The 71,910-nt window shown below is 44.0% G+C and overlaps 1 protein-coding gene across 2 annotated transcripts; it reads left to right on the plus strand.

Annotated features, from left to right (window-relative positions):
* The first annotated feature begins 4,263 nt into the window (after nt 1-4,263).
* NAT8L (N-acetyltransferase 8 like) lies at nt 4,264-36,807 on the plus strand. 2 transcript variants are annotated; one of them, XM_030947829.1, is made up of 3 exons: nt 4,440-4,773; nt 5,990-6,154; nt 29,751-36,807. In XM_030947829.1, exons 1-3 carry the CDS (start codon nt 4,440-4,442, stop codon nt 30,116-30,118), a joined length of 867 nt encoding a protein of 288 aa, XP_030803689.1. In that variant the 3' UTR covers nt 30,119-36,807. The 2 variants fall into 2 exon arrangements, with proteins under 2 accessions (XP_030803688.1, XP_030803689.1); XM_030947828.1 differs by lacking the exon at nt 29,751-36,807 and having other exon boundaries at nt 4,264-4,773; nt 5,990-8,002.
* Nucleotides 36,808-71,910: the final 35,103 nt, after the last annotated feature.

Below are 71,910 nucleotides of genomic sequence, written 5' to 3' on the forward strand. Positions count from 1 at the left end.
TGCTGGCTCCTGAGCAGGAGATCTGTGAATCCTCAGCCCTGGGGGTCTGTGCAGTAGGAAAGGGGCCAGCAAAACTCAGCAGGAAACCAACGTCCCTAAGAGAAGGTGCTGCAGAGCTGCTGCAGTCCGAGGGAGTGCAAAGAGAAACCTTGGGATGCTAATTATTCCCCCTTTGAGAAGATATTTATTAGGCAAATGCCTCACATTCATATGCACATCTGCAGTCAACAAAGATGCTTTTACTTTTTCCCCAGCCCAGCAAAGCAGGAGGGTGGGAGGTTGCTGCGACCAAACAGCCAGAGGTGCTGGGGGTGCTCAGCCTGCTCTGGGCATCTTGGGTCAAGCATGGAAAAAACAGCTGAAATTACCAAGGTCCATGTTGAAGGAGAACCTGGAGACAGTTGAGAAGATCTTGGAACCTGAATATCTTCTCCCCTGCTCACTGATGGAGACATTGCAAAGGACAGGGTGGGAGACATCCCTGACAGTCAGCCTCATCCTGCTGGGATGAGCTGTTCCAGAATCACTGCATTAATATAACCTGGGGCAGATTTTGCTGTCAACCAGTTAATTGCTGAGGTTGATAGATACAGCCCCTAATGAGCAAAGGATTTTGGCTGCTTGCAGCTTTTTCAGAAGAGGCAGCAGGGCCTCTCCTTGTCCAGCAGACACTGAGCAGTGGGTCACAGAGGTTTGCCTTGGTGTTCCCCACTCCTTAGGTATGGGTGCTTTGGGAGGGCAACTGCTCTTCCTGAATTGTTTCCCTGATCTGCAATCACACTGATCTCACTGCTTCAGGAGTTACAGTAAAATCTGGCTGGAAGGTGTTTCAAGTCATGCAAAGACCAGGGTTGCACAGAAAACCCAAAATTTCAGACAAAGAGCAGGGCATGATCTTGTCAGCAGGGGAATTGGTAATTCTGTTCTACATTTGCTGGGTGTTTCCTAGGGCTCATGGGACGGAGTGACTCCCTTTGACCCAAGAGGAGAGCTGCTGATTTGGGAAGGATAAATAATGGCATTTCCAAGGCTTACTGGTTTGATGTGCTAATCCAAAGCAAAGTCAGCCTAAAGCAGACCTGCTGAAGGCAAAGCATGCTTCTTACTGAAATACTCAAACATCCTCAGCCCCCAGAGTCACATAGGCTGCCCTTATTATCCCAGGTTTTTTTCCCCAATGTACCAATGGATCAAACATCTGTACAATCTCCTGTTTTACACTGAACAGTGAGAGCTGCTGAGAGCACTGGCACGACACTCAAACTTTCAACTGTCCATCTTAATTAAATTAGTTCTATCCGTAAGGTTCAGCAGTCAGTCATGGCACGTGGGAGATTTACCCTCAGGTCCTGAAGGAGCAGAAGTAAACTCAAGAGTAAAATCCTCAGTGACTTGGGATGACAACTGTGTTCTTAAAGACCAAAAGCTCCTGGCAGAACAGTTGCCTTGCCAGCAAGCTGCTGTTAACAATATCCTTTTCATTCCAGGCACCCAAATCTGCCGTCTGTGAACCTGACTGGCTTTTGCAATGGATTTCAGAGAGGCCCTTAATTCTCACTGACATTTGCTTCAGTCAGTCACAGCTTTCAGCTCCTCCTTTTCTCCTCCCCATAGTGAAGCACCTCCAGAACCTCCCCTTCACCCCTATTTACAGAGAAAGCTGAATCCTGGCTTCGCAATAATAAAGGCAAAGTTTGGCATTCATACAGTGAGGGAAGACTCAGGAAATTTGGTCCAGAGCTTTGTGCCTTCTTTGAGTCACTGCATGATGGTGCACAAATCACTGCATCCCTCTGTGCCTCAGTTCCCTTGCTGTGGCCAAGGATGATACCCCCTTATCTCGGGGGAACAGGAGATATTCATTACTGCTCATAAGATGCTCAAATGTGGCAGCATAAATAGTAAACAAGTATTTAGTACTTTCCTAAAGATAACTCATCTGCAAACACTCAGGTCCACAGCCCAGAACTGGGAGCTCCCTTGGCTGTTACATAACTGCAGTAGGTTGTTTTTATTTTATTTTTTTTTTTAGGAATGAGTTGTTTTTATTACTGTAGTAATTTCATAAATAAGGAATACATCTGACTAGAAAGGATGAAGCAAAAATAAATGCCTGCTTAACCCAGGCATATGGGAAATATGCATTATCTTAATTATATTTCTGAAACAGCAACCTCCTATCTTTGGCCCAAAGCTTTCAGAATTCAAAGGCAAACACTGCTCTGATTTTTGCAGCTTTTTCCCCCCATCTACTGACTCTTTGTGTTGGTGAATTTGGGGCTGCCAGGTATCTCCCAAGTGCAGGAGTCCAACTGCTCCTTCCTTGCTGAGAGGAGATGTTAGGGGCATGCACGGGTGCCATGTGCCTTGCCTCTCTTCATTGGGGTGATCTCCCTCCCACGGGAGGCTCCACTTTTGATCAGGAGATGCTCTTTTGGCCAGCTCATCCACTATTGTACCTATGCCACGATGGCTTTTATAATCCTGTGTTTTGATCTCCAGTGAAGAGGCTTTGGGAAATGGGGGTCGCTCTGGCTGCAGTTGCAGGTGATGCTCGTTAAAGGGGAGCTCTGCAGGCGCCCAAGCAGCCCTGGCAGCTCTGCAGTGCCTGGCCACGAGCAGGTCCCACAGCCACCCGAGGAGCAGCACCAGGGATGCCCAACGCAGCGCAAGCCTGTGGGGTGCTGGCACCGCTCCTCTGGGTGGGAAGGCTTCCAAGTCCTTATCTAAACCTTCCCCCCTCCCTCCACTCATACTCCTGAACTATTTTTAATAGAAAAGTGAAGCAATGAAACCACTATGAAATCATCACAGTGAAATAAAGCTTTAGCTTGAAGCCAAGATCCAGTCACTGCATCTTCCTGAGGACCAAAGTGTAGTCGGTGAGCTCCAGGAAGGCAAATCCCGCAGAGTTCCAGCGACACAGCCGCACTCCCTGACGGCAGAGCGCATCTCCCAGGACATGCAGGGACAAAACTTGTAGGGAGGGTGCACGGATGCATCTTACAGAGACATGCACACCTGGCAGGGGGACACAGGGATGCTAACGAGAGATGACTGCACGGGGGGTGCACAGGAGCACATTACCGGGGCAGGAGGAACAGATGAAACTTTGATGGGGTGTATGGGTGCACCCTGCAGGCAAAGGCACGGCTGAGGCTCGCAGGAGTTGCAAGTCCCGGGGGGGATGCACAGGTGAAGTTTGAGGAGAGGCACAGCCCCTACGGCTGGGGGCTGTCACCGGGCAGGGGGAGGGGCAGACGGAGCTCTCGGGGGATGCCCCTCACGGGACCGGGGGGGGTCCGGGACCTCCCGCCTCCCCGCCCAGCATCCCCCGCCCACCCCGTCCCTGCACCGGCCGCGCACGGCGCATGCCTCGGGCAGATGCCGGCCGGTTCCAGCCGGGAGAGGCCGAAGCTTTTCGGGTCCTGCGAAGAGGAGGAGCCCGTCTTCCTCCCTGCGCATCCCCCCTCCCCCTCCATCGCTTCTCACCGCCCCGCGGAGGGGCGCGGAGGCGGCTGGGCCGGCAGCGCTCTCCGCACCGCGCAGTGGCGTGGGCACGGCAGGAAAAGTTACTGACCGGGGGGCGCTGAGGGATGGAGAGGGGGATTCACTTGGGTTTGGGACGAGCCGGGGCCGCGCGGCAGCACCCCCGGGCCGTTCCGTCCCCGCAGAGCGTTCCGCGCGGGATGGCGGAGCGGGAGCGCGCTCCGCGTCGGGGCCGCGCAGAGACGCGCCGCCGCGGGGAAGGACTCACGGCGGAGCAGCCGCGCCGCAGCCCGCGGGGACGCGGTGCGGAGCTCCCCCGGGACGCGGTGCGGAGCTCCCCCGGGACGCGGTGCGGAGCCCGCCGGCCGGCCGGCCGGCCCTCCCTCCCCGCGGCTCCGCGCTCCCGCAGCGCCCTGCGCAGCCCCGCGCATCCGCAGCGGCTACTCCAGAAATCTGCGGAGTACACAGTGCATTCGCCGTAGATAAACAGACACATTAAAAAATAAATTAATAACCCTCTTCCGCGTGCACCGATGCATGCGGGCAGCGACGCACGGCCCCCGACTCTCCGCGCAACCCCGCGCCGTAGTAATTTGCAAGGGGCGGTGCAGGGATGGGGGGGGGGGCAAGGGGAGGTGTCCCGCCCCCCCGATCACATGGCGACCCCGCGCAGCCAATGCGGGGGGCTCTAGGACCCCGGGGACCCGCGGCCCCCCCGCCCTATAAATGCCTCTCCAAAATGCAGCGGGGCTCCTTCCTCTGGTCCCGCCCGGCCGCGCTGCTCTGCGCCCCGCTGCCCGCGGGTCTCCGTGCCGGCTCCGCGCCCCGCTCCTTCCCCCTCCCCTTTTTCCTTTTTTTTTTTTTTTTTTTTTTAATCTTGGGTTTTTTTGTTAATTTTCTGACACCTCCCCTCCCTTTTTCTCCTCGCCCCCTCCCCGCGGCCGGTTTGCATGCATTGTCTGTCTCCCAAGATGGTTTGTGAGACCAAGATTGTGGCGGAAGATCATGAATCAATCCCGGGATCCAAAAAAGACACGATCATTGTTTCCTCCTCCCAGATGTGGCCCTCTTTGGCGGGCTCCCCTCCCTCACCCCCACCTCCCCTCACCCCACCAAAAGAAGACCCCAGGCGCGACAATGTCTATATCCGCGAATTCCACCCCTCTGAACAGGAGGTGGTGCGCCGCATCTTTTACGAGGGGATCATGGAGCGAATCCCCAACACGGCGTTCAGGGGGCTGAAGCAGCAGCCCCTCACTCAGCTGCTCTACGGGCTGCTGGCGGGTGAGTATCCGCTCCCTTTTGGGGAGGGGGGCGCCGGGTTTATTCGCCGCTGCGGGTCTTCACAAAATGGTCGGAGAGGCGGGAGGCGGCGGGGACCCGCGGGCGCGGTGCGGCCGGGAGAGCGCCGCAGCATCGTGCGGGGCGGCCGCGGAGCCGCAGCGCTGCGGCGGGGCCAGGCAGGCTGGGAGGGGGAGCCTGGCGCCGCCGGGGATGCGCGACCCTCGCGGGTGTAAGGGCGGGCAGCCGTGAAGGGGAGGTCGCGGCGGGGGTGAGGGCAGATCAGTCATTGTGGCTATTGCAGGGCTCGGGGGTGCGCGGAGGGGAGCGGAGCGCACCGGCCGCCCCCGCGCAGCCCGGCGAGGGGGGGCACGGCGTGCCGGCGTTGCCTGGTGACAGCCGGGCCCGCTGTGAGCGGCCCCCATTCGCCCCCGGCGTGGGGAGGGGGTGCCCCTGCAGCCGCACCGGGCCGCGGGGTCACCTCGCCTTACTGAGTTAAAAATAGCGCTTGCAAGGTGTCCCCTCCCCGTGCCAATAATTAATAACGCGCGCCCCCCGCCCCGAGAGGGTTTTGGGGTGGTCTCCTGCCCCCGGTGGCTGCGAGCTGGTCGCACCCCATGTCCCAGACACCGGGGAGGACGGGATCCCACGCTGAGGGGGACCCCCGGCAGGCGCTGGGGCGCTGGGAGACGCAGCCGGTGGCTCTGGGCCGTGCCGAGAGAGCCGCCGGCTCAGAGACACCCGCAGAAGCCCCCCAGGGCGGGAAGGGGCAGGGTGGCTGCCCGGGGAGTCGGTGCTGATGGAAATAGCAGTGCCGCAGTGGCGAACACATGGCTGCGGAGCGGTGCCCGCAGCGCGGCTCCTCCACCCGGCCGCGTTCCGGCCTCGCCGGGGACAGCGAAGGGGCCGGGGGCGTGCGGGGCTCTCGGGGTCCCCACGGCCCCGCTCCGGAGGGGCTCGGTGGGCCCTGGCGTGGCGCGGCGGCATCTTCCCCACCGGCTCCTTCAGGACCTCATAAACTTCTCCGGGTTGTCTCGTCGCGATACGCCGTCCCTTAACACGATAATCTCGAGAGCGTGAACTGTGTGTGTACTGCAAATGTATATTTTGACTGTGCTTGTTTTATTGATTTATTTTTATAATGAGTTTGTATTCCGAAATCAACACTAAATTCTCTTTTCTGACAGGTGTCGTTTATTTCTCTTCCTTATCTCCATAGTAATGTGCTTTGTTGTGACCAAGTCCTTCCTGCTGACCTGCTGTTTGCCCATCTTTCTGATGGGCATGAGGTACTACTTCAGTAGAAAAGTTATCCTGCACTATCTCGATTGTGCGCTGCACACGGACATGTCCGATATTGAGCAATATTACATGAAACCGCCAGGTGAGTACGAATTCCCTGAGGGAGCCTTCCTCCCCCAGCCTGCTGGGGAACATGGCTGCTCCCTGCTGCTGGCGCCTTTTCCTCCTGTCAGCAGCACTGAGCAAGCTCAAAAGTCGCCAGAATGCAGCTCTTTAGCCACACCAGGCACAAAGCCATCTCTGGCTTTGGTCTGGTTTGGGGTTTTTTTTTTGCTGATTTTGGTTTCTTTAATTTTTTTTTCATTACTCCCCCTCCCCCAAGTGCCTAGTCATCCCAGGCAGCCTCTGTCCACCCCTGGAGCACCGTGCTGCTGGTCCCACAGCCACCCCGAGGGCTGGGCTGAGGTGCTTGGGGACACTGAGGCTGGAGGATGTTATTCTGGAGGATCCAGGTTATTCCCTGCAGCCTGGGCCCGCCCCAGCCCTTGCATCCTCAGCTCGGTGGTTTTTTTTTGCTCCATGCATTTGGTATTAGCACTGACTGCAGGAGGAAAGGGAGATGAAAGGCCTTTTAGCCCAAATGCTCAGAGGAGCCCATTTTAGCTATTGAGCCCATTTTCCCATGTCATTCAAGAACATTCCTTAATGCAGGTGTTTTGGAAGAGGCATGGATCAGGTATGTTAAGGGGTGCTGCCACGTAAGCTTGCCCTGATCTGGGTTCATCCCTTTGTTCCATATATGCATATAATTAAAAATACAGTATCTAATGATAATAATACCTTGTTAAGCTGTAAAAGATAACTTAGGTCATCAAAAAAAAAAGGTCTTTAGAACCTGCAGGTGCTATTTCCCTTTTTGTAGGCACGCATCCGTATTGAGGACAAGAGCAGGGGGATGCCTGGGCAGTCAGTTGGGGTTTGAGGTTTGCTTTTGGTGGTTACAGAGTGCTAGTGGTGAGCTGGAAAAGCAAGGCAAGGATGTTGTCCCACCTGGGTTCCATCTTCTTGGGGTACCTGCTTTCTTCTTGGGTACCTGCTGTGTTGTTTTTCCACGTGACCATGTATTTGCTGTATCATTCCTGTTCCCCAGGTGTGACAAACCTCTCCCTGGGCACTTCTAGAGAACTGCTAGGAAGTGTAATAGCCACAAGCCTTCCCACACTTCTAATATGCAATGTTACATTTTGCTAAAATGTTGCTCCTCTTATGAAAATCATTAACTAGCTTAATTTAGCTGTCTCTTCCCATCATAGTGCATATCTTATACAGATATATCTTATATCTATACATAGTGCATATCTTATATCTTGTCCCATCTTACATACAGAGTGTTTCATTTACAGAGCTTGTTTTTGTAAAAATTAAGTGATGTGTGATGTATATTTAAAAAGCTCAATCTTCATTAAAGGTGGTGTCACAGAAATAAAAGGGTTCATAACAAAGCATTTCTGCACCTCTGTCGTGAGGCCCAGCAAAGTATTATGCTGGAGAAAAGAGCAGAAGATTCCAGTAGAATAAGAATGTGTGATATGGAGTTAGTAGGTGAGCTGCTTAGCTTGTTAATGCTCAGGACTTGCATGGTCACAACTGAGAGGGATCACAGTGCCTGTGTTTATAACACTTGCAGACACAGAAAATAAAGGAAAGAGACTCAAAGTAATGCCCTCAATTTGTTTAGGGTCAGTAATGTAATTTAGTTCAGCTGTGTTGCCAACATGTCTTTGAAATGTTAGCCTTGCTTTTATTTGGTACCTGAAAGAGCTAATTGCAATTTTAGAGCAAATGTGTGGGCTTTAATTTTTGACAGAATTTAATCATGTAATTAGGCTTCTGCCATGCCATAAAAAGCAGATTTATGGGATTGTTGGTGCTTGTTAAAGCTTCTTGATGATAGTGGTGTTGGATAAAGGGACCAGGGAGATTTTGGGGTCTGGGGAAGGGTGTCTGTGCATTGGAACCAGCACTGTGTACCATGAATCCATGTAGTGCTATTTGGTGTAGCTGGCCACAAGGCATGAATCCAGTGGTTTGCTCCTGCTTCCTCCAAAAATGCAGTTGATGGATTTTTTTTCCCATAGGACAGCAGTATAAACACAGTCATCCTAGAAAATGCCAGAGTTTTGTGCACTTTGAAGGCTGGCTGGCTGAACATCCAGAGGAAAGCAGCAATGTGCCCCACTGGCATTGCCGGTCCCACCCAAAGGACACAACAATGACAATAAAACAAATTCAAGCCCCAAGTTTGTCTTTTATTTGCCTAGTTTACAAATTAGCACCCAGGCAGAATTATTGCAGTGGGAATGAGAAGGGCTTGTATTGTGGCAGCGGAAATCTTTGTGAGAGCTTTCTCAGTGAGGTGTTAAGAGAGGAGTAATGGGGTGTGGGGACAGGGTCCCAGAGAGGCTGGAGATGGCCAGAGCTTGACCAGACAAGTTAAACCCAACCTGATATAACTGCAGCTTGGCCTGGGAGTATGACCAGGCAGCTTGCTGCTCCTTCTTTAGAGAATCCATGTTTTCCTCCTTCAGTGTCTTTTTTTTCTCAGCACGGAAAAAAGAGAAAGGGAGCTTTTTTGTGATGAGGTTATGAATTCCTGTTTCTCAGGGTGATGAATGCCAAGGTAGAACTAGGACATGGTCTTAAGGTCTTGGATAAAGATGTTGGTTGAGACTTTGATGAGGTTTTTGCTCTTGGAATCCAAGATACCTAGGCACAAAAACTTGTTTGCAGCCAGCTTTGTGTGGTGCCTAGAGCTGGGGTACTGTTGTAGTGAGTATCTCCAGCAAATAGCTTCTGGTGAGGCAGGCATCTACAGTGGGGGGATATTTTAACTATTGAAATGGATCATTCTTGGTGGTATTGTGAAAACATCCACAGAACATGTGGGTCAATTTTATAACCAAGCCAAAGGGACCAGGTTTGCTGTGGGATACCATGAGCACCCAGGTTAATGATTAGTGTTGAGCAATTCCATGAGTTGCACCATATTAGGGCTTCTCTTCTGCAGTTTTTTTCAACCCCTCACCTCCAAGTTAGTTATTGTTTGAATTTTCCTCTGCTGGGTTTTGTATGAACTGAAAAATATGTGCTGACAGTGATTTTGCAGAAGTACACTAGCCAAAATTCAAATCTTTGTTTTCTATTGCCCTCCTGCACTTATGCCAAGGGTCTGACAGAACATTTGGGCCAGTGCTTAACTTGGAGCTTGTACACAGTGGTGTGACTTGAAATTGCTTTCAATGTGAAAGGAATTGTTTGTGTTGTGCATGCTGGGGTCTTAAAACAGAAGGTTGAATGGTTCAAACACCTTCCTGAGCTCTTTGTAAACTCACATTTTTCATTTTAAAATAGCACTTATTGGAATTTACCTTTCTTTTTTTTCCTTCTTCAAAGGCTATGAAAAAAGACTAGTGGTACGGTGAAAAAGAAAGGAATTGGATAATGGGCTTAATTGTCAACCAGAGTAACAAGCTCTAGTAAACAGAAAACCCAACCAAAACCAACAAAAAAAAGGAATTAATTTTAACTAGAGCCCTGCCTCTTGCATTTATCCACACAAAAAAAAGATGAGCACAGCTGGAGCTTCTTTTATGGTCTGATGATTTTGATGACTAATCAATTTTACAGTGTCTCTTCAAGCTTCTGTCCCAGTTGCTTGTGTTGTATGATTTTTTGCAGTGGTTGGTGTGTTAGAGAGATTCTTGTGAGGCTGAGGTCTCAGCTGGAGAGCTTATGGAAACCAAGACTCCTTGTGTCCCATGCAAAACTGCTGCTCCCCAAAGCGACTGGAGTTGGAGCTTTGACTGATGAATTTATGAATTTCCATGTCTCTGTGGTTGTTCAAAGAGCTGCTGCTGGCTGTCCTGGCAGGGTTTGCTGAGGTGTGTGCATGCCTGACCTGGTGCTGCAAAGACCTGGTGGTGGCAGCTGGGCTGTGCCGGGTTTTGGGAGCTGGTGACAGCTTGGTGGCTGCATCGCAGTGCCCAGTGCTGCAGGGGAGGCTGGACAGACAGACAGCACAGATGGACACCCTGGGGAGCTGAGGCTGCAGCACCTGGGGGGTGTTGGGGCCCTGGTGATGCAGCAGCTGAAGCTGCAGTGCTGCTGCAGGTGCTGGGTCACAGAGCCACCCACGCCGAGGGCTGTGGCAGCTGCACAGCTCCAGCTCCTGCTCCGTGAGCAGCCAGGCACCTCTGGGTGCTTTGCTCTCCTGCCTCCATCCAGGGTGAGCAGAGCCTTCCTGTCTGGCTGCCCTTTGTCCCCTGTGTGTGACAGTGCACGGGAGGAGCCTGCAGGGACATCCTGGCCTCCCTGGGGCACAGGGCCCTGAGGAAGAGGGACTGCAGGGGTGGCTCATTAGGGTTCAGTTTCTGCTGCCCTTGGTGGCACATTCCTCAGCTGAGCCCAAAGGGGGGATGTCCTGCCCTTCTTGGCAGAGGTTCTGGGATCATGCCCTTCTGCCAGAAGGACACCAGCTGAGGTGGGTCCAGAGCTGGGTTGTGAGCAGGTGAGGTCCTGTTTGCTGCCTCCACCTTTTGAGGTTTCCCTCACCTGCAGTGAGGTGTCTGTCTGGGTAACAAGTGAGTATCTGTGTCTTGCATCAGGCCATTTGGCAGTGGGCTTTTTACCTCTGGCACGATGTTTGCAAGGTGAACAGCTGCTTGTGAGTCCTGTGGCTCCTGCTACCTCTGCTCCATAAGTGCTGAGCCTTGGGGAGGCTCAGAGGTGACTTTTGGGGTGCAGGGAAAATACAGGGTCTACTTTGGGAGGAGATCCTCAGCCCTGGAGCTGTGGTTGCTCTGCCATGCCTAAACCCTTCCAAAGACACAGGCAGAGGGGGTGGGGAGGGTGTTTCTCCCCACTGAGCCCCGGGGCAGAGGGGCAGCCACAGAGCCCAGTTCTTCCACATTCTGGATAATGCTCAAGCTGATAGATAAGCAGGAGTGAAGCTGCCGAATGATAACATTGTTTGGAAAGAATAGAGCAGCTCTTGCTTTGCAATGAAACAGCTCAATTACCTGAGCCAGAGAGGGCTCAGGGCTGCTGCTTCCCAGTGGAGGAATGTGTTTTTGGAGAGCCCTGCCCCACTCCTGGTGCCCAAGAGGCAGCTGGAATCTGAAGCATCCCTATCTGCAGCATTTCTTGCTGGCTTATGCAGTGCCCTGACCTCGTGTATCTGCCAAAGCCCTGAGCTGCCTGTCCTGTATCGGGGTTTTCATGCTTGCCTTTCCCACAGTGGGGTAGGGTGGTGAGCAGTTCTCTGTGGGGCTGGGAAACCCCCGGGAGAGGCTGTGTCCTTATCTCCTCTTGGGTGTTTCCCAGCTCTGCTTCCTATCACTGCTGGGAACTGAGGCTAGGTCTCCTCAGCAGAGGAAAGTCAGTCCTGTGAGCATATCACTGCTGGCATCTCTCTGCAGCTCCATGAGAGTGCTTCCAGGGAGCAGAGAGATCCTATAAGATTAGGATTACGGACTTTTCATATACTTTATAGTGGGAAGTATTTTGTCAAAGTATTTCCAAAGCTGACCTCCTGCAAGTGGGACAGTCAGGGATTCTTCAGCTCAGCAATTTCTACTGTTGCTTTTGGGTTTCTACAACTTAGCAGCATGACAACTGCCTGGTTTGCATCTTTCATCTCCAGTGCAGAGTTTTTTGGGAAGCAAGATAAAAACAACTCCTGTTTCCAAGTGTTAGGGATGGGCTTTGTCCAGCATTTGTAATGGGCTGAAATATTTTGGTTTTATTTGAGTAATGTAAAATGTCTTTAGAGTGGGATTGCCTCCCAAAACCCACCTCCTCTGACACTGGCACTCCATCACTCGTGGCTGCCTCATTTTGCTGTGCTGGAGCCTTGGCTTTTCCATCTGGAGGCAGTCCCATCCTGCAGGCGTGGGGCATGGGCACAGTGAGCAAGGCTGAGAGCTGCTGGCACCAGCTCTGCCCCCTCCTGAATTCCCAGAGCTGGCCAAGGGCTGTCCTGCCCCAGCAGCAAGCACCATGCAGAGCCCCAGTGCTGCAGCCCTGCTGATAACAGCTAGGGTAGATCAGGATGTGACACAACTTGAGTCCCTTGCAGTGCTGAGCCACGTGGGCCAGCTCTGCTCAACCCACTGGAGGGTCTGCAGGGCCTTTCTACCTCACAAAATCTTTTTTTTTCCCCCTCACTTCTGGGGGCTCAGGTAGTACAGAGTAGAAGTGCAATGCTCTTGGTGAAGGGCCCACATAGAAAACTGGAGTTGCCTGATGAGGGGAGCAGTCTTTGGATTCAGGGCTGTGCCATCCACAGCCAGTGGAATAAACACGTTTATGGGCAAGCTGCTGCAGCCTCCCCCCCTCCCTATTTATTTATCTCAGGAGCAGGAACATTTGCAGCAAACCCATCACTCAATGTGCATACCCTTAACATAAAAATAGCTCTCCCTTTAGATCCACAAGTTTGGCACAGTCCCATGTCAAAATTAGATGAAAATAGATTTTATAGTAAATTTTGCAGAGTAATATGACCTTTTCCCCCCCACCATTTGTTCAAGCATTCTCTCTAAAAGTAGCCAGTCCCTCATGGACATGACCATCACTCAGTGCAGCAGTGTTTGAGTTGTAGCCATGGCTGGTGGATGTGATGCTGCTGAACCTGCAGGTGTGGAAGATCCTCAGCACATGCCAGTGCTGGTCATTAATCTTCTGTACAAGAGGTAACCACTTGTGTAAATTGAACATCAGTAGTTTTTTAGGTGCAGTTAACTTCTCAAGACCAGCAAACAAGCCACATTAGGACTTAGGAACATGAAGGAGGCAAGGACATCAGGTGTTCTGGGGTTTTTTCCTAGCTTTGAGTAATTTTTTTAATGTTTTCTCCTGCATTAAATGTTTTCTGGCATGGTTGTATGCAATTTCTCAGGACTGTCTTAGTGAATAAACCAAAATGGATTCTGACTCCAGAATTTTGTTCACAAGTTTAAATGCAAATTTATTACTCTCATAAAGAGTTTTGGCAGTTCTTTCTCTTGCTCTCTTAGGAATGGCCAAAATTTAAAACAATTGTCCAGAAGTGTTTCAGTTTAAGATTTCATAATAGCCTAAATTTAGGCTCTATGTTGGATATCTGACTAGTGGCAGGAGTTTTACAGGCACAAAGCTTTGAGCCCCTCTTGACACTGAATTTTGGATGTAGAAACATGAACTGAAAAATCTTATTCTCTTATTTATTTATTATATTCAGCCTCCTAGGATTACCCAAGTGTGGTCATGTTGTTGCCTCTCAATGTGCACCACCAGTGCTCTTAATACTTTAGAAATTGCCATGGGGGATTGCTCTCTACTTGAAGACCTCTAAATATATTGAAAAAAACTGATTTTATGTAAAAGTCTAAATGCATGACCTGATTATTCAAGAAGGTAAAGCATTCAAAATCTCCCCAAATTTCAGTGTGGATTTCTGAAATTCATTCTGTAGGCTTAGATCTTGATTCAGGTAGGTTATATTTAATTTCTCAGGATGGGAATGACTTTTGGGGTGGCTGTGAGCCCCTCAGGGACTCTGGGAGCTCACAGAGTTGTTTGTTGCTGTATTGGCTTTATTTTGGTAATGCACTGCTGGGGATCTGTTACAAATAATCACATACTTGGTGCTGGTCCCTTCCAGGCTACAGCAAAAAGAGAGACCTGGAGTGTTTTGCTGGTATCTGGTTCTGTGATGAGCTGAGGGATGTATGAGCCTTTGTTGTTACTTTCTGCATCAGCAAAACAGGGAGCTTCAAAGTGTATTTTTAGATTTTCTTTTTCTCTTTTCTTTTTTTCCCATTCTGTAGAAAGCTGAGGCATCATTTTATTATCCCGACAGGTGACTAATGAAAGGAGTCTTAAAGAATATCCAAAGATAGCAGCATGTCTTACCTAGTTTCTATTGACAAATTTATTTTCCTTGTAACGAAATAGTGGGGTTTTGAGGGTTTTTTTTGTGGTTTTTTTTCTTCTTTTTTTGTTTTTGTGTTTTGGTAAGGGGGGCGCATGCAATCACCAAGAAGCCTCATGTCCTTTTTTAAGGATGCATCAAAAATTAGTTCATAATGGTCTGGTCAGAGCTAGGTACAAGCTGTGGTATCTGTTACAGATGGCTTTGAGCCATTCTTTGAAGTCATCTATTGACCCATTAGACTCCAGCAATCAATTAACAATTTATGACAGCACAGTGCACTCATTCATTGTCTTCTGTAACTGTTTAAAGAGTGTTTCTTTCAAAAGGAAAAAATTATATTTCTTACAAGATAGTTCTAAAATGTAGACCTGTGATTCCCAGGGCTTAGTGCCAGGCTGGGCTTCTGCTTTAAAATGGGATTCTGGGAGTGAAAGGAGACATTTCAAAATTGGTAATGGGAAGCATGTATTACAGTTGTATTTTTAACTGGCTACATGAGATATTGTTACTTAAAGTGGGATTTGCAACAGTGTAAATGCTAATGGAATAATTCAAGGTATTAGTCCCACCACAGCGTGTCCTGCTTGAAATTGTAACTAGCAAGTCATATTTGTCACTTAAAATTCATGTGTTGTTTCTAGGGTTTATCCAGGTGGTAAAACTGAAAAACAGATTTTGTAAGAAAATGATTTTTCAGTTCAGGAACTGGAAAGTAAAAGGAAGGATAGTTTTGGTCCAAAGTAAGCTGATTTACTACTCCCTCTCTGTTTTTTCACTGTGATGAGGCAAGGATCTGTGTTTAGTGGGAGGTGTAATGCTTTTTTCAGCCCAAAACAGAATGGTTGGTTGGCTGTTAGGGTTTTCCTTAAGAAGCACAGGTCAGAGCCAAGTGCATACCTAGGAAATGCTGACCATGATAGGAGCCATGACCTGGTAAAGTGCTTGTTACCCCTCAGGCAGGTCCTGCTTTGCATGGCACTGTTAAATCTATACTGAGTCACTGCTGGCATTTCAGGCATCCCAGGCCCTGTTTGAATTACATATTTAGGTATTTTATACCAGTGCAGTAGTTGAAGAAGTGGTGTTGAGGGGTCCATGTCTGAAGTCCTGGCTGCTGGGGCATCCACTCCCTGTGATCCTTGGAGCACTGAGCTGTGTGTCTGTGTCCTGGCCAGCAGTGCTGGGGGCTGAGCTCTGTGCAGTATTTGTGCCAGCCTGGCTTTCCTCTGCCTTTCATTTTCCACCTTTGGTGATTCAGACAAATGTGTGAATTATTTTGCATTGACAAAAACTGCATTTTTAAGTAAGCTGCTTGCCTAGATTTACCCTCAATCACCAGTAATTGCTATACAAGCTGCTCCCACTCTCCCTGGCCAGTGTGCTGAATCCTGACTTGGAAGCCAGCATCAGCAGTGCAAGTTTGTTTGCTTTTCACTCTTGCAACTCTTGGGCTTTGTGCTAGTGCTGCTAATTGAAATGGGGTGCTGGACCAGCTGTCTGGTCATGTGCATCTTGCATTCAATGCTCACTTTAACAGATATCAGATAATCATTGGTGATTCCTTGAGGTTTTTTTTTTCCATTTTTTAATCCCTCTTCCATCCCCTAGCACAGTAGTTCTGTATCCCACATTTCCAGTCTTGGGTCAAACTGCAATACTTGCATTCCTTTGAGCTCTGCTCACCTCCCTTGTCCATCCTTGTGTTGAATTCTCCAGTGATTTTTGGTCTGATCTACTTCTTGTTTTACTCATCACTTCTGGCATTTCCCATGGGTGGCCCAGGATCCCTCTGTATCTCTGGTTTTCCCCTTCCTTCCATCAAACTTTTCAATTTATTTGCCTTTACCTAATTTTATTGCATATGTACTTTGTTCTCCTCTCTGTTTGTCCAGATATTTAGCATGGTGAGTGCAAGTAAATACTTGAAAGGTTCTTTCTTTTGTAGAAGACTGAGAATAACAAAGATGAGAACATAATTTGAAGTCAGCAGCACGAGGATATTGTGTCTGCTAAGCTGCAAACAGTGCACAAGCCCACATGTCACTGCTGGGGGGAGAACATTTTTTCAAAAGGCAAATGAACTGCCAGCAACAACATTTCTTGCACCTTCAGAGCATCTGACCCACATCACTTCCAGATGTATCCATTGATCTTTTCCCCTATTACTTTCCTTACAAACCTAATCCTTCCCATTTTAACAAGATATGTAAAATCCTTATTGCATTCAGAGTGTGCAAGAAAAAAAAACCCAAACCACTTCATTTCCTGAGACCAGGGTTTTTTGTTCTTTTTTTGGAGGTGCCAAATCTGTTCATCCTCCCTGGATCTAGAGAACAGCATCAGAAACACTGTGTAACACTTCTAGTGGGAATCCAGGGAAGACCTAAATCTGTATGTAGTCTTCCAATTTAAAATAATGTTAAATAGTAGAACTGCAAAGAGAAGCTTTTGAAAACAGCCTGGTTTGGAGCACCTGCCATTTCCAAGTGCTAATTCAGATGATGGTTAGTGAGAGGCAGAGCAATGAAAGCACAGCAGATACCTGGCTGCTGAGCAGCACTGAGCATCCTGATAAAGTCCTCCTGGGTCGAATTATGTTGTTATTGTGGGATTTGTTTAAAAAGAGAGAAAGCAAGCAGTGAAGAAGTTACTGTACAATAGGGATGCTAATGAGAGTTTTTTTTTTTTTAATCTGTTTAAAATAGGTGTTTGTAAAACACCTTTTCAAGCTTTTGCTGCTTGTAAAGTCAATTAGATTCACTTAATGTCTCTGAAAATTTATGTCTGGTGGGTTTCAGAAGCTGTCAGTGTTCAGAGGGATAACATCAAGCTGTGCCTCTTGGACAGTGATTTTTGTCTGGGAATAAGCCATCCTCAGGTTTTACAGGGCTTTTTTTTTGAGCCACCAGTAGTCTGAGGAACATCAAAGCATCTGCAAGGATTCTCAAGAAGTGGGAATATTTTTCATGGTTAACTCAAATAGCTAAAGAGGATTTCAGTGAAATTCTAAAAAAAGATCTTCGCATAACCCCCCACATTGAGTGAGACTGAACTCTTGGGACAGTTTGGCTTAAAGATTCAGTGGAGCATTTGCTTTAGCTTAATCATGGGCTTAAATCCCTTGTCTCTTGCTGGGAGTTTAGCATATTCTTAGGGGCAGTATAGGTCCAAGTGCTCTTTGGATAGCGACAGGGGACCTGTGACATAAATGGTGGCAAACCTTGGGTTTGCTGTACGTGCTATCAGCTGCCTGCAAGATGAATTTATGATGCTTTAGGGAATACTGGTGCACTGGAAAAAAGAGTTGTAGTTGTGAACCTGCTCTTGGATATATTCATCCTGCCCTGTCCTGGCATTGTGTGTGGAGGTTTAGTGTTGTCTTTGTAGATGGGACAATCCAACAGATCCTCAAAGCACTGCAGTTGTACCCAGTCTCGTGTGGATTTGCATCTCTGCTGGCTCTGGTTGCTGTAGTGCAGTTTGTATTCAGTTTGTATTTGTAAGTTGATCCCCTTCCCACAGGTCCTTTGTGAATGAGCCTCAGTCTGAGGGGGCAGGCACAAAGTGTCTGCTTTCACTAGCCCTGAGCAGCCTGCCCTTCATTTGCCACGTGGCTTCCTGATGGAGTGAGACATGGCCTGTTACCTACTCACTCCAGTAATTCACTTCACAGATGTCTTTCAAATCCCCAGCTCTTGTGGCTGGTCTGGAGACCGGGGTTCACATGAATGTGGGGTGTAACAAGCTGATAGGTGCTTATCACAGGAGATATGGATTAGGCTTTTGTAGGGACTTTTTTGGCCTGGTTGTTCTGGCATGGTAGCCTGAATGCATGGCAAAGGTTGGTTTGTTTGGGTGTTTTTTTCTTTTTTAGTTTTAGAGATGTAGAGAGTTACACATGTAATTTTCATTTTCTGTTAATGCATCATCCACAACACATCCATTGTCTGTGCCCAGCCTGACAGATGTTTGTGTATTTATGGATGTGGAATTTTCTTGTGCTGCCACATTAAATAAATGTGCTGGTTTGAGTCTGGGCTAGTGGAGCTCAGCAGAGCTATACCCAAGGCATGGCTTTGATGTGCTGGGAGAGGGATGTAGACAAATGTTGGCTTTCACAAGAGTGGCCATCCAGGTGTGTGCTTTTTCTGCACCATGGCAGGCATTGCCTCACGTGGGGCATTGCCACTGGTTTGCTGGGAGTTAAGGGTTGAAGCAGTGTGTGGTGATGAAGGCTCCAGCTGCCTGGGAGGCCCTTCTGGGGTCTGCACCCTGCTCTATTGAAAGACATTCCTTCCTATGGCAGGGGATTGGAGCCAGATGATTTTTAAGGTCCCTTCCAACCCAAATCATTATAGGATTCTGTGACTTGTGGCAGAGGTGAAGTCCTGAGGCAGTGTTTGCCCTGCTTGCTGTGAGAGGCTCCAGCAGCAGAGTAGGAGTGGGGAGCCCTTTGCCTTGGCATACCCAGGTGAATGTGTGTACACACAACACACAGGAGCAACCTCACCCCAGGGTTTGTTTGGCTGAGTTAGGGATAAATATTGCAGCCCCCAGGGGTTACATATTCACAGTGAGGCTGGAGAGGTAGAGGGCTGCAGGCCAGAAAGGTGTTCATTTGCAGTGGGAGCTGTGGTGGGATGGCTGTGGGGAGGAGATACCTGAAGGATGGTGGGTTGCCTTCTCCTGCTGTGTTTATTTTCAAGGAGAGCTCTCATTGCAGTAAGTGCCCCTGGCTGTCCCAGGTGCCTCAGAAGGGCTGAGTACCCTCAGACACCATGTCAGGAGGGCTCAGCATCTCCCCAAACCAGGCTTTGCAAACACAGTGGGATGAGAAAGCAGTGGTACCCCTATCTGCTGGTTCTGCCTGGTCACAGAAGTCACCACCCACCTGGGTGAGGGTTGGGTTGAAGATGTGGGAAGGTGCAGATACCAGGAGGTGCCTGCAGCTCTCAGTGGGTCAGATCCAGCCCCAGCAGGACTAGGGAACACCTTAGGGTGTGGTGGAGAAAGGGCCCCCTTCCCTGCTCTCCCTGAATGGGATGGGCTGATAGGTGTGCTGCAGGGAGAGAGTCACTGCTCTAGGAAGTCCTCAGTGTTAGAAGATGCTGCTAAAAGCACATCAAGAATACTCAGAATGTTTGCTTCCAGAGAGGTTTACTAGTTATTTATTCATTTATTTATATGGGTCAGGAGTTGGATTTGCTACAAACTGTAGCATTAGTCCTGTTAGTGCCTCTAGCCTTGGATGTCAGAAGTACATCAGACCCCATTCCAAGGGAAAGGCTTTGTTTTATGGCATGCTGCAGATAGAAATTGCTTTTTCCCCATCACTTTCCATGACAGGATGAGCACCTCTGCAGAGACGGGCTGCTGCCCTGATGGGAGCAGGGCAGAAAGCCTGGGGTTGGTTGTCCAAGCCTGGTTCTCCTTACCAGTTTGATTATCTTTCCCAGTTTCCCTGTTTCGTCACATTCTCCTTCCCCAGAGCTGAGGGGAATAGGTTTGCCCAGATGTCTGGGGGGCTCATGCAAGGTTGGCTCAGAGAGGGTTGGTCCAGTGAGAAATGCCCAAGTGAGAGCCCTTGGTGAGCAGCTGGGCAGGACAGAGGTGATGAGCTCACTCCTCCCTCTTGATCTCTTCCCAATCCACTGTAATGGATTTTTGGGGCTCACCTGGGTGTAGCAGCTGGTGACAGGGTGGGTTTGGCCCAGCTGATGATAGCTGGTGTCCTTGTTGGAAGCCTGTGCTCTGGGAAGGTTGTGTGTGCAGCACCATTTCAAGCTGTTACACTAGAAATAGGAAGTATTTCTTGCTTGCAATAGACTTAAGGAGATCAAACCATCTACCACCTGACTTCAGCCTGTAGTTTTTTACCAAATCTCCACCCTAAACCTCTTATTTTTTCGTGATGTCTTCCTCAATATTGAGTAATGAATTCTTCACTGTGTTTTCAGAGAGAATATAACTCCTTGTGGTTGCTATTTCACTCCTAAAGGTTATGAAAAGCTAGAGGTCAGGGACGTTTGATTTATTATGTCAGCAGCAAGGTGGGATTCAGTGAAACCACTGTCATGTGCAGAAGGAAAGGTTTTGAGTGCAGCAGAGCCATATTTATTGTTGGTTTTAGGAGAATGTCCTGGTCACTTCTCTTTGCTGTGCAGGGTTTGGTGAAGTGCAAGTCCCTGTCTGTCAGTTCCAGTTTGTCCTGGGAGGCAAAGCAGAGGGGCTGCCTTTGGATCTCAGACTTTTCTGGTCAGTGTTTCTCCACCACAGATATTGCCTTGTCATTGTCACGCCTCGGCTGCTGGGGTAGGGAAGTCCTCATTTAGAGACTCCTGAGGGCAGCAAGAATGTGGCAAGGGGGCTAACATCATGCTCAGAAGCACTCAAACATGCTGTGCAGCTTGTTTGGTTGAATATATGCCAATGTATAATATATGAATATATACCCTTTACTTGACTTGGTCTGTTGTGGTTTCTTTTCCTGGGTGAGTTTTTTTGCTTGGTTTTTGTCTGCACTTTTAAAATATGTAAATATTCTTAGCTGCTCCCTTTTTTACCTTTTAGGGGAGGCACCTCTCAGCCTTGTTTTTGACCCTTGATTTAAAGAGTTTGCATGCACAGATGAGTTATTCTGTCCTGATGCATCGTTCTGCCATATCCTAAGGTTGAACTTACATCTTGGCTGCAATTCATCTTACCCAAGTTTCTCCTGACTGAAAGCAGTTGTTTGCAGTGAGCTCTGTAGGCTTTAGCTGTGGGCTTTGGCAGAAGAGGGGCTCTCCTGAAAAGTGACTCATCTCAAAGGCTGTTGACCTCACAGCAGCATAAAACCCCCTGGAAGTCTTTGTACAGCTCAGAATTATGTTTATTATTTAACCTTAAGTAAATGAGCTTTAGTTTCTCCCTTTGCTGTGAAGCATTTGGTGCAATACCTATGTAGATACAGGCACTTCTGTTGAATAAAGGGAGTCTTGGCTGAATTTAGACCAGAAAAGTAGTGATGGATGGTACAAATCAGATTGATTCTGCCCATTTTCCCTGTTTGATTTATGGCTTGGCCAACTGCTAAGCTAAAGAAAGCCATTCAATAGTTATTGCTCAGTCCCCTTTTACAGTAAAGCATATAAAGTAAAAGTCAGCCACCAAGTAATGAATTCTAGAACATCCAATAATTGTAGATTTCCCAGTTTGTTCAATGTTTGGGACTGAAAATTGCTGCAAGGCGAATTCAGTACCTTTTGAAAGCAATAAAGCCATGTAGTGAAAGATTGATGTAGAAGATGGAGACCAAGCCTTAACAATGTCCTTTTAAGGAGCTGGCTCAAAAAACAACCAGCAGCACATTTGATCTTGTAAACTAATTTCACTAACAAGGAGCTAATTGTCACATCAGTCTTTTGGAGCTGGCACAACCTAGGCTAGCAAAGCAGGCAGAAGAGCTTGATTTCTTTTGTCCTTAAAACTTCTAACTAAAAACCAGTCTAAATTCTAGAACACAGTCTTACTTAAGGCCTGACTCTGCAGCTGATCAGCTTAGTGTGTATTTTTCATGTGTAAGGAGCATCTACCCTGAAAAGTTTAATTACTTTTTTCTGATTTTGTCCATTTGTGCAGACCAGACTGTTCTGCTGAGCCAGCTCCATTGCACTGGGACTCATCACCCAGCCAGCCTGGAGGACAATGCCCAGCCAAAATCACATATCCCAGTCTTTATCCACTCCTTTAAGCTGTTTAATTCCTTGCTGATCGATAACAATTGCTCACATGCCAAAAGCACAGATGCTGCCTCGTTCCTCAATCTGTGCTTTCCCCCTGGTGACCCAGCAGCAGGTAGACCCTGGTTGCTGCATCTCTGGTTTTGTCTCTGCTTTCTCTGTGTCATGCCATCCTTTTCAGCAGCAGAGAGCAGAGCCATGGGCCAGGCTACATCTGTCCAGATAACCAGGCTGCTTCTAATCCCCCACAACTGCTTCTGCAGCTTTCGCTTGAACAGTTGTTATACGCTGGCTTTGTTACAGTCTTTGCTTTTCAAGGTGCAGCATGACCAGCAAAGAGAGCCTGATAGAAGATTTTTAAAGTCCTGCTGTTACACTTCTTAATATAGCAGCCTCTGAAATGTGCTGGAAGGGCTGTCTTTATCCCATCTGCGGCATCGCCTGGGTTTCTGGCTGTCTCATCAAAAGCCTGCTCCTGCGCTGTGCCCAGCACTTCCCAGGGCTTTGCTGAGCACCCCCTCGGGTGCTGTCACACGTGGTGACACTCTGGGCCCCAGGGGACTTAAGCCTGTTTGCAGAATCAACCAGTGAGGTGCTGACATGGGGCAGGGCCACTGACAGCTTGCATTGATCCGGGCTGGGCGCTCCAAAGCTTTGCTGGAGTGAGGTGCGTGGGCAGGAGCTGTTGGAAAGGTGCTTCACAGGAACAGGGTGAGGCTTAAAGCAAAGGTTTTAAGATTAGAAATGCCTGCTGGGTTATGTCCCCAGCAGTGACAGCAGGAGATGCTGTTTAGGACCAAACCTGGCCACTTCCTGAAGTCCCTTTGCTGCAGAATGTGTTTTTCTTTCTTCCTGTCAAAATAGAAGAGTGAAAGTAAGCTATAGTTAGCCATTAGTATCTTAGGGGTTTTCTTTGGCACCCCAAAATGGAATACCTGTGTTGGAGTAGCTGGGTGCTTTTGAGGCTGCACCAGCTCCGTCAGAAAGCACGGAGCTGGCACTGATGAAAGTTTTCATACTGTTACTCTAAATTGCAACCCCACCACCCTTCCCACCCCCAGGTGCAGGTAGAGCACAGTGGGGCCATCACCTTTGCAGATGTGCTGCTGCTCCAGGTTTATCAGCACTGGCATGTACAGCACATACCACTTTGAATGCAGATATGGTTTGGGGTTTGCACTGATGCTTAGGGCAGCAGTTCCTGCAGTCCAAACCCCATCACCCTGTCTCTCATTTCAGCTCAGGTTTATCAGCTCAGAGGCCAACTCTGCACTCCTGTCTCCTGGGGCAGTTTGAGACCCACTGCTGTGCTGGATTGGGGTCACAGTGTTTCTGGGAGCAAATGTCCATGGATCTGCCCTGTGGCTGTGTTGCAGACTGAATGCTGGATGTCACTGTCATCCCACTGATTCCCTGCTGCTTGCAACTCCAGAGGCTTTGGCTGAGCTTTGGGGTTGTTGCAAGTACCTTCAGCCCTTGGTAACAGCACAGGTGAAAGCTAGCAAGGATGGAAAAGGAGGTAGATGGAGACGTAGATGAAGTGGTTGCTCAGAACCAAACCATCCATCTCTTTTCATGCTTTGTGGGTGATCTCATTGCCTGCTGCCCAGATGCTCCATGAATCAAGGGATGTCACCCACCCTCGGCATATAGATGCACTGCCCTGTGCTCTTCCAGCCAGGAATTATTTATAACAGGGCAATGTGTCCTGCAGTGGTAGATTATGTGGGGTTATTTATGGGGAGGAAGGTGTCCCACAGCATTTCTCATTTCATGCATGAATAATTCCTGTCTCCCTGACATATTTTGTTCCCCCACACCTGGGCCTTGTCTGGTGCAGACAGATGCTCATGGATGTCAGGAGTGTTGGGAGTCAGGATCTCTTGCATCTCACTCAGGTTTCATAGCCATAAACTACACTAAAATGTCATTATTTTGTAGGACCCCTCCAGGAATGCCTTTTAACTGAAGTCAAGTGTAGAGTCACTAGCAGAACTTGTGGGAGCTGTTATGCAGCCCTGCCTGAAGCCAAGGCAAACTAGAAAGGTGGAAAGGAGAGAAACTCAACACTTGAGAAATACGGAGAGAAGGAGGGATAATAGGATAATGGCATGCTCATAAACACAGAGATAAACCCCTCCCCATCCTGGCTAGCTGAGCAGTTGTAGTCAGTGACAGGGACAGCTGCTGCCTGTCCTTGGTTGGTCCCTGCACCCAGGCTGCCTGTGTCTGGCTGGGTGGCAGCTGATGTGCCATGTCTGTGCCCTCCTGCCAGCAGCATTCTCATCCCAGCAGCCAAGCTGTCCCCAGAACAGCCTCCTTTCTCCCCTGATGCTGATGTGACTCGGCTGCTCTGCCCTGTGTTTCACAAAGGATGAAGGGGAAGGAGGAGGGAACGTTGCCTCGAGTGCTGGGGTTGTTCTTCTCCTTCTTCAAGACCCAGACAGGGTAAAAGAGCAGGAATTTAAGCAACATCAGCAATACAGAGCCACAGCACAGCCAGCTTCGGGCTAGGGACTCTGTCCACTTGCTGCCATGTCCAGCTTGTCTCTTAGAGTGATGTATGTAAATAGTGCTGGCAGGAGGAGAGCCCAGACACTGAACTTTGGGGCTTTTTAGCAGGTTACTGGTGAGTAGGTAAAAACAGCTCTGCACTGGGTCCTGATTCCCTCTGTACTGCCCTGCTTGGGCCACCCCTGCTTAGCACAAGGAGCTGCTGCTCTGGCCGAAATCACACCAAAAGGTGGCACAGCAGGCTGAACAAGTGACTGCCAGGGCAAGTACTCGAAGCTCCATGATGTAACAGCATGCTGTGCCTCCTCTGTGCAGGTGTTTCTGTGTGGTGGTGTCCCACCAGGCTGTGCTGCAGCCAGGGGTCACAGGGAGGAGTCAGGGAGCTTTTGGATCTCTGGGATGAGCAAGTCTGTCACTTCTGGCAAGCCTCTGTGTAGGTATATGAAGAGCATGGAACACAGGCAATTGCAGACCCTGTCCTATGGGAAGCACAGAAATGATTTTGAGCTTTTTGGTATTTGGATTTTTTTTTCCTTCCCTCTACCCCTTCATAGCAGCCTGAGGAAAAATGTAGGAGAGGGGTTTGCCCTGTGCAGGATGCTTTCCTGCCTCTGCTGTAAGGATGAAGAGGAGCTGCTGCTGTCCTGGTGGGTTCCCAGCAGTGGTGATGGAAACTGCCAGTCCCTTTGCTGGATGATGCTCCAGGGGCATCACCTGTGACAGCTTTGAGCCAGCAGGGGAATTGCTCACATTTGTGTTGCTGTGACATGCCAAAGCAGAATTGAAAGTCACAGTCTCTGCTTGAAGGGATATTTTCTTAAGAAGTTGCATGTCTGTCTAGAAATTATGTTCCATGCATAAGCCTCTAAGAACTAATGAGAGCTTGGCTGCATAGATAGCAATGCCACCCCTGAAGGAAAGAAGACTGGCATGCCTCTGGGCAAGATTTCCATACTTGCCTGTGCTGAGCTTCCAAGGAAAACTCCTTCCCACAGGGATGCATCCATGCAAAATTAGCACCAAGAGCAGTGGTGGCCCCAGGAGCTGCTCTGTCCTCTCCCCAGCCCTAAGGAACACAGGGATAGGTTTCACCTGCCTCAGCCCTCACCCCTCAGTGTGCAGGTGCTGGCACTAGGGAGCACCCAAGTGTTGAGGCAGCAAAGCTTTGCTTGCTCTTGTGAGAATACTGGAATTTTCTAGAAAACAATGGATTTGAAAAGTATGTGGAAGACAGAGCTTTGCCTTTTTAGACCAGTGCAATTCTGGGGCTTGGGGTAGTGGCCCTTGCCTGCTGAGGGCTTACGAAAGCTGTTGGATCCTGCAATAGTCAGTCATGTGGGACTCATGCTGGTGAGGAAGGCTGATGTCCCTGTCCCCCCTCCGTTCTAGCACTACTCTGCTATTCCTTTTGGCTCCAGTCTTTCCACCCATCCACCCACCGGCCTTTTATTCATCAAAAGGTGTAGAAGAATTTGCAGCAAAAATAAATGAATTTATTTTCACCCACCATCCATCCTCGTCGGCTGCGTGGGGGAGAGCTGTGCAGCTCATGACAGTGGAGGAGGGTGGGAGAGGAGGCTTGCAGGCACAGCCAGAGGATTCCATGGCATCCTGGGCAGGAGGGGAGGATATGTGGCCAGCGTGGTGCCACCACTGCAGGGACATCCCTGGGATGTGGTGTCAGCAGGTGTGCGGGCTCTGCGGGCAGCCCTGTGCTGTGGGAGTTGGGTGGATGGATTAGAAGAATACCCTCTTTAGTCTTCCTCTAAGGGAACCATCTTTTAATTTAGAGCAGAAAGACAGTGCCATCTTGTGTGCTTCCAGGCCCTGGGTACCATCAGCTGAGCAACCACGTCTGACCTTGCTGTGAAGCATGAGCAAGCCAAAATCATGTTCCTTGGCATGCACATCACAGCCATTTAGTGCCTTTTTTCATAGGTGTGTGCATCACAAGAGGTTTTTTTTAATGGAATAGTTTGGGTTGGAAGAGACCTTTCAGGACCATCTCATTTCAACCCCTCTGCCATGGGCAGAGACATCTTCCACCAGACCAGGTTGCTCAGAGCCCCATCTAACCTGGCCTTAAACACTTCCAGGGGTGGGGCAATCACAGCTTCTCTGGGCAGCCTGTGCCAGTGCCTCACCACCCTCATGGTAAAAAAAATTCTTCCCTTATTGTATCTTTTGTCTGTGATGTGAGTTCCTGATGTCAAGATTGTGTGGTGAGGCAGCAAGCTGAGGAAGAGGAAGGTGGTAGTGGGTTTTCCATGGCTGCTTCTCCTCACTTTTGCTTTTGGCAGCCCGGAAGGAATCAGGAGGGAGTGCTTGGTGTTTGGCTGGGAACAGCTAGGATCTCTGGGAAGTGCCTCCAGTGCTTCAGAGTGGTGTTCCCAGGGCAGCTGTGGTTAAATGGAAGATGTCCATGAAGAACAGATCCTGGAGTGAGCAGGTGAGGCTTTGGATGACCATAGTGATGGGTCGGCAGAAGGTGGAGGCAAGTGAGGGTGAAGGCAAAGATAGAGATGCTGCCCTGAGATGAGTATCTGGAAGGGCAGGGAGAGTTGTAGCTGTCAGGGTCTGTGTTTATCTTTGCAGCAGTGATTATTTTCAGATAGCATGTGAGAGAGTAAAACGTCAGCTCTTGCTAATAATAGCGCTGCAAACAAGGCTGTTGCTCATTACTGACAGCTGAGATGAAGTTAGTTTTGTTTCATCCTAGGTATGAAAAAGTGCAAAAACAAGCTGTGCTCTGAGGCAGTATCCTCAGCCCAGAAAAGGTCAGGAGGAGACCCTCTCCCAGCCCTGGGATGTGGCAGTGCAAGGTGGTTTTTCCAGGCTGCTTCCACACTGCTCCAGAGTTAAGTGCTGCTGGAAGAGTGGGTATGGTGAGGAGCTGCAGCTGGCTGGCATTGTGGAAAACGTGCAATCATAGGACAGGGTAGTTTGAGCTGGAAAGGACCTTTAGAGGTCATCTAGTTGAGCCTGGGTGAAAATCAATCTGAGGACTTTCAGCCTTCTTGCTGTGATACTGGAGGGTTTTCCCAGAGGAGAGGAAGCCCCAGCCCAGGGTCAGCAGCATGTGGTGATCCCAGGACAGCTTTCAGGGACAAGTCCCCTTCCCAATGGAACACAGCTGCCTGGAGGAGGGATTTGACAGCCCCATGGGGGAAAGCTGTTCCTGGGCTTGTAGCCACCTTTGAGAGCTTGAGGTGTCTTTAGTAGCCCGAAGGAACTGGCTGCTGGTGATCCTTGGAGCAGACACAGACACGAGGAGGGCAGCAGGGTAGAAGTCTTGGGGACTGATGGCACTGGCGTAAAGGAGAACTGAATACAACTCTCATTGTTTGAGCAGATGTGTCCTGTCTGTGGCTAATTATAAGTGTTGTGTGCACAAAACACACTGGGACATGTGCCAGATACTATTTCTTTTCGTGTTGAACTCAAAATCATTATAATTAAGCTTTAAAATTGCAAGTAAAAACTAACAAGGAGTGCAGGTTTGCTGTCATGCTGCTTGTAACCGGGTCCAGTCCCTGCTGGGATGGACAGGTGTGGGAGTATGGAGAGGGTGGTCAGAGGGGCTGGGAACGTGAAGGGTTTGGTGGCTCTGCGGTAGCGGGTGTGTCCAGATTTGGGTTTTAAATATTCAGAATACCTCAAAGTACCAGAAACGTGCCATTTTACAAATGTGGGAAGTGTTGCTGAGTGAGCTTTAGCAGCCTCTCAGGTTTGGTGGGCACAGAGAAGAGGTGCTTGCTGAGAAGAGAAAATAAGGAATAAAAGTGGGAAGCAGTCGTGGAAGCAATTGTGTAACCTTGGGGTGAGAGGAACCCAGGTTGTTTCTCTGGTTTGAGGGGAAATGAGGCAGACTTGCTGAAGAAGCAGCTCCAGGAGGAGTTGCTGTGGATGGGGCTGGATGGATGAGGGGGATGTGACGACTGTCCACCGCCTGCAGCCCAGTGGACACCAGCTGATGGCTGCTTCGGGGCACTTTTGAGGGCTGCCCCAGGAGTGGAGCCCCAGGGAAGCATCCCACCCTTGCTCCACGAGTGTGGGGAAATTCCTGAACCTCCTTGTTGGAGCTACGCTACGGGAGTGGTAGCCATGCATGTAGGGAGAGGATCACTGTGGCCCTTATGTTTGGCATGCTCACCGTGTGGCCAGAGGTGTGATGGATGGGCTGGGGAGTGAATTGGGCTCAGCCACCACGTGATGAGCACTTTAAGATCAGCAGTGAGCTCTCCACCCTGCAATTTGTATGCAGAGGGAGGGTGGCTGCTTGATTTCAGTGCTTGTAGGTGTTCGTCTGGGGTCGTGTCTGAATAAATCACGTTCTGAGATCCGAGCGAGTGCGGGGAACAAGTCGCGCTGTCAGCGCAGCAGCGGAGCAGAGACATCTCCACTGCTCATGATAAATGGGTCAAGATGGGCTCTGGTGTTTTAAAAATTAGCTGTTGACCTAGATAGCAGCAGCATGATGACTTGCTCACAGTGGGAACAAGAGTGAGCATCGCTGAGCTGCACATTCCTCTGAATGTGAGGATGAGTGCGGTGTGCTGAGGTGAACCTGTCCCTTGTTTGTAGCCAGCTTTTCCTTGGAAGCTGGACTGTGCCACAGGGAAGTGGGGAAGATCTTGGGCATCTCTTTCGGATGGCTTCATGGAGTCTCAAGGTGCACTTTTCCTAGAGCAGCTGCAAAGGCACCTCCTACCACCATCCCATGCTTTGCTCTCCTTCAGTGACAAAGTATACTGAGTTGTCTTACTCCTGTTTACCCTGGTTTTTCCGGAGGGATGGTCCTTTGCCCCCCTGAGCACCCCCCTGGACTGCATAACTCAGGTCTTACAGAGATGGGCCATGCATTTGGGTTGGAGCAGTTGGCAGGGTTGGTGCAGAAGATGAAGCTGCTGCCCAAGTCAGGTTCTCTTCTGCTTAGCAGCCAGGAAGAAGGCCATTGCCTGCACCAAGGGCTTCTCCTGTCATGGGGTCTTCTTCTTCGTGTTGCTCCAGAGCACTGAAAGTCAGTGCTTTTCATCTGGGCAAGAGAGCTCTCAGTGCCCATGGTTGACTGCTGTACTGAATAGTGGCTTTCTTGAGTGATAATTAAGCAACTGGTCAGGCCACACCTTGAGTCCTGTGTCCAGTTCTGGGGCCCTCAACATAGGAAGGATGCAGAGATGTTGGAGTATGTCCAGAGAAGGGCAGCAAGGCTGCTGAAGGGTCTGGAGCGCAAGTTCTGTGAGGAGCATCTGAGGGAGCTGGGGCTGTTTGGGCTGGAGAAAAGAAGGCTCATGGGAGACCTTCACATATTCTACAAGAGGCAGTTGTAGCCCCTGTGCATTTTCCTTGGGAAAACAGCATTTCCTTCAGGCTGTCAGGGAAAAAGAGTGTTTGTTCCTTATTTATGGAGGTCATTAGTCCCCAGATGTGACGTGGTTTTGGACCCCAGGCCCTGCTCCCAGATGTGTGTTCGGCAGTGGGCATTTGTCCATTGGGGGTGACTCCATGTGCTGCTTTATCTCCCACAGGCTCCTGCTTCTGGGTGGCCGTCCTGGACGGCAACGTGGTGGGGATCGTGGCAGCGCGGGGCAATGAGGAGGACAACACGGTGGAGCTCCGGCGCATGTCCGTGGATTCCAACTACCGCGGCAAAGGCATCGCCAAGGCCCTGGGCCGCAAGGTGCTGGAGTTCGCCATGCTCAACAACTACTCCTCTGTCGTGCTGGGAACCACGGCCGTGAAGATGGCAGCCCACAAGCTCTACGAGTCCTTGGGCTTCAAGCACGTGGGTGTCGTTGAACATTACGCCCTGCCAGGGATGACGCGCTCCTTACTGGAGAGAATGTTTTTCCAGGTCCGCTACCACCGCTACCGCCTGCAGCTGCGGGAAGAATAAAAAAAACCCCCACCAACCAAAACAAAAAAAAAAAAGTATTTTTTCCCCCCTTTCTCCCCCTTCAAAAATAATAAATTATCCTTCTATTTCTCATCACCATTGATTTGCCAATTTTGGGTTAGAGTTTTTGTACCCTCACATCACGTTTTGGTTTGCTCCGTTCAGCTCAATGGGCCAGCTGAGCAGCGCCCCTTCCTCGCATGCTGTAGGTGGTGGTGCTGGGAGCCCTGCAACCCAGCGGGGCAGAGCGGAGCAGCGGCCTCTCCTTCCCAGGTACCTCTGTAAAGCACAGAAACTTACTGCAAAATAGTACAACTGCTCTGGTGTACATAGTCCTCTCCTTTTCCAGGTGTAACATAACATAGTGATGCATTCATAATAGTGCAGAAATATTACTTGAATGCAGTTTTCAGTATTTCACGCACCAGTAAGTAGAATATGCATTCCTCTTACCGTAACCTACTGGTTAATAGTTGTCAGAGAAAAGGCGGGGGGTGCACCCTGCCCCTCCGCCCCAACCCGCTTGCTACAATGCATGAAGAGGGAAGCGCACGCACTCAAACACATCGCACTGCCACCACGGCACTGGTGTTGCACTTTTTTTGGATGTGCCTCATTCTGCCAAATGTCTGAGAGACCCCGGGTGCATCCGGTAACCACGACTCCGCTCCAGCTCCCCCTCCTTCCTAAGCCAGCACAGACTCGGACCGGCTGAACTGAGCCCCATTGTACCATAGTGTGAAGTTAAGATCAAACCTAAGCATCCCCTGCGCTGTTCCGTAGCCACACGTAACCTGCAGTCCTGGGCCAGACTCCGCATGTGCGTTGGACTTTCTCTTTGCTGCCTTTTGGGGTTTTTTTTTTGTTTGTTTTCATCTTATTTTTAAGGGTTATTTTTTTGTTGTTGTTATTTTTAGTTTTGGCTTTTGCTGAATGGTGTCGTTGAGGTGTAATGGAGGCTGCAGTTCCTATGGCAACACATTTGCACATTAATGTGCACGCCAAATCTCACCACTTCAGAGAAGCAACGTGTGACAGATAATAGCATTTTGGGGAGCACCAGGGTGGGGGGGAGCGTACTTATTATCTTAACCAGCTGCTTGTTTGATAAATGTAGATGGCCTCACTGCAGCCTTCCATCAAAGGTAATTAACTGCTTTAATGATGTCAGATTTGTGAATTGTACAATGCAAAAAGCAATGCAAAGCAGATTCGGCATGTGTCTGTACCCGGTATGTATGTACAGTGCCTGCCAACTAAAGAATAACCAAGACTACAGCTTCTTCTAGCCTGAGATATCAACTTTTATAACTTATTTAAACAAATAGCAACTTTGCATGAATTACATCTTGGGGACAAAGAAGACTGATAGGTTTTAATTTTTAAAGCGTGGTATCAGAGGTATTACAGAAAACCATTTCTGGCTGCACTTAATTTTGGGCGGGTAGAGGGGTTTGGCTCTGCTAATACATGTAAAGGGAAAACCCCTTTATTTACTGGGAAAAACAATTGTAATTTTATGAAGTATTATGTGTGTGGTGAGGGGGGAACCCCCCCGCCTCACTGCGCTGAAGTTGGTGAAGGGGTAGAGCATATGTTAACCACGCTTGCAAATAGAATGGAAGAGTCAGCAGGAGAGCTGCAGAAGGAAGGAGCCTTGGGGTGTGGGGAGAGGACAGGAGCCCTGGGGCAGATGGGGGGACAGACAGCACAGACCTTGGACATGGGGTGCTGTCTGTCCCACTCCTACCAGGAGCTGCCCTTTTCTCTCCAGCCAGAAGCTTTCCCAGCACTGAGATGTGGCTGGTGATGCTGATAGGGGGCAGGGGGCTCAGCCCATCCCTGCGAGGGCCATGGGCCAGGCACTGGTGCTGGGGATGGAGGAGCTGTTTGGCACAACCCCAGCTGTCCTCTCATTGCTTGGCTTGGGCTCAGTCCAGCCTGTGAGGAGTCGGAGGGGCAGAGTCCCAGCATGTTCCAGCAATAAGGGGGGTAATGAGGATGGTGAAGGACACTGTAGCAAGAGACCATGAGTTTAATTAACAAAATTTCTCTATGGGGCACTATATTTTTAAAAGTCTTTCTATGCTGTACATTTCTCCTGAAGCTGAAATAATGTACTGTTGGTAGGGGTTCTTGTATAGTGTACAGAAATCGGCAGAATATTTTCTTGCTGCATTCAGTGATTTATTAAGCAAAGTAAAACAGACAAATATGAAGTGTTAGCAAAAGTTGAAAGAAAAAACACAAAAGTTTGTGCCTTTTTTAGTTTATTTTTCTGTTGCTATATAATCACTGCACTAAAACCTTTCCAGAGGGGTAAAAAAAAACAAAAAGCAAAAACTAGTCTCTTAATAAGGGAGGAATATGTAAAGTCTAAATTGAACATTAACTTTTTTTATTAGGCTATTTAATTAAACTAATGTTGCTGGTTTTATTTGATACCTGTGCCTTTGAAATAAAACTCCACATCCTGTCAGAAAATCCAAACCTGGAATAAATCCCACCAGATTCCACAGACACAGAAGTACCATCAGGTTTACCAGTATTTTCTTCTAAAATGTGTAAACTTTACCTGATGATATTACAGTATCTGATTGTAATACCTGTTGAGTTTCCTGGGGAAGAGGTGCTTTGGGAAGGTGTGGCTTTGGGGGTGCTGTCTGCATTCCTCCCCAGCACATGGAAATGCACTGATAAGGATTGAGTTGTTGCCACTTGGCCGGTAGCTGCCAAGAAAATTTATTCCCTTAATGCTTCTGCCAGTTGCTTTGTGACCAGGCTTTTTGGAAGAAATCCAGCTGGTTGCTCCCAGCTCTCCAGCCAGGACAGCTTGTCTCTGAAGGAAAGGGCTGGCTGCCAAATAGGCTGGGATTTGCTCTCCTTGGAAGATGGTGCAGGCTGCCAGAGCTGCATCCCTGGTGGAAGCAGTGGGACAGGGGTGCTGCCGAGGTTGGGCTTAAAAGCACCACATGATACTGTTGTTCTGTCTGCATTCATGGGAAGTTTCCCTAAATGCCATAGCTCAGGCACAGCTCTGGGGTCGGGGGTGCTGGCTTCTGCCCATGCCAGGCTCACCTGCTGCCAGGGAAGTGTGTGGGCAGACCACAGTGCTGCTCACAGGGTGACACGGTGAGGTTGAGCTGCCTTTGGCAGATCTATCCCTCTGCTCTGCACCTTTCAGGGTGCACTGGTTTAAACAAAGTGCTTGGAAAAGATCAGCACAGCCCTTTCTCTGGCCCTGAGCATCATCTCCTGACTCTCCCCATCCCAGCTCAGGGCTGGGTGGGTGAGGAGCAGCACAAGGTGGTTGTGGGATTGGTCCCAAGCAGATGAGGTGCTGATCTGGAACTGCTGCCAGTCCTTGACTCTTGATTCCAACAGAGACCCACATCAGTGTGAGATGGGAGGGGATTTTCCTGACTGAGTTTGGGGGTTTCTCGTTCCAAGGACAGCATTGGCAGGAGACACTGCTCAAGTGTCCTTTGCTTGGAGGGGCTTGGGACAGAGCCCTTGTTCCCTGAGGAAAGCACTAGGTGTCATGTCCAAAAATTAAAAAAAAAAAAAAAAAAAAAAAGAAACAGGAAAGAAGGGAAAATTTGCATTACTGTGGCTGAGATCCACAGCCTTGGGGTTGTCCCAGCCCTCCAGCACAGCCTGGGCCATTCCCTGTGGAGTGAGTGAGAACTCCCTCCACATCCTGAGCAAACTGGCATCTCAAGCACATGTCAGATTTGGCAATAAGCTCTCTGGGAAGCTTGGCCCCTAAACAGATCCAGGCTGATAATGCTAAGCAATCAAACCAACAAAGAAAGTGGTTTCTAATCTGACTTGAAACCCTTAAATTTGTATTTGTTGTAAATTCTTGCTGTGTTTTCCCTCAGTGAAGCAGACAGCCCCTGCAAGATGCTTAGGAATGGCACCTGTGTCTCTGCTGGGAGATGCAGAAAAGTCCAGGGCATTGCCATCAGTGGAAAGCTGTTCTTTCCCCTCCCCTCTGTCCCTATGTGGGATGCTATCTCTGAGAAAGCCTTTACCTTTCTCCAGAAGTGATCCTGCTTCGTGGTCCTGTGCAGGGTGCAGCCTGCAGAACTCATTTCAGAATTGCCTTTCAGCAAATGCAGGGGGCAAATGACCCTGGGGACAACCCTGGGGTTGTTCCAGCCTGTGTTCCTCCCCATGGGAAATGAGGATGATTCTTCAGGTCATACTGTCAGAATTTGAGTCCCTGGGGAGGGGAGGCAGGACCAAGGGTCAGCAGAGGCTGTTGGGGCTGGGATGTGCCTGCTGGGGTCCTGGGGCTGCTCACCTGCAGCAGGAGCAGAAAGGGTTTGGTGCCAGGGCTGTCCTGGGCCCTGTCCTTGCTGTGGCCACCTGGAAGAACAGAAAGTCCCATGGTCAGAATTCCCAAGGGAGCTGTGGCTTTGCAGAACCTTGTCCCAGTCCTTGCTGCTGCTGGTGCTCACTGATCCACGCCCATATGTGATGCAGGTCTGCCGCCTTTTAATTTGCCAGATTTGCTGGCAGAGGTGCAAATGGATAGAAACTGCAGGGACTTCCAAATTGCCAAACACACAAAGGCAGGAACCAGCTCTGGTTACCCCTGAATTAACAATCAGTGTGCTGGGGCCTGTGTTTCATTAGTGCTGGTGTGATGCTCTTGGTATGCACTCTACTTAAAGCTTAATAAAGGCATTTTAATTGGACACTAACTGGAGCCTTGCAGTGGAATATACTGCACCACATAATGAAAATGAAGTTATGCTAAGTGTTAAGTAAGCTTTAAAATGCAAAAGGAAAATTTTCTTTTTTTTCTCCCTCAAAATAGATCCACATAGAATCTTGAGGAAAAATTGGTGTGCTCTTGCATCCCTCAGTCATAGAGACTATGCAACAGAGCTTATCCCACCAAAACCTGCTACCTGAATGGTGCTTGGGAGTATCTTTCATAGAAAATAAATTAAGAGAATAATTTGGATTAACCGAGAGTTTAGTCAAAACACAGTATTGTTTAAAATAACAAGCTCCAAGTCAGCATTTGGAGTTTGATCACAGTTAAAATCACTGTTCAGTGCTGTCTTTGTATTGCACAATGATCACCTGTGGGAGAGAACATGCTTTTAACATCTAAATAGTAGAAGACAGACCTAGTGAGACCAAGAGCATAACAAATACATAATGCAACTGTAAATTTATTTACAAGTAACACGTTTGAATGCAGAAGCAGCTACTCCTATGTAAGTGTAATGAACTTACAGCTAATATTGTTTCCAGTTTCTTTTCCTCCAAAGCTTAATCCTTTTGCCTTGTAATATGTATATTTGATTTTTTTAAATGTAATTAGGTTTAACAAAGCATCAGTTGCTTTGTGAGTTGTACTTATGATTGTGCTGGGCAGTTAGCTTTAAGCAGTTTGTGTGCTTGTGTTATTTTATTAAAGCAAAAGTCTTCTTGAGACAAATGCAGTAAAAGAAAAAATAATATTTTTGGTAGTGTTAAGCAGATGTGTGGTATGCATTTGGAAAATGTCCAATGTCAATTTAAAAAAAACAAAACCAACAACAAACAGGCTAAATTGCTTCCCAGAACTGCTTGTGTTTAAAGCAGTGGCTTACTCACTCATGTCTAAATAAGAAACTTGGATTCCCCCAAACAGCCTCTTACTCTGCATCTCCTCCCCGTTGTACAAGACCAATGTGAAATGAGTCTTGTGTTTTCTATGTTCAGCATAGTATGTACTGTATCTGTAATGGGAAGTGGCTACAAGTCCTCAAAGAAAAACGAACATACTCTAAAACAGCAATAATTACCACTGTAAAGCAAAAGAGCACGTGGGGGAGAGCCCAGGGAGATGGTTCATGAAGGTGATGCTGTTAGGAGCACACTGTGTGTGTGTTCCTAAGGGGTGCTGTTGCACCTGGGGAGCAGGATGAAGTACAGGGGAAGGCCATCAGTCTCTGGAGCTGGGTGTCACCTTGGCAGAGAACCTGCCCGTGTGGGGTCCCTAGAGGTGGGTCATTGCCAGCCCTGATGCACTGCAGGCTTTTCACTGCAGTTAGGGCTGAGTTACTGCAAATTCCATTCCTGGTGGGAGAGACAGACGTAAGGAAGAGCTGTCAGAGTCACACAGAGGAAGGTGAACACTTACTGCCACAGTTTTGTACCCCAGCACATTCTGCTACTGCACTTCTGGGGCTCAGCAATGGCAGAAAAGAGAATCATATGCTCCCATTTTCTGTGGAGGGAAGCAGGAGTCAGCTCTGTTGGAAAGCTGTTTGCTTACCATCAAGGTAGCAATGCAAACCATCCCCAGGCGTGGCAGGTGTTAAGATGGGTACAAGTTATCCCTTGGTGTGCTTCAGGCTTTTGAGCTGCAGCCTCCCCAGCGTGGCCCACGCAGCCCCGGGAGCCAGGCAGCTCTCCAGGGCCAGCAGGGTGACCTCAGGCAGGGGCAGGCCGGGTGCTCTGCACAAGTGACTTGTAGGTACTTAAGTTCTGTTCCTGATGGCCGCTGTAACTGTGAAAATTAACCAGACCTGCTGTGATAAATTTGGTTATATAAGGTTTATTTGGTTAATTTTTTATAAGTGAAAACTGAAAAGATGAAAGAGAATTGTAATATGAAAGCAACTGCTGTAAATAATGTACAAATGAATAAAATCTAAAACTTATGTCAGTTTTTTCCTAAACTGTATTGCTGTCAAGTTACTGATGTGCAGATGGTGCCTGCATCTTTTCCAGCTCCCCAGCTCCAGATGGGCAGACACCACTCATTCCTGCTTCCCTTGATAACAGGGATATCTTTTGGTGCCTCATGCTTGTCCTTAGATTGTATTTCCAGGTTATTCCAGCTCATACTGCCATGTCCAGAAGCTGCACACAGTAATGTGGAGACAGCCCTGCCATGGGACCTGACTGCTCCAGCCGCCTGCCTGGTTGAGCACTCACCCCAAATCCCCCCTGAGATCAGAGGTGGCCCTGAGGAATGTGCCACTGGAGCAGAGGACACAACAAAACCACACAGTGTCTACTCTCTGCCACCAAGGCCATAAGGTGATGGGGTGAGCATTGCTGAGGAGGAAACTTCCATGGTGAGGGTGCATCTTGGGGGTTCCCCAGGCACACAGGCCCCTTTTTCTTGCCTACACCTGTGCATTACCTTAGGTAGAAACCCATCAGAGAGCTGTTCCCCACTGTTTATTTGTGAAACCTCACAAGGCTATTTCTGACCCTCTCTGGAGCACCTCTGTGAGGCCAAGAATCACTGACCTCCCTTTGGGGTGGGGTGAACGGGGCTCCAGCCTCCAGTCACAATGAGATGCACTTGAAATAAACTGATTGCTGCTGAAACAGCCTCTGGGGATGTCTGTTCCTGAAAACCAGTTTCTGGTGGCAGTTGTGGATGCTGCAGGAGTGCTCTGCCAGCCAGCAGCTGAGGGACACCTCCCCAGCAGCATGTCCCTGGCAGCCTGGCTCTGGGTCCTGCAGGCAGCACCCCCGGGGCCATCATCCCCCAGCAGTGCAGCTGGGGCTGTGGGATGTGCAGGGTTATCTAGCTGAGCAGTCAGGCAGCGATGTGCAGCATAAAGTTAATGCTTTGCCCTGTGGATCTGGCCCCTGTCGCTTCCCTGCCCTACGCAGAGGTGCAGACCCTGATAGCTGTATCTCACTCTGAGGAGGTGAACACAAAACACCTCCTGGCACTGATAGCGATGAGTTCTGGTATTCGGCCTGGGGGCACAACAGCTGTAAAATCATGCATGTGCACAAGCTTCATTTTATATCAGAGCTAAGCAAAAAAACACCTCCACGCTTAAAACTGCTTTAGTTTAGTTTTTAATAACAGAGATGAGTTGGTTTTAGAAGCTGCTGCAGTGTGGGTGTGCTGTGTGCCTTAAAGCACCTCAATTAATTGCTAATTGGGTTCAAACTCCACTAGCCACACATGGCCACACATCCCTGTCCTGGCCTCTTTCATCCTTCGAGGTGAATTTCTTCAGATAAAAAAACTAGAATTCATTTCATGAAGACAAGGACTCTGCCTCCATGCCCTGTGTTCCCAGTCCACACAACTGCTTTTATCTTGGCCAAACAGCTTCAAAATATTCCATCTGTCTACTTACCTATCCCACTATCTACATCTCGCCCTCCCTCCATCCATCCATCCATCCATCCATCCATCCATCCATCCATCCATCCATCCATCCATCCATCCATCCATCCATCCCCACCCTTTGCCAAGAGTCACTTCCTGCTCAGCTGTTGCACAGCCTGCTTGGAATGCTCCTGAGGGTGTGCAGGAGTTAGCTTGAAGTTTCCTTCATCTCCCAAGTCTTTCATGGAGCTTTCTGTGACATTTCTCTCATGACTCCCTTAAGCATCTCCCTGGTTCACAGCCTCTTTTTCACAAATATAAGTACCACAGTTACCACCTCTCCCATTTTAATAGATGAAATCCTCATCGGGGTGAAGGTGAGAGTGTCTTATCACAAAGATTATTTTTACTGCACCTATTTACAACATTACTGGCCAAATTTGTCAGGAAATCAGCCTATCCATTTCTCCATGGTAGGTTTTCATTCTTTTTTGTGCTTGATTGCATTTGCAAAGTCAATAAAGTAAATTCAGCACCTGATATCTGTTATAACAGAAGAGGAATGAGCCTTGTAGAAAGATGAATCTTCTCATCTGGACATCAAAGGCAGGGTCAGGTGAATCATGCTCCAAAAAGCACTCATTTCTCTCCATTAATAACCAGTCCAAGACATGTCTAGACTGCCCAGCAGTAAATGTCTATCCCAGAAACACCTAAGGTGAGATAAATCCTAACATGATGCCTCTGTAGAGAAGCTTAATTGCACCTGAGAACCCAGGAAAGCTGAAGGACAAATTATCATTTCTTCAACAGATATTCATTGGGGCTTTAAAGGTAAATGGTTGCAGTCAGTAACCAAAGATTAAAGACTTAATAGGGAATATATTCCTGGTTTTAAAAAATCAAAGGTTTGAAGCTGTGGTAAAGACAAATTACTTGTAAAAACTCAGGTGGTCATTAGTGTGGTCCAGCTGCACTGGTTATCTGCACTGTGGTTCTATCTACTAGAGAGAAGTGTGAAAATCAATTGCTCACCACCAGCATTTATATTAGAGTCTAATTACTTCAGTTTTTTTACCTATACAGGAAAAACTGATGGAATAGGGAAAGAAAAAAGAGCTGCTTTGTGTTTCTCTGCAGAGAGAGAAGTGCAATGGAAGAAAGGAAGACTACAGCAAACTGAATTACCTTTCACTCCTCTTTATTTGTTTTATGTTGTCACTCATATTTTACCTTGCAGCAGCCCTGAATAACAGCCATTTAGAATCAACATCAGTTTTTCAATTCTGTTGTTTAGAGGCCATTTTGGTTTAGAGCTGCTGGACTTACTTGTAAAAACAGAAGATCCTACATCCTTCTCAGCTGAAGAGGCCATGTTTCTCAACAGGAAAGATCTGTATGATGAGATTGGCTTCCAAGATTAATTTTCTGTGCTTTTTCCTTTGTGGAAATGTAAAGAAAAAAAACCCAAAAAAGTAAATGCATAAGTCTTACAGGTTGTGACTTCTTTTGGAGCAGTTTAAGGAACAGAAAGAAATGCTAGAAGTCAGTGGGCCATTAGAAAAACCTCCAAATAATGTGCACTAGGAAGATATTTGGGCAGAGCATCAAGGGGAAGAGGATTCAGTACTGGACCAGGAGCCACCAAATGGGAAGGATGGATCTTTCCCCCACCCTGGGAATTGTGGAAACATCAAGGAGTGTTTGAGGGAGGGATGACTAAATGGTTACAAATGCTGCTCTTGGCCTTTGCCAAGTGTGGAAGGTGGAGAACTCTCCAGTCCCATGGTGATGAACTTCTCCTCCTGCTCTTAAAGCACGAGCGGTCTCAAACCTGCTGGAGAGTCATTACAAGGGGGAGGTTCAGCCTTGAAACCCAAAAAGATCACCCCAGGGAATGAATTTAGGATTGGATGCTCTCTTCACATACTGATTTACTTTTTTTTTTTCATGGATAGAGGAGCTGAGCAATCCAAGAGGTGTTTGTAGGGTTTGGATTGCTTTGGTCTGACAACAACCCTGTGCCCTGAACAATGGCCTCATGCAGAATGTCAAACCTGCACAAAGAGCTGAATTTTCCCTCCAGCCCAGCAGGTGGGTGAGAGGCTCCAAGCCCAGGAGACTTTGTGCCTCTGAGTGCAGGGGTGGCAGGGGCAGCAGGGCTCTGTGTGCAGCTGCCACTGTGGGCACATCCCCTCGTGGGTATTCACAGACACGAGGGCACGACAGAGGAACAGCTCTTCCTTCCATTTCAGGGCAGCACACCCAGAAAAACCCACCTAAAATAACTTCAAGGTTAACCACAGGGGAAAAACACACTGTGATTCTGCCTCCCATTGCAGAGATTAGCATTCTGTTCAAAATGCTCTCTAATGCAAGAATGATGTCTAAAGCACCATGATTAGCCTGTATGTATGTCAATTCATATAAAAACTCATATAAATGTATATATAAATATATATTTCTGTAATGAAGACACTTTTTTTTTCTCTTAAGAATGATTGTTATATACCCAGCTCTCCCACTGAGCCCACTGTAAGAAAGAACCCAACTGGAGAACTGGAGATCCTCCTTTTGCATTGCCAGGTGTGGTGAATGGAATTCAAATGACAGGGAAAATTATACTCACCTATCCCTCTCTTCATTCCCATTAAGTTTTGTAGGGGTTAATGCAGAGAAATAAAAAAGTAGCTCTGTTCATCAGATTCTGTTTCAGACAATGTTAGATGGGACATCAGTGTCTTGGGAAAAGTGGGGAACTAAAAAAAGGGTGAACAAATAAAAAAAAATTTGAAAGGGAAAAAGAATGGAAAATAGAAAAAAAATCAACCTGATAGCTAGTTTCTACAAATACAATAGTGTGAAAACTTTCCAGTTTGGTTCCCAGACAGGAAAAATTTGTATGGCTGGCACTTGGGTACATTAAACTGCAGAAAATATCCATGATAGCTTATTAAATTTTCACAAGGCTGAGGTGTTTCTCACTGATGCTAGATCTGAACTTTTTATTATTGCAGTATTAGTCTCCTAAATGTCAATTAATACACCAAGGATTATCACACACCATCGCCTTCAGTCTGGCCTTGGGGAGGAGAACTGCAATTCCCCTTCATGCTTCAGCTCTATTACAGTGTTTAAAACCAGTATTTGAGATTTTGGGCAGCCTGGCAAGATTCCTTCCCTGTGACTTGCAGAAATTGAGCATTTACTGAAGGCAGAGGCTTTTTTCACACTCCTTCTAACAGAAACACAATAGATTTTGATATGGACAGCAATGCCCTCTAGAAGCACAAAGGACATGATTCAGCTGGATAAACATGAGGATCTACTATCATTTGAGACAGCCTGTGTTTAGATGTTTGAAGTGAGCCCAGCTAGGCTGTGAGCAGTGCTCTGGGAGAGTTTACCAGCTGGAGAGGTAAGAAATATTGTTGTCTTCTCCCTTACTCTCGTGCTGAGTCATTAAGATTTATTGTATGCTCTGTTTGCATGGCAAACGTGAACAAGTCACACAGATACCTTCAGCACTTGCAAGTTATGAAGGCTAAAATATAAATATCCTTTCCCCCTCTGGGATTGTTTGTTTTCCTAGATTCTGAACATCTGAGACACACAGCTTAATCACATTATTATCTATTATTTCTATAGTAGCCTTTTAATTAATATCAGTGTCATAACACCTCTGGTCCTAAGAATTTGCTATGCCTGTGCCTAATTGGAAAAAAAAAAAAAAGATAGCTTTCAATAGGACAAATAATAGTGAAATGAGCAGGGTATGTGATAAAAGGGCTCCTTTGTCATTCACTTAAGCAAAAGTAATCAAAACACTTCACTATGCTAATAAACTGCAAAATTATTCATTGAGATGGCTTGTTCCTTCGTCATGTCAGAGTCTCAAAGGATTTGTCACCAGAGCTTCCACACAGATTTTCAGTATTTTTTGCATATGTAAAGAAGTCTTAAGGGAAAACAGCACAGAAGCTCAGGCCCTACAAAAGGCTGTGTCAGATGGGTAAGAGCTGTGAACCTCATACACTTCCAGCATGCAGGTATAGAATAATTTACCTAGTGTGTCCTGTACTCAAAAACTCATTCTCAGAAAAAAAAATTTAAGAGTTTTGTGTTTAAACTGAAGAGTTATTTTACCAGGGGTGTGCAACAGCCTCCTACTCCCTGGATGTTAACAGCTACACAGAACTGGAGGCTGTAGAGCTCATTTTGCCATCACCCAGTGGCTGCCCAGAGAGCTTTGCTTGCTCTCATGTCTGGCGTTGTGGGAAATCTGTGTGAGCTGAAACACCAGGTCGAGGTAAGGAATAATGTTTAATCTTGTTTCTTTGTTCCCTTTTCACTAAATTAGAGAATGTCACACAAATCTCTTTACATTCATCCTACAGCTAATGAGTTTGATAAAGATTGTGTGATTCTCACGCTGCAGAGCTGACAAGTCCAAGCACTTTCACTGGTGGCTCTTGCTCTGAGCAAGATGCTCTAAACCAGCGTGGCTGCAGCTGCAGAGCATCCTCAGCAGGCAGCTCCCAAACGTGGTGGGGTCACCTCTGCCCATTGCAGGCCTTTTAAAAGATGGGCCACAGCATCTTTGCCCCTCTTCACCTCTTCATTTCAGGAGTGCCCACGGAGTGGGACTTTAAAGGAATTCCTCTGGGCCTGTGAGTCCTTGGGAGGTGTTAGGGCAGGGCAGTAACAGAGCAGAGCTCCCCACAGGACCTTGCCCAGTGCTCCTGCAGCCCACACTGTGCTCTCTGCTGCTCCACCATCACTGAGCCTCCCAAACTGCACTGACAGGGAGCTCCTGCCATGGGTGTGGAGGCATTTGCTGAAATTCAATGTAGTAACCCTTGGTCAGTTTATTGGGACGTGAAGTTCTTGGAAGTGAGCTACCTACCAGTGTTATTTTCCTGGCAAAATGTTTTAATTAAAGAAAGCCATTTAGTTCCTACCTAATTATTATTTCTGGGAGTGCTACCAAAGTTAGACATTTAAATTATAAATGCCAAGCATTTTGTCTATCCTGCTCACCTATTTATGACTTCTACACACAAACCACCCCAATTATTACAATGCCAGGCCTTCAAAGGGGCTGGTTTGTTTTAGTTTACAAAGAGATGAAAAATCTGTGTGGCTCTGGCACAGGTGGCTTTGTGGGGGATTGTCAAAGGCCACGTTCTTTGCAGGTGTCTCAAGATCTGTCTTTACAGACAAGGCATGGCAGAGTCTAAGGAAAACAGAAATAAATAGATAAGACACTTCCCATAAAATGTTTGATACAGACTGCCTCAGTAATGGTTCCATGCTTGTGTCCTGAGCGGTAGCACTGCCAGAGGCTCTGTTTTCACAGTCCTGTGCCACAGCCTTAGGGAATAAGAGCATCACTGATCATTCCAAGAGGAAGTGATCTGAAAACCTTATTTTTCTGTAAGCAAAAATTGAGATCTATCCCAGCACACACTGTGAGGAGGAATGCCTTGGCCTGTAAGCACTAAGTTGTCTGGAATAGTAGTGGTGGACAGATGGCTCAGATGAAATTACAAAGAACCTGAGGCAAGAAATCATGATGCACTTAAAGATACACACTGGGAGGGCTGGTCTGAGCTGTGGTTCTTCTCTAAACCTCTCACAGATGCTAAAATTACAAAGCAGGCTTGAGATCTTGAACCCCTGCAGTGATGTCCAAGTTCAGTTATCAGTACCAAAGGGTTCAAAACTTTCCTGTTCCTTAATTGTGGGAAGCAGAAAGACAGAGACTTCTTCAGAGCATCTCCATACTTTCTGAACTGAGTGTTTTCCATGCAGGTTTCCTTTAGGCTCAGTTTTATCTGCTGAATTCTGTCATTTCACTAGTTTTTGGGGAAGAGAACCCACATTTTTTCAACTGTATATCAAGAAATGTTTTCAAAATTGACTTTTAGTCCAATGGCTTTATGAACCAGGCAATTTGATGGCTTATTTCCCCATTTCTCCAAGGCAGGAAAAGGAAGTATCTGAAGATTAAACACTTAGCCTACAATGTGAGGTTCATGTAGGCAGTAAAGGGATTTCAATTCCACAGTTTCCTCCCTATGACTAATGTGTTTAAATGAACCACAAACAGGACAATGTTTTAAGCTGGCAGATTTGGAAATTTAAAAAAAAAAACAAAAAAAAAACCAAACCCACAAGTGAAAAAAGAGACTTTGCTGTTGCCAAGGACAAATGTCCTTGGAGTAAGGAGTAAAAATAAAGTTATTGGCAACTGTTAGGTACAGAAGTATCAATGAGCAAAAAAAAGCAGGAGGTAGAGTGGGATGGGGAGTGAATAACACCTGCTGCTAAGATAATCTATTGAAATAACTGAAATATGAGGAATCTAGAAAGGAGTTTTAAGGCTAAGACACCACATGAAAATAGCTGAAATGCCCACTGTTGGGTCAGAAGATGATGGAGGGGAAGCAGGGACAAGAAAGCACATTCCTGGCTCTGTAACCCCAGTGTGGAGCATGAAGAAGGACTTGGAGGACCCATAATTCAGGAGTGATGAAAAAAGTAGAAAGCCCAAGGGCAAAAGGAAGGGATTTCACTGGGGTATACCTATGGACAAAGACATATTTAGAAACATGAAGCATTGCCTGGACTGAACCCTAGAGACAGAGGCCAGGCTTTTCTCTTTTCTGTGGGATGCAGTACCTTGGAGGCTGGACAGTCATGCCCTTTTTTTTACAAATATTGATTAGTTCAAATGCAGTGGCCAGCCCCAAGAGGGAGCACAGAAAGCTCCTCAGCAGAACATCCTGTAATCTGGTGATTTGTGCATTCCTGTGGGTGGTGGATGCTGAAAGCCTTTCAGGGAGAAAGGCTTCCTACACTCTGTAGATAAAAGGACAGGAGCAGCAGCAGCATCCATTGCTCTGCCTGCCTTTTGAAGGAAGGAACGGCCTCCTCATGCTTGAACAAAAAGCCATGGATATCAGCCACAAGGAAGTGAATCCCAGAAGCTGGCACCTAAACTCCAGAGGGGCAGAATCAATCACTTCCCTGGGCACAGGTTTTGGGCTACTTGGTTATTCAGAGGGCTGGCAAATAAGGGACAGGTCTTAGGCATTTTGGGGAGTGCTGAGTGTATACCTGCTCCTAAAAATGCTGTGTGACACCAACAGTCTGCCAGCTCCTGCTACTCCTGTCAGGCTGAGTAATCCTCACACTAGCAGGTGATGAAAAGAAGGGGCAGAAGTTCATTTGACCCAAGCTGGACTTCCAGATAAGCAAAGATAAAATGCTCAGCTCAGCAGGCCCCCTCCCTGCATGGCAAGGATGGACACACCAGGAACATGAGCAGGAAATGGAGGGTGGTGCTGCGGTGGGCTGGGATAGACAAACACAATTTTGGCCAACCTCAAGGGTAAGGTGCACTTATTACACAAAAGCCAACACATTCCTGATCATGTCTGTCTAGAGCTGAGGCTTTCAAAGGATACAGGCTCATGCTTACCTTTGAGTAAGCCACAGATGTGTGGGTTTGCTATTTTCAAGCTCCCAAATGAACTGACAGAAATAGTTCTGAAGAGAGTGTCCAGTCAGAGAAAACCAACCTGTAGATGCCTCTCAGTGATGAGCTCTACTAAATGCACCAGGAGGAGTATTTGGGACTATGAACCTTTATGCCCATTTTGTGATTTGAGCTTGCAGAGGCATGTCTTCCTCAAAATTGAAGCAGAGGGAAAAATCACCTCTGAAGTCAACCCTGTGTGCCTTAAACATATTAGGATACTTGAAAATAATATTTTTCATGAATTAAAAAATTCAGGTGTTGCCCAACACTGAAAGACACGGAAGACTGATGAATACAAACTTTGGTTAATCTTAAGGAGCTGCCTGCAAACCACCCTGGGAATAGTGTTTTCTGTCTTAGGACTTAACTTTTATGTTGTTTCAGAGAAAAGACCCTAATGTGTATCCTAATTGCTGTGTTTAAACAACCACAGAGTTATGTACATGCTGTATACATATGTCACATAGAAAGGCATGATCCTGGGTAAGGAAATGTATCAAAACCTCAACAGCTGAGCAGGAAGTCACCAACAAAGATACAGATAAAAGTTGTATCAAGTTTCAATTCACACAGCTGAAGGTGCTTCCTTAAGACCTATGGAGAGGAGTCCTGTCTGCAGTCCTCAGCCAGCCCCAATAAAGCTTGCACAGCCACATTGATGCAGAGGTTCCTGTAATATGTTATCCATAAGGAATTGATGCAGTGGTTCCTGTAATGTGTTATCCATAAGGGATTGGCCACGAACACTGGTAAGTAGGAAGATGTATGGGGAGATAGCAAAACAACAAAGTCTAGAGAGTTTGAACTCTATTATTTTTTGCTTGATCAAAAGATGAAGATCCTTTAAAATCAAGGGCAGGTCAGAATTCAACTATTTTGTTTCAGTATGAAGAAAAATCTTTCTGCACTAGTTGAGACAGGCTTCATCAGAAAATCCCAGTTTTCTCCATACCAAGAAAGCTCCAGTGATTAAAAAACACCATTATGGGTTCTTTCTCTGAAGCAAGTAAGAACCTGGCACTGCCATCCAGGCAGACTGCAGAGCTGGCCCAGGTGGGACTCTGGCTGGGAATGAGCCAGCAGAAAAGCAGGGTGCTTCACCTCTGCATTGGTGTGCACTCACAGAATAACTGAGGCTGGGAAGGATCTGAGCTGGTTCCTTCTACTCCTGTCCCCAGGGGCCAGATTCACAGAGAGGAGTGGCAGGGAGTTTTATTTGCTCTTATGCTGTACAGAGTCTGCCCAGAACCTGTAACACACATTGCCCTGGAAGCCCCCTCATTTTGCACGTGGATGGAAACTCAGGGTCTTGTTTGCTGGTGCCATTGCAGAGCCAATGGCAGCTTTTCTGTTGCTGTGTGTGCATTCTCTGAAGGCAGGAGGGTTGGAAAGGATCCCAACGTGCTGCTCAGCCTCTGCCCCTGGACTGAAGAAGGATCAAAGAAGCATAAGTATATTGTGATGTGTATTGGTCAATCCTGCTCTAGAAATGCATAGTAATAAATACCTGAAAGCTCTATTCAAGTCCATCCAAATGTTCAATTATATCTAGCATTCTTTTTAAAGACTTGCTTAACATCTCCCCTAGTTATACCTTGCTGAAATTTAAGCCCCTCTCTCCTCATTCTATCCCCAGGGGACCTATGGAGCAGTTCACTGCCACCTTTATGACAGCCTATGTCATACTGGATGAATCCTTTTAGATTTCTCCTCAGTCTTCTCAAGATTAATTGACTTAAATTCTTGCAGCCTTTCCTCACAGGTGATATTGTCTATAGCTGTGATCACTCCTGTTGGTCGCCCATGGATTCCTTTTGCTCCATCTATTTTCTGAAATGCACTTCTGAAAACTGGGGAGGGCATTCAACTGAGACCTTGCTGGGGCTGAAGTGAGTGGAGGGATTGGTTATTCCACTTCTGATCCTTCTACAAACACCTTCAGATCCCCAGGTCCTTTCCTGAAATTGAGACCTAACTAGCTGTTCCCTACAGTTTAGGAAATATGGTGCCTACATTTGGGTAGCTAACTGGTTTTGCTTTTGTGTGAAGATTTGCATTTATCCTCACTTCTTTATATTCATCTTATACTAATATTCCATTGTGTTAAAATCCTATTGAATTATAAACCTGTTGGCCAGAAGGATTTAAAACAAGATTTCAATTGTACAAAAGCAATATCAACAGGATTCGAGAGCTTCCCAGGAAACAAATATATGATTCTTTGCAGAAAAATATTTGGTCTGTTGTGCAATGATAAATGTCTACCCAGACTGGAGGTGTGGGATGAATTAAAGAGGTTTTTATTAACCTGATTTCCAGGGAATGGAAGGTGTTAAAGGATATGGATAATGCCAGGAGAAGGTTAAATTTTAGGTCAGGTATGAGAAGAAGTGAAAGGACTAAAAACAAATCAGCTCCGGAAGAAAAATCAAATCTATCACAAGCCGCAGTATCAGAAGCAGCCAGAGAGTTTGACTACAGCCCAACATTTGCAACACTTTTTTAACCTCATCTGAGACCCAGAGGCCTCAAGGGAAGATGTTGACTTCTCCCAGCTCATATGTTACAAAAGCTCATTATATTTAAAGGAAAACCTCCCTGGGAAGCTTATTTAATTTAACATCATGGTTCAAGTGAATGGATGGGAAGATAAACAGAGATGGGGATTGCTGGCAGGAGAGTAGGGTGGCTCAGCTTTCAAACTGCTGCAGAATTTATTCATTGTGAAGAAATGAAGTTCTTATAGGTGTCTTTCACAAGCAGTTTGGAGTCAATCATCAGCTTGAACAGGCTCTGAGTTAAAAAGAGAGGGAAAAATATCTGGCAGAAGTCCTGAGGACACTTGTCTTCTTCACCTAACCAGATACCAATAAAACATTTAGGATAAATCAGCAATTAACCAATTTCTGGACTCAGCTGGATGTGGACTAATGGATCAGTGCAGAGAGGCCAAGTAACCCAGGGAGATATTTAATTTTGTCTCAGCCAATTCTGTAGAGAAAGGCAGTGCAGCAGGCAGCAGCCACTCTTGGGGAGGATGGAGATTGATTCTCAGGAGCCTGCAACTACAGTACTCTGCTTAACACACAAATTGGAAAATAGGATTGTAATCTGATGCATGGCACTTTTGAATAATTAGATGTGAGAAATTCAGTGTGCACAGCAGATGAAGCTGCCAAAAAATGTAGGGAGGGGGGGAACCAGAGAGGATTTCTACAGTCAATTTCTGATAGACTGGAAAAATTGATCATGAAATGAATAACAATAAAAATATAGTTATCCAGAGAACAGTCTCCAAAATGCCATAAATGCAAATGTCATACCAAATGGCAGAGGAATGAACTGAGGGCACAAAGATTAGAGGTAAAAATATAAGCAATTTTTTTAAACTTGTGGATAACTAATAGTGAGATTTTTACTAGAAATAATAACAGCATCTATGAGGAGTGGGAGGAAAGATTAGCAGTGGAAAATTGTCAGTGTAAGAAGCAAAAGTTGAGGAAGAAAGGAGCTAAAAATCGTCTAACTAATTAACCTTGAATGGAGAAGGTGACATGGAAAAGTGCACAAAAAATGTGCAAACGTTGGCTGGAAGCTGGACCTCCACAATTCAAAACAGAAGCAGACAGCATAAAAAATTGCCTGGACTTAGAGTAGATCATAACAACATGCTTGATAACAAAAAAGGGACTTATATAACCAGGTGGTAGAAGTGCACTTCAATTATGTCTCAAGAGAACCAGCTGACCAGTGAGAACAGTCTGGCTGTTGTCTCCAGAAGGGATGAGCTGATTGTTAGGCTGGGGATGTTTCCCAGCAAGACAAAGACAGGGCACAGTTGCAACTGATTTTAAACCCAGAGAAGTCTCTACTAAAACCATTGCAGAATGGCAGAAAAAAACTATTCCTTTCCACTCCCTGAATGTTTCTGACAATGTGCTAATACCAAAAGGAAATATGCCAGCCAAAAGTGAGCCTGTGAGCCAGGGAATATAGTAAATGCTGGCACAGAATGAGGCAACACAGGTGGGAAGGCAAATTCCAAAACACTTATGGGGCTTCTTCTGGAATGGCACTATATGCTTAATGTGGTGCAGCAGAATGTTTAAAGGGAATTTCTGGTTTGTCTTCCACCCAGGTGATTGCTGTTGTCTAACTGAGCAATGACCAAAACTCAGGTGGGATGGGACCTCAGGAGGTCTTCAATCCAACTTCCTGCTCAAAGTAGGGTGAGCTATGAGGTCAAAAAGAGGCTACTCAGAGATTTGTCCAGTCTGGTCTTCTAGTGGTGAAGCAAGAAAAGATGTTTCAACCTTGAACCTTGTTCAACAACCTTGAGCCAACCTTATTTGGCCTCCTTTTAAAATCAGATTAAACATGAAATGAGAGGAATAGGTTTTGCTGACTCCCAAAAAATGAAATTATTTTATTTTTAAGGGCTTTTTCTTAATCATTAACATGAATAAAACTATGTCCTGGGTGATCTAGTAGATTCAATCTCTTAATCTACTCTTACTTTTCAAAAACACACTTTTTTTCCCTCCCCATGTTTAAGATGTCTTGCTCACCTAAAATCTGAGGTCAGTGTTTGAGCTACGGTTATTATCAAGTTAGACCAGCACTGAGGATCAGTCCTGCTGTCCCACAGTTGTATGTAGACATGACAAGATTTGCAAGCAGGGAAGTATTGGTCATGCCATCCCATGCAAACACCAGCAAACAGCTGAGCTGTTCCATTTCCCACAGACACTGAGCTAAAGTATTTTCAAACAGTGCTCTTTCCCCACTACTTCACATGGCAAACAAAGAGATTTACAGATGAACTAAAGGAAGATTCAGGCCATCAAAGACAAGCCTGAAATTAAACCCAGACACAAATCAGTTTAAAAGGGTGTTATTACTGTGTTCAGAGAATCAATTAATGAAATTCCTGCTCACAAAGGATATCTGGAACTAAGCACAACCAGCTATTTCCCCCTGCCCATTTATTTTGTGATTTCCCATGCTCATTGATCAGTACTTTTGTAGGGTTCTGCAGTTCAAACAGAAGGTTTTGTTTCTTGCTCTGCCAGTGCCTCTTTGTAGGTTGTGAGGAAAACAGAATCATTTTAGAGACCAAATTGAGAGCTTTAAGGATGTAAAAGTGCTCTTATGATTGTTCCTGCTCAAGCCTAACCATGCTTTAAAGTCCCTTTCATTCAGAACCAAAATAACCTGACAGGGTGGTTATTTATTATAATAAGGGTCTTGAGTTCTGTGGTGTGAAATTATTGTGCTACCCAAAGGAATTCAAGGCAGTCATCAAATACTGAATATTTTCACCTATATTTATTTGGGAGGAAATCTGTGGCTGGGACTGGCCTTGCTTCCTATAATGGCTCTTTAGATTCAGACCTCAACTAAGGTTTGGAAAAACTGTACTGCACAGATTTTATAATTATACATAGATCAGCACACAAGTGAGCTAAAACTGATGCCTTGTCCAGAGGACGTCATTGGGAAATGAATTGCAAACACCACTCTTTCTCAAGTGGAGAAAGCTTCTCAGTTTCTTTACTGGAGAATTTGGAGCATTGGAATGATATCCCAAGTTCATGGTATGTATCCTGCAAGCTGGGGGGACACAAACTTCACCAAGTCTCAAGACTTGGTCGGCAACAATCCTCCAAAATTATGCCAGTTTGCCTTTTGCCCTCGCAGCAGTGCACACAGAATGAGCCCCTGGACACCTGTGATAAAGTGGTGCTTTACTGCTTGGCCTTCTTCCTTCTGTTAGCTGATTCTTTGGGAATTTAAAACCCTGAAGAAACTGTGACACAAGGAGAATAAAATATTAACTTTGCCTCTTGTATGACAACCTACACAAAGTGCACATGTCTGGGGAACTGTGACTGACAGTCATTTGTGAAGGGCTGTGTTTGAAAATTTGTATGGTGACCTCTGCAGATCTGTAGCTTCAGGTTTGAACAGATGTCAATTCACACAAGTGGATTGAGGTTCTTTTTGTTCTTAAGCATGTTTTTGGGTTCTGTTAGGCTGAAGGGGCTTGAAAAAATGCACCATCCATCTAATTGTAAAGAAAAATGCACAAGGTGAAAATCAGCTGGGAAAAGTACCAAAAATTATTGTTTGCTCCATATGGTAGGAAAGTTAGCAATGCAGTGTTACAGAAACAGGGCTTAGTTAGTAGAGGCTTCCAAAAACCAGTAGGTCTTCAAGAGGAGTGAAAGAGATGAGACAGAACATTTCACACTTATTCAATGCCACTGCAAACACAGAGGGCTTGAAAATAGCAAAAAACAGAAGGAAACTTGTGCAACCTCCTCTCTGCTGGAGAGGTGGGATCAGAGCCCCTGCTCTCAGCACCTGGCATGGTGTCACAGACATGCAGGCTGGATCCCCCTGCCAAAATCTGACCCCAATCAATGCGCAGCAGGTTCTGACTTGGCTTACATGATCAATGCCAGTTTTATAAGAATCAATTTTTAGAAACGACTGACTCACGTCAGCTGACAGGTTATGTATGATTAATAAGCAACATAAGAAAACAATGTTTAATAGTTTAATGGCTTTAAGTGCAAAGTAAAATTAATTAATTATACAAATTAAAATGCTGCAAAGTCTTTACAATCATACAGTTCTAGAATTTAAATTGTATTACTGTGATAATTTGAAGTCTAATGCTGAAACATACCGAACAACTCTTAAAAGTTTTGTGCTTGACTTTAACTTCTGAATAATTAGTAGACTTCAAGGACAATTTCATATTCCACAAGCACAGAGACAGAATTTGTAAAACAGTAATATTATTAAACAAATCTCATTTGAAGAATAAACTCTACAGAAAAACAAATTATTAATAAAAAATCCAAACGTTGTAGTGAAAGCCTGAATCCTAAAAAAGGATAAGGCTGAATCCTAAAATTAATATAAACAATATTTGTCATTATATCAGTAATAAAAATAATAGATTAGCAAAACTGTCATACTTTGTCTAAAGTATGCTAAGGCTATGGTGAAACTCAGTTTGAAATTAATTGAATGGACAACAATGTCCTTATTTTTAATACATTTAAGCTTCCACTTTTGTTTATCTGTTTTGCTCCAAAATTCTAGACAAGAAATAAGTTCATTAACTCTTTTTCTAAAAGTCTGAGGAATGGGACAGTTAATATGTGATGAACACCAAGCAGTACATTCTACTCACAATATATAAAATAAGCTGAACACAACAGTCAAGCATCTGACACAGTCCAAATACTGCCAGCTTATAAGTATTTCTACACAAGCACTTCACAAAATATTTAACATTAAAGTCTAAACATCTGTGTAACTCAAATATATTTGTGATGCTCCCAAAGGGTTAATACTGTCTTGTTTCATTTCTTACATGTAGTAATTTAGCTGCGAACAAAAGCAGCTCCCTGCTGGATACCTTGGCTAAAGGAAACACAATGAACTGGTAAAAACCAGTTTTATCTCACTGCTGTTGCCTAGGGCTACAGACAAAATGAAGTAAAAAAATTCACATGCAGAGTATTAGGTGCTTATGAAAGATCCAGCAGCGCTGTTGCCTAGTGATTCAGCCAGGAATCAGCACAGGCCAATGAGGTGTTTGGGTACTGAATAACATCCCCAATGACTGCTTTACATCTCCTGCAATTCTGTCATACACCCCCATGATTTCCCAGTGGTGAGAATCACTTTCAAGGGAACCTGTCAGGGAAAAAAAAAATTTAAACAAATAAACACATCACATATACAAGATTACTATTTTTGCTTTTCCCTTTGGATGTGATACTGCTCCAGATTCCACGCCTATCCAGTGTGAAATGTTCTTTATTTGTATTAATACTCAATTATTGCTACAGTTCTGATAAAAATACCTTAACAATTTAAAGTAACCTTTAGTTTTGAAATTGCAAATATGTTACTGAATTGAAAGAAATACAATAAAGCAAAATTCATCTCATGCTTTTAAAAGAGCTACAAATGATGATTTGATGTTTATCATCAGCAACTTTGTCAGCAATGCATAAAGATACTAGGGTTTTAACCCCCCACTTTTGAAGTTCTGGGGTATTTTTATTGTTTCTTTCGCTTAATTTCAGTTTGTTTTGCAGTTTCTGGCGCTGTTGTACACAGTAGTTTGTTGACATGAAAGCTGCCTCATTAGCATGGACTATATTTTGGGAAAAAAAAGCTACTTCAAAGATAAAAGATCCTTTACCTCAAAGAAGAAAAAGAGATCTCTCCCCATTAAGACTGTATATGTGCTCTACTTTAGTGACATTTTTTCTCCATATTAAGAAATAATATTCATATATAAGGAAGCACATAATACATATTTAGTTGAAGTAAGTCTGCTGAAGGGGAGCAGGAGCATTTCACAAAAATCTTTTCATCTTCAACATCTCTAATCCTAAAAGACATTTTCCTACTGTATGGAAGGGTAAACAACATGAACTAAAAAACAGACTTTTTTTTCAAGATCACTCTCAATTTCTTCTCTGAGATCAGATGTTATGTTTTCTGTGTGGCCTCTGTCATTGATGTCTCTTTGAGGCTTCAGAGGAAGCTGAAGTATCTCCATGATGGATGTAGTCTAACCTGCACAAGCAGAAGTATGTCAAGACTGCCACAGTAGTTTGCTTAGGAAAAGGAAGACCAAACAAGGGTAATGAAATGTGTATCTCCAAATCCTTCCACTGCCTACTAAAAAGTCCTAATATTTGAAAGCCCCAGACAACTACTTATTGTCTAAGAATGTGTTTCTTTTCACCTATTATAGTTGGTGTTTAAAGGAGAATTACTGTTCTCATGGGAATGATATCTTGAATCCATCTGTTTAATGCATTGAGGAGGATTTGCCAGTGTGTGACAGTAAAACGCCTTAGACAGAGGTGAATAACAAGGCATGTCCCATTTGTCCACAGGACATTGAAACCTTCTGCCACTTAATGGTTAGTCTGAAAAATGTAACACTAAAATGATATTCTACCCCTGCAACCAGGAACACTCTCAGTAACCACGTAAACATCTCTTTCTTAGAAACCTATTACAGTGCTTATATTTATTTCATGACCACGACTTCCTCAGACAAAGTATGAACATTGTTACCTCTGAAAAAGGCACCAAAAAGTCTCCTTAAATTTTTCCTATTCAGAAAGGACTCTAGTGTTGCTAATCACTTTATATGCCACCAATAATACCATTTTTGATTATTTTTAAGAACCTTTTAGCAGCATGAATGTCAGGTATCTAATACAGTAATTAAAAATATTTAAATGTAATATACCTTGGAAAACACTCCAAGGTGTGGCTCCTTTTTTTTCCCTCCCAAGGAATTGGTTACAAAAGAAGAAAGGCAAACACAGGTGTACAATGTAAGCACCTACAGAAATGCATTTTGCAAAGCTTGGGATATCAGTGTAAGAAATTTATAATCCCAGTGTGGCCAAAAAGTGTCACTGGACTTTTAACATTTAATTAACAGGAATGTAAAATCTTACAAAGGTTAAGTGAACAGTGAGGGGGGAAATCAGTATGGGAATCAGAAAGAGTAATTTAGATCTTGGATATCCTTCATTATCTTTTCTCAATTTTTGTGGGAAGGATGGGCTCCCTAAGGACTCATAAAGGGTCTTGTAACTGCAAGGCCTCCAGAGAAAGCCTCACAGAGTGGCTGGAATTCTGCAATAGATACAGAAGATCTGCAGGAAGAAATACAAGACCAATTATCAAGTAGTTTTCTTTTTCAACTGTTTCCATGAGTACAAGTCTGTATGTTGCAACCATTTCTGAACTAATTAGAATAAAGCTGTTTCTGTCCCTGAATCTTGTTGAGCATTACTGCTGAGTGAGTGACCTGGCAACACCAAGCACTCCATTTGTCAGCACACTGGAAACCCTTGGGCTGTTGCTCACTGAAGTTTAGGGATTCCCAGGAGCTTTAGCCTTTTACCAAGCAACATAAGCTGACAGGTACCAGTTTTGTAGAGAGAAAAACATAATTATTTTATAATGTAATTACAATTAGGTCCAATACATAGATAGCTGTGTAGTGACCTACTCACTTTCTACAGATGTTGGTCTGGCAGATGATGTCCTCTACCTTTAGCAATGACCAGTGATTTTCTTTGCTTTGTGTGCTAGGCATCCACACAGAAGTGTTAAATAGACCCATTTTCTAAGTGAAAATTACTGGAGAAAGGTCTTTTGCAATATTTTTTCGGCAGTAATGAATGCCTGGCACATCTAGAAAGCCAGGCACATATTAAAGGGACATATTTCTCACTCTACCACACCCAACAGAAGTTTCATGGCAGTGAATGAAATAGATTTTTAAATTACCACATCCATTGCTACAACAATCTCACTTTCCAAAAGGGAGTATCCTTTCTTTCAGTTAATTTCCTTTGGAACTTCTATAGTAATTTGAAAAAGCAATTACTGCAAATATGAAAATGAAACTATTAAAGTAAAAAGCAAAATAGTTGTTTCTAGATTCCTAATATGAAGATGATGATGATGATGATGTACCAAGCTAAGCATGGCTGAGAAAGAAATGGAAATTCAAAATTGTCCCTACCTTCAGTGGCACTTCCAAGGCTGTGGTTTGCTGTAGGGACTCCATTATTCTTTTTACCAGTGCTGTAAGGTAAATTTGAAAACCTACAGCTTTATTTTCCATGTTAGAATTGTTATATATATATTAAAAATAGTTGTTTATATTGTTACATAATACCTGCATTTCTGCATTAAAAAATACCACTTACAATTTTTTCAGATTATTTTAAAGTGACATTTTATCTCTTGTGAACAGTTTAATTTATTTTTTAAATTGAATTTTTGGGTAAAATTTGCAGAATTATTTAATTTATAGCCCATATAGAAAGAAGTATAGCACTACTATATATCATATAAAGGTATGCAGAGCATGTGTGAATGCTCAGTTTTCAACTTCACTACTCACAACTATCTGTTTGATGACATTTCATACATTTTAATTTTTTTAGTTTTCTTGTGCAACCCTAAAACTCACTTTAAAAAAGAAGCTAGGAAAAAAGTCCACAAGAATATGAACTTTAAAAATATTTTACTCCTCAAAGCAGAAATATCAGAGCCAAATTTTTTAAAAAATCATCTCTGTGGGGTAGGGAAGCTATCAGGACTCTAAACAATTAGCTTCAGTATAATTCATGTAACTTAACAACTCATCATGCCATAACACTATGCTCACTATTACTGTGCAAATGCATCTATAATTATTCCAAAACAATCATCTCGGATCAGATTTACCATCACTGGTCTTGCTAATAAGTGTTTTGCTTGACAAAGATTGCTGCTTCAACACATACTGTTCTAATAAAAATCAAGGAGTGGATCAACAGCTTTTAAAATGGAAGATATTTTTGGCTAGTGAAAGTGAAGCAGGAATACCAGGTGGCCCCAGAACCCGCACTGCTCTGACAGGATGGGGGACTAAATAATGGATCTGGTCATGTGCCTCAGAGGCCTGAGAAGGAGCAGGGGCTGTGATATGAGCTGCCAGAGCAAACCCACATGATTACTGAGCAGCTCCCTTTGAAGTTATCCCTCACTGCACATCACAGCTCTGGCAGCTGAGGTTAGAGGCAAAGGAGTGACAAGAACTCTAAGAAGCTGTGGATGTTGTTGCTCTGGCTGCTGCCAAAACCTTTTCTAATGATGCCAGCAATGAAGAGCAGTCTGTAATGTTTCATGTCGTGTCACTGACACTGAGGCTGGCCTGATAATAATGATGAGAATAACCAGCCTCTGCTTGAACAGTGATCAGACCATGCTGGCTCACTCAGATTTGTGTGCTAATGAGCTGTCATAAGCTTTTCATGATGTCCAGACTATGCAGTAACTCAAAGTATCAGCAGATCAAGTGCCAGAGCTGAGGAAACCGAGACATTTGTTGACACATCTATGTACAGCTACATCTGTAACTTGCTTCATGTTAGATTTGAGGTACTTCATGGTCCACTGTGGGACAGAATAACATTTTTAAAGAGCAGAAACAAACACTGCAATCCACAGATTGTGAAAGGAGAAGTGCTGACCTAAATAATTACTCATTTGTAATCCAGTCCAAGTCAACATGGCTATTAATAGAGGAATGTTAGACTGCCTCTGTCTTGAGAAGCCCACTCTGAATTTCAACAAGCTGTCAGCTCCAGGAGGTCAGCAATGCAGCAGATGCTGGGGCACCCCAGCCAGGTGGGATGCCTTCAGAGGGCTCAGTGTGTTGCCACTCAGTCCTGGATAAACATTTTTTCCAAGCTATGACTACACAAAACTTTTGAGAGGATAACACCTGAATTCTGCACTTCTCAGGCAGAATCACTCAGCTCTGTGTGTTCCACCAGACACTTATGAAGGGTGCACACAACTCTGAGCAGCTTAACATTTCTTGTGTTGTTAGATAAATAAACAGGAACAGAGCCTTTGGGCAAGGAGAGGAATAGGTCTTCTTGACAAAACAAGCTCCATCACACAGTAAAAGATGGAGCATGAGTCAGCAGCATCTCTTCCTGGGCTGAAATAAGTGAGGGATATAACAAAGGCTGCTGCCTCCTGTGCACTGAGTTAGACCTGTTTCCCCAAGTTCTCTAGACCTCTGAATTGGACTAGTTCTGTCCCATTTAGCTGTTATCCCCAAAAGGGGATTCATGATGGCAGCAATGACTGCAACAGCTTTCTCTGTTGGTTCACACACTTTCTGCTCTAAGGCATCTGGCACAGAGTTCTGCTGCATTCTTAAATACTCTTTATTTTAAAATGCACAGATTAAAGTGGCCACATCAGTGAACAAACCCAATGGTTCCTCATTCACTTTGACAACCATTAAAAACCTCTCCATGGGTTTGCTTCGTTTTCTTCTTTCCTTTTTTTTCTGTCAGTTCAGCTCCCTGTTCTCTTTCTCACGTCACACTGACTTTTCTCTACCCAGAGTTTAGTAAAGCCATTCATTTCAAGCAATCTGAAGTTGTTGTGCCTGCATTTCAGCCTTTTGAAACCACTCCTTTGCAAATATCAGGAAAAAGCAGCTGGATTGCCATTCCTGTTCAGTGGTCTGCTAAGACTGTAAACAGTAAAGAAGGAAGAATTTAAAATCAATACAGTCTTTGCACAAAAATAAATAGGTATAGTGGCTGAATACATTTAGGCTGGAAATTTAAAGTTCTAGATTTTGGAGAGGCAAAATTCTGGAATAGTCCTTAGTGGGAGTAATTTTTCATATGAAGATGATCATTTATAAGAGACCATATGTCATGGGCGTATATAATCACAGGAAAGGTTCTCTTTAGTCCCATGTACATAATATCTGATTCTTCCACTATTTTCTCAAATCTCCTTGAAAATTTCCCTCTTTCTCAAGGCTCACAGTAAATAATCAAACATACACAACTATATCTCCTTTATCTTGTATACATTTTAGAGTGTAGTCACTATAAACCAGAACCACAGTGTCTAAATAAATCTGTCTCTACCACTCTTAATTTTTTGTTTCTTTTCTAAGATTTAGACTGGAGACTTTGGGGATAATGATTATTTCTGTTCAGTCAAGAATCTAGTATATCTAGGGCACATAAATTATTAATTTTAAAATGTTCCTTTACTGCCAGCCATGTACTGCAAAGACATCTGTAAAATGCTGTTCTCCCAATCTTTGCAAGTTATCTCTCAAAACCCATAGTCAGCAATTAGGAAAGCTGTTGATCATACTCATCTTGAAATGCTTTGTAAGCTAAGTATACATGCTAAAATATTGTGTATTAAAAATGGTGACAGCAAAGTTAAAAGAGTATAGAGGAACTGAAATTTTAACATATGTTTTACCATATATTAGATTTTCTTGATACTGACCAGAATAAATATGTTTATTGAAAGTGCTGTGAATAGGAACAAAGATAAGACACGCATGCCTGCTGTGGAACAAAAGCTTATTTGTCCCTATCAAACTGAAGACATTTTTCAAGTGCACTCACCTATGAAATTATGACTCTAGAAACATGTCAAAGCTGGCCAGACATATGATCTATGGAACAGGGATTTTTGCAAATTGAAAGCTATCTAGAGGCATCTTTAGTTTACGCACCAGTGTTTTCCAAGCTAGAAAACGGCAGCTCAGAGGGCAGAAAATGTCACTAACTTGTGATGACCAGTTCATTCTTTTGTTCTTCTGTTCCTGCAGTCCCCTTTTGAACATGTGCACATTTTAATGCAGTTGCCTCAGTACCAAGTAAGAATAAAATTGCAGCAGAATAAAGCGAAATTACATGTAATCTGTATGCAAGCCAAAAATGTGTACTGGCAGATGTTAAAAAAGAGTCTAAGACACTATTCTTTGGGTAGCAAGTGATCTTAATACCAACATTAATAGGTTTAATTTATATTGATTGTTGTTTTGTTTTTTCTTTTTGGTTGTGTCTTGTTATTTGGGGTTTTTTTGTTTTGGTTTTTCGTTTGTTTGGTTGGGTTTTTTTGGGGTTTTGTTTTGGTTTGGTTTGGTTTGGTTTGGTTTGGTTTGGTTTGGTTTTTTTGACTGGTCATTTCAGTGTTCTCAAATTTAAGGTAAGGACTTCAGCTGAAATATTTTATACTTGGTAAAGTATTAGAAAAATTGTTCCAAGCTCTACATTGTACATGTATCAAAAATATAAACAGATGCAGAAATTCTTTAGTTCTATCAATACTGTATAATTATAAATGAATTCTAAAAAAAACACCTTTAAAAATTACTCTAATGCACTTTGATATTGAACACAAAGCACTGGAATACATCTATTTCCACAAAAAGATGTTATTTCAAGTACCAAGTATCTTTCATTTAATTATCACTAATGGATGCAATCAAGCAGAGAGAAAGGCATAGAAGAGTCCACAGTAATTGCCACTGGTAAAGTTCACCTTTCAAACTCATCACCTATTTATGGAACACATATTAGAAGCCAGATTCTACAGTTGTAACTACAGGTATCCCTGGACCAAAAAAAAATATTTTGCTTTTCTTCCCCACAAAGTGTGTTCCCCCTTTTAGCTGTAATGCATTCAGCATAATCCAAGGCCAAAGAGGCAGTTCAAACACAGCCTGGAGCACCAGTGTCAGAAACAGTCTCACAAAACGAAAAATTGAGTTCTGCCAGTCCTAAATACTCTTCCAGAGTCTGACTTGGGGACAGACTGACTACCTGATTACACAGACTTCAGGACTCAGAGACACTGAGCCTTCTCAGATCCAAGAATCCAGTTTTTGGCATTCCCATAATATCATCTGCCTTTCTGCTTCCTGGGCTGCTGGAGAGCTCAAGATGTGAGGAAGCCAGACAGGCAAGCTGGCCAGAAACCAGGCAGATTATTGATGGTAAAGCTGAGAGTCTTCTGCCCAAGCAAAACTAATTTCTGCCAAATGTTTTGATTTGAACTTCCCAAGCACCCTCTAATAGGAAATTAGGATTTTTAAAAGCTCTTTTGCTGTCATGTTCCTGCCCTAAACAGAGAATTGAAGGAAACAATATTCCATGTCATTGATGAAAATTGCACCATTCAGAGTACTATGTGCTTCATTGTATTTCAAAGTATGTCAAAGCTTGGGTAGTCAAAACCTTATTATAAATAAATGATGTCTGCCTTGTCCATTCAGAGTGAGCCATATGTGTGCTATAAAACTGTGGGCAATGGATTCTTTTTGAAGAAGGTATTCTTCCAAAATACAGATGAGACCTTGAGATGACCCACCTCATGCAGCACTTTGTGCAGAAGTAGATCAGAAAAAAAAAAGAACACTTCTTGGCTTGTTTGCTTGTCCTCTTGTTTATTAGATTCCAAAGATTCCAATGCATTTGTGCATTATTAGATGCACTATAAATGGCATTTCTGTATATTGTAAAGTCCTGGAAATTCTTATTGGAGCATATGAAGTCCTATGCAAGACTAAAGAAAGTGCCAATACTACAATTCCTTGTGGCAATTTTCAGCTGCCATTCAAGAGGGTCTAAGAAGCAAAAGGACATTTTAATGTCATGAAGCATTTCAAAAGAGACTCTTCCATCAGGGAAATGCTGCTGAGAAGGTTTATATCCTGCATTATGATCTAATGAAATAATACTATTTACCTTTATGTTCTTAATTTATAAATCTTAAAATTTTTTTGAGTTTCATGTTCATTCTACAAACAAGAAAAAGGAGATATATATTTGCTGTTGCTTTCCTGAAAAAGTAGATCAGAAGCATGACTGGAATCAGAATGCAAACATGCTGAATAGTAGACCAGTACTTCTTGGATCACATTAAATACAGGAGAATAACACAGCCCTGAAGTGTAATCCATTAAAACCCTCCAACACTCTTTAGCTTCAAGTCCACGTCCTTCCCTTTACTGAGCTTTGTGACTGTACAACTGAGATTTCTCTCTGGATCATTAAACTGCAGGCTGGAAACTGCAAGTCAGCAGATTCTGTAATTTAAAGTTTCTGAATGGACAAAAGCTCATTAGATATGTAAAGACAAAGCTGACAGCTAAAGAATATTGGCAAATAAAAGCAAAAAGAGTAAGGATTTTAAAAAAGGGTGAGAGAACTTTAGGTAAAGAGATGAAAACTGTATTTGGGCTTTCAAAGCACTTAAGTGAATTAGGAGCTCGCATCCTACTGACTCCTCTTTGGTTTAACTCTCAGATATCTAATCTGTTACCTTACTTAGCAGCTCCTGAAATAATTGGAAAATACTAGGAGAAAAGAGTGTTCCTATTTAGTTTCATCTGAAAGGAATCTAGGTCAACTGTTCTCAGGCTGCTCTGTGATGTGAACTGAAACCATACCCACCAAGGACTGGGACAATAGGGAGATGTGCTTCAGCACTCCTGCTGGCTGGAACTGAGATGCCAGTGCAGATCCACAATTTCTCTGCTATTCAGATCAAACAAAATCCTCATTAATGACTGAAGAGTCATCAGCTTTGGACCCTTTAAAAGACCTTGGATTAGATCTTCTACCAGTAGCAGAACTACTTGCAGAACACTGCCAGGGAGGTTGAAAGGAACCTTTGGAGATTACCTGGTCCAAGCCCTGCTGCTCAGAGGGACCACCTCGAGCTGGTTGCCCAGGACCTTGTCCAGATGGCTTTTTTACATCTGCAAGGATGAGACTCCACAACCTCTCAGGGCAACTTGCGCCAGTGCTCAGTCACCCTGAGAGTAAAACAGTGTTCCCTGATCTTCAGAGGGAACCTTTTGTGTTTCAGTTTGTGCCCATTGCCTCTGGTCCTGTCACTGGGCACCACCACTTCCTCTATGGGCACTCTCTTAGGATATATAAATTAGCAGGATCCCCTGAGCCTTCTCTTCTCCAGGCTGAACAGTCCCAGGTCTATCAGCCTGCCTTCTCCCCCCAGACTCTTCATCATCTTTGTCATCCTTTGTTGTATTTGCTTCAGTCTTGTACTGGGGAGCTCAGAACCAGATGCAGTACTCCAAGTAAGGCTGTCCCAGTGATGAATAAAAAGGAAGGAAATCAATATCTCAGGTTGGTCTTTTGTGTAAAGAATAAGAGAAGTTATCATTCTTCCGTTCTGACAGGAGTGTATCTGAAAGTTCCTGTAATGCAGAGTTTTCTTCTTTTCTTTGGCTCTCAGGGCAAAATAGAGACAAATTGAAAAGTCAATCTTCAAGCAGCAGAATGAAACAAACTTCCATCATGAACACTGAAGTTTGGCAGGCTATGCTAAGTGCAATGACAATTTCCAAAGTATCTCACACCTCTACACTGCCCAGGTCCATTTTCTAAAGGTCATCATAGCAACTTTAATTATAGGATTATAACTTTGAGGCACAAGAAAGAATTTACAGGTATGTTTGTTCTGCACCCTGCAGCTAGACCTGGAGATCAGCAAACTAATTACTCCACAGTCTAAACTTGAGTATTTGAATTGCACTCCTTCTGCATTTTCAGAAAAAAGCCTCCAGTCACCATGTTTCCATAGTGGAATAATGTATTACTATTATTCATATGATAGCTAGAGGTTTTTTCTGTTATACTTGAAAAGTATTGATTTTTCTGAATTTGCTACAAATTCAGACTAGTAATGAAGATCTAAATTTGACCCAATGGGGGCAGAATCTATGATTTCCTATATGTATAATCAACCATGAATCATTTTTATCTTTTGGGTATAATATTAGCTCTAAACTTTATGCAAATTGATGCAAAATAAGATAATAAAAATCCTTCCATGCTCTCCTACAGATGTCTTTCAATACACTACACTTCCTAACTCTGAAACTATGTCAATTTTAGACATTAACTTTTCTGAACAGATATTGCAATCTCCTATAAATGGTATAATGATTTTTTAACTTTAAATCAGATTTTAACTCCTGTATTTAGAGGTCAAATGTTAATATATTGACTTAATTCATTACAATGCCCTGAATATATTGAGCTGAAATATTTCCCAGGTAGTTTGTTTAGATTAGATAGAGCTTTAATGCTCTCATTCTGAACTAATATTCACAAGAGGGATCAAAGATGAAACGAGACTAATATAGCAAATTGCACTGTTCAAATGAATGCAGCACGGGAAGGTGACATTAATTTTTTATTAAATGCTTGTGCTATAATGGAAGGTATTTTTTGTATTGGTTCATTTAAAACATTTTTGATATTTTGGCTAACGGGTTTAGCCAAACATTTTGTTGAGCTTCAAACTAGGCCAATGTTTGTGAATAAACACTTGGTGCCTACAGGAATAAATCCACAATTTACTGGAGAAGAGACCCAACAGTCTGCTATGTGCCCTCGCTTGCTAAATTTGTACCAGATGCTGACACAAACTCTGGCTTAGGGAATAATGTCTGGAAATAAGCCAGATGAGAGGATAGAAACATAGGCACAAACTTTTACTAACCTTAATTTTGAGAGCACCAACATAAAGGTTTCTTAATAAAAAAAGCAGTGAACTAACTTAGAAATTACAGTACAGTATAATCTTACATGAAGAATGGAATACTTCTTTATGTAACAGCCCTTAATCTAAAGTACTTCAAACTGGTTTATTTCCTTCTAAAACCTTGGAGGAAATATTATTTACTTTTACGGGATTCACACAGTGGATGATGAAAATCTTGATTAAAAAAATAAATACAAATAACCATGGTAATGAATTCCAAATGAGTATATCACATTTTATCTACATAAGAGCCAGTGGTGGAAAACATTCAGAAAAATCTGTTTAGTACACATTTTCTTAATTGTGAGAATCAATATGCTTCTTCTCACTACAGTAGTTCTTTATTCTCTGAGAAATCACAGGATACAGAGAGTAAAAATGGGTGAGAAAGAAAGAGCAAAAGAGATTGTATTTACCTGAGAATTCCTGGATTTGAGAATCTTCTACTTCAAACAACAATTCGTCATGGATCTGGGCAATTAACCTGAAAAATTTCAGAGACATCAGATAATATATGCAAAAAAAAATTTATTAGTGCTTTCCATTAATGGATAAGTTAAAGTGAAAATAAACATCTCAAGAAACTTTAAAAATCATTAATGGACTTAAGAATTGCTTCTCTCTATATTCTGGAAACATGAAGGCCATAGTTGTAAACCCAAACTGTGCTTCCCAGCTTATAAATGTCATTCAGGGATTTGATGACATGACAAGGTATCACTTAAAAAACCAAAATAATTTGCAGAAAAATACAAGAAATTATGGAGACAGACTATGTTTTGTTAATATAGCTTAGTTTTTTGAATTGGATATAAAGAAGAAGTTCTTCTTTATGATGGTGGTGAGTCACTAGAACTGGTTGCTCAGGGAAGTTGTGGATGCCCCACCTCTGGAATTGCTCAAAGCCAGGTTGGATGGGGCTTGGAGCAATCTGGTCTAGTGGAAGGTGTCCCTGCCCATGGCAGGGGGTTGAACAACATGATCTTTATGGTCCCTTCCAACTCAAACCATGCTGTGATTCCATGATTTAAATTAAACATCACTTGTAGACTTTTCTTAATACCTTTTCTTAATAATAGCAGTTATTCAAGTAAATAATTCTTTACAAATGGCTGAAACATCAATATGATAATGACTTATAACTTTTCACAGCTTCTTAAGATAGTTTCACACTGCCTTAAATTACAGTGTGACATTGACTAACAGTGTGCTGAGCTCTAATAATAGATCTTAAATTATTAGTCACTTGCAACACAGTCAGAAGCAGAATGAAACAGATTAACATATTTTTAATAGGAAATTAGGACACAGGACACAAAAAAAGAAATAGATGAAAAGACCAGGATCATCTATAGCAAGAGAACAGTTACATGAAAAGTTGTAATTTCTAATTCAAGTAAATTAATTAAAGCAAGAGTATCCTGATAACCATTGAAATGATATGCAAAAGGTACAAATCAGAACAGTGATTTGCTGGAAGCTGGATCCAATTCCTCTCAGAGTAAACAGTCAATCAATTGAATAAGGGAAAATAATTGCATTTATTAAACCAGTGCAATAAAAACACAATAGACTGATTATTGTTTGTTCCAGAGCAGTGTCTCATGCCTTCAGCCAGGATTAAAGCACCATATACTTTGAATATTTGGTAAGGACAAGTCCTTTCTTAGAAGAACTTACAATATACATAAAAACATCATAAATTTATCAGGATTTAGGAATGAAAGAATAGGATTTTCAAACCCTCTCAGCATTGTAACAACTGATCACCTCACCTCCATGCTGAAAGTAAAACAGGAGGAGCAGGTTTGGACCAGAATTAAGTGCCATCTTATGTATGTCCAAAAACCTGTGGAAGCAATGTAAACTAACTGAAATTTTCTCTCTGGCCAGCAAAATAGACTTGATACAACTCTACATGCTCCAGTTCACCTACTGAATGCAGCCCAGCTCCTCTAGCTTAGCTCTCCATCATGGCTAAAGGACATTTCTCTTTCTCGTCCACATCATCCTGAACATCACAGCCCATCAGCTCAGCTGCATTGCCAGGTAACTCAGGAGCTGCATGGAGCTCCAGAGTTACATCTGCCCCATCTTATACATCTAGTGATTCATTTGAAGTTCAGGAACATGTTCTGTCTGCTAAATACAGAACTGAAGTTGGCATTGCTGGTTCTCTGTCTAGCTCTCTGCTCTCCTAACCAATGCCTTCAGTTAGAAAATGGGAATAATATTTCTGAGATCTAAGGAATGAGTATTTCTAATACACTTTATTTTCAAATGAAAGATATTACAGAATATTTAATTAACACTAAACATGATTTCCTAGACTGATGCCAATAATGAAATAGTACACACTATTTCCTACTTAATCTTCATCAAACAAGACAGATATTTTTGATGATGTTTTATCACTTTTTCTTACACGTTTCACAACAAATAATGAGTTCTGGTCTTACAGTACAAGGCCACCTGCATTTTTTCAAGCTTGCTTAAGTAATAACACTTTCATGCAATATGCTGTTCCACAGAAGGAAGCATTCAATTTGACATCAATAAAGATGAAAGAAAAAAATCAAAGCAATTTGTACATTCAAAATTTACAGTTTTCACCATTCCCCTGCATGCACTCACCTAGCCATTGCAGAGTCTGAGTGAAAGAAGTCTGAAAAAGCCCCTATACTTTTGCTTAATAGCTTAATTGAATCCTCTTCACTTTGAAGGAATATTGCAATAGCAAGCTCCTCTCATTATCTTGTGCTAAAAGGTATGGCCAACTGGATTAGAAACTGCAAACCAGGCAGACACTAGTATATTTTTAATTCTACAGATGTTAAGGATGCCTTTGATTTAGAAACTAGTATTTTATTAACTATGTACTTGCCTGACTAAAAATTAGGCATCATTTTTGATGAGTACACATATGATTTCCTTTACTGAGAAACATGACTTGCATCTGAGCATGCCAGCGGTGTGGAACTAGAAATAGTGCTACAGCCTGACCCTTCAAATGCAGAAATATTCATGTGACTGCCAGTCTGAACATGGTTTTTGACACCACTTTAGTGTGCCCAGCATACAACAGATGTCTTAAACTATTATGCTGCACTATAGGATTTTTAAAAGAAGATATTTTTCATTTTCTTAACACTACATTGATCATTCTTCCAGTTTCCTATAAAGCAACACAGAGACTAAATTCTCAGGCCTCCAGTGGATCAGCCCAGCTATTACTACTGTATCATAATCATATTGATGAATTATATATGCCAAAACTAATTAAACTGTTCTCAATAGATTTTTTCATAGTATTCTATTTATGAAGCCATATTGTTAGAACATATCTTTCTGTAGTACCAAGCCAGCTGTCTAATAAAAGAACTAATGAAGATTTTGTTTGTTACTGGAAATCAATATATTCCAGGTCTGGACTCTCCTATTCTAGAGTATAGAATTGCAAGGTTTTGGTTTTCCATGACTACTTCAAACACCTAGAAATAATTACACTATTGAACTGACCTCAGCAAAACAGCTGTTACCTTATTAGTGAGCAACTGCATCTTTCTTTATCATTAAAGGAGCAGCTTTCTGCCTACACTGAAAAGAAGAGCACTATGGCATGACATGCTGCAGGCTCCACTGTAGGAATATTCACTAGAAGAGGCCAGTGTAGGAGAGGGGAAAAAAGAAAGACTAGATTGTCATAGCAGTCTTCATCAGAAGGAGGTTTTTAACAGCAACATGCAGCACTTCAGGATGTTAGAATGTGCCAAGAGATGCTCAAACTAATTAAATTCATGCTTCTTCTACAGACAAGGGACTAAGGCTGGTTCTGACCTACATGTTCTGAGCTCACACTTGGAAAACCCCAGCTCTGTGTGGTGGCTTTGTGGCAGTGCCACCTCCCAAAAACTACCTGAATTTAGACAGAGATTAACCCTCTGTTCATTTTTTTAATATAGTTTTTGCACTGGGGAAATTTTTACTGCTGTTAACAACACATCCAAAGCATAACATGGTTTAGCTTTCCAGATTGGTCTGTAGAAAGATAATATAAAATAAAACCACCAACAGTTTAGTGGTGGAGTTGGCAGTGCCAGGTTAACAGCTGGACTCAATGACCTTAGAGATGTTTTCCAACCTAACTGATTCTATGATTCTCTATTACATTGAGCTGTCTGTTTTAAGAATTTGAATAGAAAATAAATTAAAACAAGGTTTAAAACTGGGCAAGTGGAAAAGCTTTAAAAAAGACGGTTTGATCATCATGCATAACATAGCAGGACTCAATGATCTTAATGGTCTTTTCCAGCCTAACTGATACTATAATTCTGTAAGGAATTGAGGGCACCTTATTCTGACCAAGACCCAAGCTAAGAGCCCAGACTAAAGTTTAAGATGGGTCCTGATGGACACTATTTCATCTTCAGAAAAAAAGTGGTGCAGGACAAGGTCACAGGCCTGATTCTGAACTAGAGCATTCCACTGTAAAATTTCCACAACAAATGACATATTTTAACTTGAAGATATACTGAAAATTAAATCATATTTGAATAAGAGATTTCCTAAAACAAAAGGATGGTCTTTGGAGAAGGAGAGAAGATTAATTATTTGGAATCCATCATAATGGTTGGAGTAAAAAATTCTAATGAAAAAAAACCCTATAATAAATTTTGAGAATTTAAAACAATGTTAGCAGTTAAGCATTTATGTATGAACAATAAAAATTATAAACATTGAAGAGTTACTAAAAGTACACCTCTTTAGGGCATTAATGATCACTCAGTAGAATAAACTTTCAAATATTTGTTTAAAATATTCTCTAAAATACTTTCTAAAATATTTTAAAAATATTTCTTATTTTCTATTTCTCACAAGGTTTTCATCTTATTTAAAAAGTACTGTATCTCTGACCTGTGACATGAAGGTCATACAACAGTATCAGATTTTATATCCCAAATATTAATATCCTTGTCTCTCATCCTATGTTCTTCCCCTTTTTTGATATAAGCGAATCAATCAAAATAATAATCCAACCAGTAACACCACATTTTTGTTTTGAATTTGAAACCTATAAATGCCTAATGGGAGACTTCAAAATTGCAGATATGGGAGTACACAGTTAAAAGCTATGTGTAAAAAGTTTAAAAATAAATTCAAAAAGCATAAAAACTGTTAAGTGGTTAGAAAAAAAAAGATAAAAACAATAAGGTATTTTTAAATCAGACAAATGGGGGAATATGGAAAAAAAACAAAACCCAATCCATCAAAACCAAAAAACAAATGGAAATATGTTTCATGTTTTTTAAATTAAAAAAAGAATGGAATCACTTGAAAAATCGACACATTCACACAATATATTAATAGTTAATAAAATAAAATATTGACTTAAAAGGCAGATAATGAAATACTTTGCCAGAAAAAGCCAGAATGGCTGCTCATGTAACAAACACTTGCATGGATTTCAAGAACATTTAGAAATTATGACATACAATGATTTTCTGGGAAGACTTTTAAATCTTACGTTTCAGAACTTAGACTCATTCCCACAAGCAGAGGAAGATGAAAATCTGCAGACAGACAGATATTTGTATTCTCTACAGATCTTACATCTCCCTCCTGGAGCATCTGCTACTGGCCACACTCAGTGCTAATGGACCAGATGGAAGCTGGATCCAATTCCTCTCAGAAATATCCACATTCCCTATACTGAAACACAATTCATTTATTTTCTGATACTACTAACACTACCTGTTGTGTAATTGTGCCACAGTTTCCCCACAGAAGCCCACAGATTCCAGGGTACACAATGCCTATTGTCATGTAAGTAAGGAACAAGATTATTAGCATATTGTAATATTTTGTAGAATTTTCCCTTTTAAAAAAATTTTTTTGAAGCTGCATCTATGTGTATTCCTAATGTTGCAATATATGTTATAGCTCAGGATAGATCATACCTGAATAGATGTTACTTGCATTAACTTTAAGCTACCTCTTTCAGTGTTTTCATGATAAAGACCAAATTATTTTAACATTTTGACCATAAAAATTCAGCTAGCCTGTGAAATGGGTTTTCTCAGCAGCTACATCATGAAGAGTGGGAAACTGAACAGATGGCTAATTAAAGATAATAGAATTTTTGCATGTATCCAAAATGTTTGAAAACATACAAATCTAAAAGGTGACCTACAAAAAGGTTTTATAAATGAAATATATTTATTTGTATTGAATGTCTTACATAAAGGAATAGTGAAAAACCTGCTAAATCATGCATGTCCCTTTTGGCTGTGATATTTCAGCATTTTAAATGTACTTGGCTCTTTCTATAAAGAATAAATTAGTCTGATTTGCTCTGGCTCACTGAGCATGAAGTGTTCAGGTAACAGCTCACCATCTTGTGGATACATGCAAAATACTGCTTTGGTTGCTTGAGGAAAGTGATGATTTTTCTAAGTTACAGCTTGCATAGAAATTCAATGTTATTTGGCTACTTTGGGAGGCAAAGAGCTACACATTAGACAACAGCAATGCAGAGTGCAATATGACCTCAGAAATTTCCTTCTGCTACAGAAACAAAAGCATTTGTCTGTGAAACAACAATCTTATTCTCCTCTCAAGCAGAGTCCAAAATTTACCTTTTCCTTGTGGTTCAATTTCTCCACTATCACACTAAGGATAAAAGTTAATCATCTTGCTAGAGTTAATACATTAAGGAAGTTTGGGCACATACTGAGTGGGAATTGTGGGCAGAATATCAGAGCAAAAAGCATTTATTTGAAAATCCTGGTTAACTGCTAGAGAGGAAACATGAGTAGAACCAGTTCTTTAACTTCTGAAGAAACAGATAGATGGATGTAAGTTTTATGCCCCAAATTAAAGAAGATCAACACACATAGCAGCAGCACTACGAATTTTACTTAATTTATTTGTTTGAAACTATGATGCAATCAGGAAGTTGGGTTTATTAATATGCCCTTTTGTATGAATCTGAGAGATTATAAGCAGTTTATATAAAGTAGCAATTATTGAATCCCTACACACCTTATAAAAATGCTGCTAGATTCTTGTGCTGTACTAAAACTGAAAGCCACTTTCAAGAAATGAATAATTTGTGATTGATCACATGACTTGTATCTGAAAAAAATCCAGGTCACATAAAACAACACTTGTTGCTGG

This window comes from Camarhynchus parvulus, chromosome 4, assembly GCF_901933205.1.
Source record: "Camarhynchus parvulus chromosome 4, STF_HiC, whole genome shotgun sequence".
In the NCBI taxonomy this organism is placed as follows: Eukaryota; Metazoa; Chordata; class Aves; order Passeriformes; family Thraupidae; genus Camarhynchus; species Camarhynchus parvulus.

Coding starts and splice junctions, on each gene's coding strand:
- NAT8L (XM_030947828.1), top strand. CDS start 4,440: ATGCATTGTCTGTCTCCCAAGATGGTTTGTGAGACCAAGATTGTGGCG. Junction 4,774..5,989: donor GCTCTACGGGCTGCTGGCGG/GTGAGTATCCGC, acceptor TTATCTCCATAG/TAATGTGCTTTGTTGTGACC.